This window comes from Lytechinus variegatus, chromosome 7 (assembly GCF_018143015.1).
Source record: "Lytechinus variegatus isolate NC3 chromosome 7, Lvar_3.0, whole genome shotgun sequence".
Lineage (NCBI taxonomy): Eukaryota > Metazoa > Echinodermata > Echinoidea > Temnopleuroida > Toxopneustidae > Lytechinus > Lytechinus variegatus.
Window position 1 is genome coordinate 37,624,296 of NC_054746.1, and position 69,391 is coordinate 37,693,686.

Here is a 69,391-nt window from a genome sequence, read left to right on the forward strand (position 1 = left end):
ACTTTGTTTCATAGGACAATAAGGAAAAAAAATGAGAATATTTCATATTTCATATCAGATAAAAAATGTTTTCCACTCAGAAATACTGAGTGGATAACATCATCAGTCATCACTCTCTTCATTTGCATACCAACCAGTATTTGCATATAACTGTTTTGTGAAATTAAGCGAAACTTTAAAATGTCATTCTTATTTTACATCAGATTTTGATAAAATTTCTATGTTATATGCTTGTTGGATTTTACTATTTTATTCAAATCAATTTTATGTTGGGGTACGTGGACTTGTTCGAAAGGGAGGGGAAGAATTATTGACATATAATTTTTCTTCTTCTTTTCATTTGTATTTTTCATATTTTTGTTTCATTCATTGTCATTATTTTTCTGTTCTGCCCCCTTCATTGTTATTGCCTTGTCAAGAAGAAAATCTCTAAATTTTTTCTTCCTTTTTTTTTCGTTTTCATTTTGTCTGTTTCTGTGCATGTCGTACCGAAATAGCAACGATGATCGGATGACGATAATATATTTTATATAAAAAAAGACTGATTTTAACGACATCAATCATGGAGATGGGGAAAGCAATCAGTCAGAAGATCAGGGTAAGTTGGCGATTGGGAGACTTTTTGTATTTATGAATGTGGTTCATCTAATTACAATCGGATTTTTTACTGTTATTTTGATGCAAAATGCTGGAAAACCCTCTGCCGCGGCTTCGCCTTGGTCCTACATATTCATGTTTGTGTGTGCGTTTGTACATGTGTGCGTTTGTACATGTGTGCTACAAATATGATAACTTAATATCAAATATGGTAGGCCTTAGTCTTAGACAGGAATAACCGTCGTTTCTGGGGATTTATTCAACAATTTCTGACATTTTACTGTAATCCCCATTCACCGACGGTAAAGTGTCCGTGTGGGCTCCCATTTGTTATAACCCCAGCACCTTTGTCCGACCAGAGTCCAAAGTTTGAGGTTCTTTTTACTTTTACACATCGAGGTTACAATCTAAGGATATTTAAACTAAACATTCTTAATATTTAAATATTCAATTTTACAAAAATTTAAACGATATAGATGAAAATGCATGAAAATTATACTTTACCGATGTTTAGTTGGGTACGACACAGGAAAACAGGTCAAAATGGCAGCCAAACTATGAAAACGAACGCGGAGAGGGCGTCAACAATGTACGAATGTGATATCGATATTGGAGAAAATGGCTTAGATGACAGATTTCTCAATCATCCAGTGGATTTTTTTATCAATAAATCCGGTCCAAGGTATGCAATTACTTAAATTATTTGTATTTCCCTGAATTTCATAATTAAATTTCGCTCAAAAAACAGTTTTAAATCGCGATCTATAAAACGCTAGTTCACTATACGTTGTCTGTAGCCACGGACCCCCAACCACTTCAGTCTATGTATGGTGAGTGGAGCCAACGCAGTTCAGCGGAACAACCAAAATACAGAGACTGAAGCTTTTGGTCTAGGTAGGCCTAGGCCTAGTGCCATTGCAGCATTGCCACTGCTAGACAGCTGGCAGCCGCCTGTTTCGAGGAGTTTTTAACATTTAAAAAAAATTCTCCTTGTACACAGACAGCTCGTTATCATGCAGCTACCATTAGGGGACTTGCAATGCAAAATCCCCCCGTCGGGGCTCTTCAATTTTTGTCTTATTTTTAATTTAATGAATAAAAATTTTGAGAATTAACGCAACCAAAATGCAAATTAATATTCCCTCTTGGCATTAATTGCCAAAAAACAGAGAAAAATCAAGTTAAAAGGAACAAAAACAGTGACTTACCTTGGCTGTCGCGCAAATTCACTTCCCCGTTTTATCTGATCCTACATAAACATATGGCCATCGAGTCCCCTGTACAGATCGCGCTATAACCAGATAACTGTAGCTGTATTTGGTGAGTGAAGCCAACGGAGTTCAGCTGAACAACCAACATAACAGAGACAGAAGCTTTTGGTCTATGCCACTGCCAGTGGCAGTGGATCGAAGACCCTAAATTCGTATGATTTGCCAAATTGATATTACCGAACACAATCATAGCAAATACTAGACAGGAATAACTGTCGTTTCTGGGGATTTATTCAACATTTTCTGACATTTTACTGTAATCCCCATTCACCGACGGTAAAGTGTCCGTGTGGGCTCCCATTTGTTATAACACCAGCACTTTTGTCCGACCAGAGTCCAAAGTTTGGGGTTATATAACACATCGAGGTTACAATCTAAGGATATGTAAACTACAAATTCAAAATATTTAATTATTCAATTTTAAAATACTTTAAACGATATAGATGAAAATGCATAAAAATTATACTTTACCAATGTTTAGTTGGGAAAAGCACAGCTAATCGATCCAAATTAAGGCAGCCAAACTATGAAATATTTACAAACGAACGGAGAGGGCGTCAACAATATACGAATGTGATATCGATATTGCATTCTACCAGCACACCTACAAGGCAATAATACGATACGATACACTCACGAAGACAAACGATAATAGTTATAATCGTGATATATCGAGACATTAACGATAATGACGTCATTCAAGATGGCAACTTGCATGAAAAACCGTCAGGTCAGGAGAAAATGTCTTAGATGACAGATTTCTCAATCATCCAGTGGATTTTTTTTCAATAACTCTGGTCCAAGGTATGCAATTACTTAAGTTATTTATATTTCCCTGATAATTAAACTGTAAATTTCGCTCAAAAAACAGTTTTAAATCGCGATCTATAAAACGCTAGTTCACTATACGTTGTCTGTAGCCACGGACCCCCAACCTCTTCAGTCTATGTATGGTGAGTAGAGCCAACGTAGTTCAGCGGAACAACCAAAATACAGAGACTGAAGCTTTTGGTCTAAGCAAACACATAATATTCTCATGAAAGTCACCAAACTTTCACTGTAAATACCTACAAATGCCAACGAAATAGACTAGATCAGTGTTTGTTGAAATTGGTTTCTTTTTTTACGATCAGCTTCCGATCGATCGGACACCTCTCGCTTGTGAAATGTTTTGGTCACATCACTTGATTTGAAAAGGTATTGTATATTACCGAAGATGGGAAAAGTTGTGAAAACAGCAAAATCATGGGCATGACCGGTGATCTATTTTAATCATATTTTATTGTATTGAGAATATAACATTGTATAAAGACTAAAGAAAATGTCTTTTTGAAAATTTTTCATCTTACAATTCAAGTTCCCTGGCTTTGGAAGGATTAGATTCTAGAATATAATCTATGCTAAGTTTTAAGTGTATGAAATTATTTATGACGCATATAATGCATTCTTTTATGATGCGTATAATGCATTCTTTCGTTCTGTAATAAAAGGATGGTCGGTATACTAATTACAGTGAAAGTTCCAATTTTGCCCGTCCTCTATGCACATTGATATAGGCAGAATCCCTGGCTTCGTGGAGAGTAAGCTAACGTTAGTGAATGATTTTTAGTGTCTAGGAGCCTCCTGGCTATCTTTCGTGTTACTGATTTCTTATGATGCTCCGTATGTGATGCTTTTAAAAGTAATTAATAGCAAACATAATTTATCCATTGAAGTGAATGAAAGCTATTGCTCACATATGATGTAGTATTCATGTATAAAGTGTACAAAAATCAGTTTAAAAAATTAGCTAAATAATGTTATAGTTATATAAATTGTCAAAAGTTGCCTCATAATAAATGGACCAAACAAAAGACAGTCCTTGCAAAGTTTCTTTTTGGGTTTCCGTTGGTGGTGCTACGCTAATTTAATTATAAACCAGAATTCAAACCATCGTTGAGTTTTATAAATTTGCCCATATTCATCATATGCGCCATTCTCTTGATTATTTGATGAAATACTGTAAAATCCATAATTACCATTGTACTAAATTGATGCCTGTTTTTGTGTTGCCATGATTGAGCTTGCAATTTTCATAAGTGCAATGTTTTTAACAGTGGACATGACTTTAGAGATACCAGTAATATTTTATTCATATATTATTAAGCTTTACCTGTCTTTATTTTTTTTTCAGTCAGAAAGCAGATTGTTGTTTGGAACTTTTTTCTTTCTTTTAATACAGGAAGCCATAAGAGCTAAACTGATTGACCTGGGAAATTATGTTGGTAAGTAATATATTAGTATTCATCATCAGTGGATTTACTGCAAAATATTTGCAAGAATGTTATAATGTAATCATGCACAATGTTATTCAACAATTCATTGTTCAATAGCTACATATATACAAAGTATTGAAATTGTAAATTAGCTGGAATGCTTTTGTACCTTTGCCTGTTATACATTGGATGTCCATCTGTATGTTTCAATTGCAATTAATAAGGAACTACTTGATGGATCAAGTTCAAACTTGAGTCATGTATGCAATTTGGTCTGATTGGTTTTAGGGATTAACAGGTCAAAGGTCTCGTAACTCACAAAATACTAGAATGCCATTTTAGACACTATCTTTTGGTTTGGCCAATGTACGCATAAAGGAATTTATGTACATGTAGGAGATCTGGATAGAGTTTGCAGTCATAAAGTCAAGTTAATACAGGTGTTACATGTATGTACATGAAATTTTTCTCATTGATGCATTTTCATTCAAGACTATTCAATGGATAAACTTCAAACTTGGCAGTTATTGGAGTGTGGTGGAGCTGATTAGTTTTGAGGATTGCTAGGCCAAAGGTCAAGGTCGTAGAAGTCATTATGTGCTTGAATAAGGGCTTGTTGTAAGATGGATCATATTAAGCATTATAAAGAAAAGTGATCGAATCTGATTCAAGAGTCACTAGGTCAAAGGCAAAATAGATCATGGATCATTGTTTGAATAAGTGTATCCAAGACAAAAAATCAGAAGTAAACTCTGACACTGTTCTCATATTTTCTGAAACTAGTTTACTGGAAATAAATTCAGGAAACCAATTTGGAAGATCGCTTTGCTAGCGTTACCATTTGATCAGCTGAAAGTGGTTTTCAAAACCCTTCACGTAAAATGGCCTCATTGCTAGGGAATGCTCTCAGTGGGGGTCACATGTTTCGCACAAAATTCGAAACTGCAGTCTGCAGCATAGACATTCTACACACAATGTGTGGAGTAGCGCACTCAAAATGTGCGAAGATCGCTTCCTGAAGAACGGAAGTGTCCTCACACTAAAACCAGTTTAACGAGACAAAGCAACCTTGAAAACTACATCGCTAGGTGTCTTTCCGAACCGTTTTGGAAGATCACTTCCAAGACCGCTTCGACCGTTCTCAAACTAGTTTCCAGTAAACTAGTTTTAAGTTGGTAATGAGAACAGGGTCTCTGTTCATGAATGCTTGTTAAACAGACAATCTGATTAGATAACGATATATGTATAAATTCGTTAATTGTATATTGTGCAGTGTATTTCAGATATGGCAAAAGCAGAGTCATACATTTTGACTGCATGCAGTTTAGAATTTGTGCAATACATTTTGATAATATTTCAGCCAAATATTTAATCATATACTGATAGTGATAATCTATATGGAGAAAACAAATATAGTTCATGATTAAAAGAGATGAGGCACCTTGATATGTTTCTAATTGCAGATGAAGAGTTACCAGACTACATCATGGTGATGATTGCTAACAAGAAAACAGAAGCACAGATGAAAGATGATCTTACTCTCTTTTTGGGTACTAACACAGATAAATTTTGTGGATGGTAAGATTAGCTTCAGATTATTTGCAAAACTTCTCTAAGTAATATGAAACTAAGTAAAAATCAAATTCAAGTAGTCAAAATGCAGTATTTTCAAAATTGGTTTTTGTGTTATTGTCATAGAAAAAAAACTAAAAAAGTATTACAATAACTTTTTTATTAGTAAAGAAGTATTCCAATGACATTGCAGACATAAAAACAATAAATACAAGAAGTTTATCAATAAATTAAAGGGAGTCTGTGAAATCATAAATCCAAATCCTAAATTCCTTGTTCCTATGCTAATTTACATGATCCCCCATCCAAAATTACTGAAAGACATGTACACTGAAATTTGCCTACAAAGTCAATCATACATTTTCTTAGAATATGTTAGTCTCAATGGTTATTCATTTGGTGTATGTCAAAATTATGTTTAATCTTATCTATCAATTTCTGCAGATTGAGATAACAAGAATTTGACTACTTTATTTTGTCATTTATATTGAAGAATAAATGATCAAGGTATGATTTTAAAAAGACCTCTTATTATTGTACACTTGCATTAAATTGACTAGAAACTGAAAATAATAGATGAATGCGTGACATTCATTTGATTATATTCCATGTTAACAAGGAGGAGGATAAGGTGGATTATTGATTTTCACTAATTTGTTCTTTTGCAGTCTTAACATGTTGTTACAGCACTGTGAATATCCTACTCTTATAAATTATTCAAGGATTCAAATTATTGCTCAAGATTATAATGTAATTATAGTATATTTGTAAAAAGGTAAAGAAAAATTAATTTAGCACTGTTGAATAGTCAGACTTGTTGATTTGTAGAATGAATGGGAGCCAGATTGAGGTCTGCATGTATGCCAATGTGTAAAGTTTCTTGTGCCTCTATCATTGTTACTATTAAGGCTTCAAGGTGTCCTCAATAAGCTACAAGCAGCAAGAGATGAACAGAAGGAGAAGAAAGAAAAATCTAAAGACAAGAAGAAAAAAAGTAAGAAAAAAGATGAAAAAAAAGAGAAAAAACACCGGTCTACAAGTGAGAGCAAAGCAGATGACAATGGAGAAGGGAGCAAATCATCAGCTGAGAAAGATATTGTACAACAACCAAAAGAAATGACCCCATCAACTGAAGTCACGAAGATCAGTGAACCTGTTGATGAAGCAAGTCAGAAACCTGCACAGGCTGCTCCCGAAACCATCACAGAAACTGCTACTTCTTCAGAGTCTGCACCAGCACCTTCCTCAACTCAACCTGTAATATCCCTCATCCCAGACACTAATGATTTCTTGGATGAAGAGATTAAGATGAATGAAGCAGCAAAGAAACCAGCTGCTACCGACTCTGTAAAGCCTACACAAGTGAAAGGCAAGGTCAAAGTCCAGACTATTGCATTGCAACCACAGACATCACCCAAAGAGAAAGCCAAAGAAGTCAAGGTGGTGCCTAAAGCAACAAGGGAGCATTCTCTTCCCATCACTGTTACTATGGGTGGAGGGAGCTCTAGGATGCAAGCTAAAGTTAGTCCAGAGTCTGCCCCTGCTAGAGGCTCAGTCAAGTCACGCCTTGGTGTTCCTGCCATCAAGAGAAAAACAGAAATGGAGGGGAAAAGGACCTTCACTACAATGTCAACAGTAGTCAAAGTACCAGTAAGTCTTGATTTTGAAACCGGAAATTATTAAAATCACATGGTTTTGATTTTTAGGGGGGAAAAATCTCCCTTTTATAAGCTACATGTAACCTGATGTAAAACTAAAAATACAATTTTTAGGGTTCCATGACTTACGCTCTGGCGACATTTGCATTGCTATAAATTCCAAACACTAATCGAATGACTCACTTTAATCTTGGCTTGAAAACTACATGTATATCCTCCCTAAATCTAACCCTAAACCTAACATGAAACCCTATTTCAACCTTAAACCTTACCCTACATCTTAGAAGGAGTAAAGCCTAGAGCAATTGTCGCAGGAACGATTGTTGTGTTACCTGTGTTAGACACCCAAACTTTCAGAACCAGGGTATTGTCTATGTTGAGGAGGGGTTATTGATTCTCCTTATCCCTTTTTATTAACTTCCTGTGTATCATTTTTACCTCACAAGGGTGTATTGATTTTTTTCTTAGAAAATACACGTATGTACATTAATTTTTCCCCTTAGAGTTTATGAAAGTGAATGTATCCTTAATAGGACTGCCTCTTTAGGTCATAAAAGAGATCAATTTACACCAAATGTAAAATGGACCACTAAACTATGATCTCATGTTTTACTTGAAAGGTTTGAAATAGAGACCGAATGCATAGTTGCACAATCAATCATACATGCCATGTATACAGAAGTATAAATACCTAGAAATATTGGAAAATAGAAAATCAAGTACAGAAAGTCTGTGGTTGTTCCAGGGCAAATAGGCTTTGTATGGTAAATATTTTGTTATGCAATTACAATTGAAAAAAAAAGTCCTCTGGTGTAAAATGGTGCAAATGAAGCACTCAAAGACTTAACTGATTGTAATTGTGTGTCTTATTTTTGTAGATTGTTTCCATGAAAAGGCCAGGTCCAGGGTCTGTCATTGGTCAAGTTATTGAAGGCAAAGATGAGGATTCGGATGATGAACCAGTGGTCAAAAGAGTAGCCAGCACTGTCAAGCCACGAAGAAGGTACAGGCTTGCTAAATCAATACCTTAATTTAGTTTATTGTTTCTAGTATTCTTCATAAATAATTACTTTTGTAAATTATTTTTCCATGAACATGGGGGCTACATGAAATAATTGTAACAAACAATTATTTCATTAAAATGTCTTTAAATTCAAGGTTAGCTGTTACCATATTGTATCATGAAATCAAAGCTGAAAAAGTGATCACTCTGAAGATCACCAACACAGATAAGTACATGTGGGACAGAGTGTTATTTGCTTTTATAAAAAACCTTACACCTGAATGGATTGCTCTTTACTTACATTTTCTCACATTTTCTGCCAAAATTATTTGGCACATATTTTTCAAACATAGAAACATGAGGTGGTCATTTATTGAATTTGTTCAAACACATTTTTATATAATTGCTACAATAACTGGCATTTGTATGTAATTAACTTATCATAATAACATTGTTTTGATTTCGTCTGTATTGCTCTACTTTTGTCCAATTCTGCTTTCTGCATGTATGTTTAATTGATATTGTATCTAAAAGAAATAAAATTTTCTTTTTTTAATAATTGCTTTTTTGTTTCCACAGACAACCCTTACCAAAGACTAAACAGAACAGCATGGCATTGTTAAAGAAAGCTATGACACAAGCGCAGGAGTCAACAAGTGTGTTTCCAGCTGCCGGTCAATTTGCGGAACCAAGGAGAATGATTGTTAGATCTGCTAGCCAGTCGGGAACTATGAAGATAGTTGCTAGGTATGAATTAGTTTCAACATGGTTACAGTCCTTGAGAAAAATTCACTTTGCAAAGTGATTGCTTCTATTTTTCTTGTAGAAGTAAGGTTAAAGTTTGCTCTTTTAGTTCAATATAGAATACACATCAGATATTAGAGGCCAAGTCTGCACATACAGAGAACAATTTGAATGATAAGAAAAATAAAACAAAATCAAACAAAATTTATATTAAAGTCGTGTGTTGTTTTTTTTTGCTCAATTTCATGAAACAATTCACAACATGGCCTTCTGCAGGTACAACCAAAAATTTCATACATCCATTATAACTTCATTTACATTGAGGCAAAGTATATTACTTTCCCTGAAAATGTAAAACTAAATTTAATATATTTCAAAATCAGCTAATGCAAATAAGATATGTGTTTGTCTTGCCATAGTCTTTCTTAAGAATTTGCTTTCTTTAACAGCTTCATTAACGTCCACACTCCCTTCATTCAAACATATAACACTATTCTCATTTAAATGTATCCTATTAAGAAATACAGTAAAAGTAGCATGACAGTATCTGTATTGATATCTTGAGCTCTTCTATCGCTTGTAGGTCTATCCCAGCTGACAAAGAGCCTTCCAGCCAGACACAAGCAGCACCTAAGAAAATGTTTGCAGTAGCTGTGAGGGAGGCAAGCAAGTCTGAAGTCACTCCCAAACCATCAACAAAAGCCTCTGTGACTGTCAGACCTCTTGGCCTCATGTCAAGATCCCGTTTTAAGGAAGCCAATGAGAGAGACTTTGATGCACATACCTACCAAAGAGTTGAGAAGAAGGCTGAAGCGGAAGAGGAGGAAGGGCAGGAGGAGGAGCAGCAAGAGAGTGTAGAAGAGAATGTGGAAGTGAAGGAAGATGATGACGTTGAAACGGAAGTTGAATTAGAAGGATCGGCAGCAGCGGACAGCACAGAGGAAAGTGAGGAAGATGATGATGGTGGGTTACATTACTCATATCTCAAAAAGGAAAATGACATAACACAGTATCTAATGGGATAGTCTCCCCATTGGTATATCTTAGTGTCTTAGGGCTTAAATCACTCAAAGGCCATGTATTCCCTATTGATTGGACTTGGTGCCCCTGTAATTGACCTTTCATATGTTTGTGCATAATAGGAAGGAATAGCTTTGCCCTAAAAGTATTGCAATTTAAGGCCTGGTGTCTTTGTCTTCATCTTTATTTTTTTGTAAAGAGAGCTGGAAGTTGACACACAATGTCACTAGATGGATTGTTATGTCATTAAAAAAGAGTGAATTTCCCCAAAATATGGAACACAAGGTTTTATCACTCCAATCACATTACTTGTGTTTTTATATCATTAGTTGAATAATATAGTGGTTTCTTTGTCAAAAATAATCCCAACCTCTCAGCCGGATATTTCGTTTTATTCATGATTGATGACATGGTTCTCAGAAATTTTTCAGCTGAAATCATGAATCATATCTAAGATAATAGAATCTCTCAATCTTAATCATATTCATTTTTGTTAACAATCAATTTCTTGATGAATGTATTCATAAATGCAGATCAACGTCAGATAATCAATACGATGGAAACAGATAAAGGAGAAGCGGTAGTTGTTGTGGAATGTGATGAGGAAGATATGAAGGTTGTAGAACTAATTGAAGAGGATGAAAGAGTGATGGAGATACAGGAACCAGTATATGACACCAGGAATACCACCATAGTTAGACCTCTTCAGTTTGATAGACTCACATCTCTTCAGAAAAGGTAAACAGAAGTTTTACTTTGTTTGGAGAATGATGTAGCATTCTTGAACAATGTAATTATGCCTCTGTCCACCATAGATGGTTGCTGGAAGCATTATATTATTGGATCCTCTGTCTGTCCATCCTTTATTTAGATTTTGTATTTGGCAAGAGTAAAAAATCATTATTGCATGCTATCTAGAATACACTCTGCATATTAAATTTGATTTGTTTACATTTACCAGACACGTAACCCCAAACATGAGTTCCCTCATAACAGTAACAATTAATGATAATTTGTTTTCATTAATTTACTTTTGTTGATTAATTTAACAGTATCAAGTATTCATGATTATTTTATTTCAATACCAACACTGAGAAAGACACCTTCACAGCCCTTCATCCTCAAACCCTCTTCCAAATGGGATAGCATTAAAGGGCATGTTTGTATTAATTTGATTTCATCAGAGAGCCACCTCAGCCTCAAGTCTATGAAACCCCATCTCCTGCACCAGAGGACTCCAGCCCCCGATTTATCGTCACCATGGAGGGTAAAAAACAGAGGTCTAATATTCGTCCCAATGTCAGAGGTACAGCCAAACAAGCACCTGCCATGTCTACTCAATACCGCCCTACACCCATCTCCCAGCTGGACCCAAATCAACGATTCCTTCTCTCTCAGTATGAGCCAAGTGAAGAGATGGAGATGGATTCTTTGGAAGAAAAAGGATTTAATTACGAACCAGTTCAACCAATGCAATATCAGCAGGTACTTCTATTAGATTAGGGGCTTGTCTCATAAAAAGTTGTGATGGATTCATACCGTACTCAAAGTGAAATTGATCTTACATTCAAACTGAATTTGATATGAAGTTCTGATTGAGAATGATCTTTAATTCAAATTGAGATTGTTTTCAAATTCTAACTTAGAGTGATCTCAATTTAAACTGAGAATGATCTCAAATTCAAACTGAGTTGATCTCAAATTCTAACTGAAAAATGATCTCAAATTTTAACTGAGATTGATCTCAAAATGAGTTATAAAGAGATATAAATTGAGATCAATCTCATTTTTATTTTTTTCATTCAATCTATCACAATTCATTTGTAAGATGGTCTATGATATTTAGTAGTAGAAGCAAAATTAATTTGTCCACATATAATATTGAGTATGAAAATTGAAGTATAACGGAAAAGAAAAACTGATAATGACCATGAACATATCTTGATTACAGAAAGCAGTTATCGCATGTGTTGTAATATCATCCAGAAATAATCACACACTCGTTCAGATTTGTCTGAAAATGCTTCAGAACATTTTAATTCAGTGTAATATTGGTCATTGATTTTTTTTTTATAAAATGAATAGTATCACAGTTAAGTTCTTGTTTAATATCATTCAACTTTCTTTTCCAATTTAACTGCTTGCTTTTTCTAAATTCATCTTGTTGATTTATTAATGTTTGAGATGGCACCTTCATCAAAATTGAAACTCTTTTTTTTTAGAATAAATCTTTTCATCTGTTCTTTGAAGAACAAATCAGACTGTGTGTTTTTACAGTAATTTATTAATACATACCTGCATTTATATTCCTTTGATTTTGCTGACCTGGTTGTATTTTGGTTATTTTTTTCCTTTTCATTATAGGTGATTATAAAAAAGAGCTCATCACTGATAGGGAAGGAGGTTCCAGTAAAGCAAGTTGGTCCTAGTGAACATCAGCCAGTGAAAGATTCTCTATATTCACCTCCTCAACCCCAGATTGCACCTGTAACATTCTCACTACAGGAGTCTGATGAAGGTACTTTATCTCAGTCTACATTAAAGATCTTTGTTTTCTTTTTATTTTAAATAGCAAATTCTGTGTTTTTCTTTGTTCTGAAAAAGTCTAGATTTTCTGGTCACAAAACATAACATAGAGCATTAGTAAAAAAAGGTAGAATCTTTGTAAAACGTAAGTTTTCCAGTATATAAAGCTTGGCAAACACGTTGACAATAGTCTGATACAAAAGACAATCCCCAGTGGCAGTTTTTGTTACAACATATCCACACCAAATCCTGTTACATACAAGGAAAACAACAAGTAATGCACACACACAAAAAAAACAGTTTAGATTATGCAAAGTATTTAGAAATTTTGTTTTAGATTTTTGTTAGTATTAGTACATTGTCCATTACTGTATCAACATTGTATTAATTACAGATCCCCTAAGCCAAATGACCTATAGATTTTAAGGGCAAAATAACTAGAAATCCCAACTGAATCCAGATAAATGCTGTTTCTATTTCCAAATGAACCTTTTACTTTTATCTTTTTTAGAAGACTAGGATAGATGAATAGTGGACAAAATATTCAGAATCTTAATTTATTCTCTCTTTCTTGACAGGTTATTTGTGGTGTCAAATTAGAATAACTGAGTGAAGAGTATAATCTTATATGGTATATGGTCAAATAAAATTAGAATAGCTCAGCGAAGTATATAATCTTATGTGGTATATATGATCAAATATAATTTTCCTTTCATTAGATTATTTTCCTCATTCAGACATTCCTACCTTGAATTCATCTGTTACTTCAACTAAAGATGGTATTGTAGTTGCTTAGAAAAAATCACTAAAACTTGAATTATTTGTCATACTTTTATTCTATTTGTTTCCTTTTTGAGATATTCCCCAAACTCATGAATGTTGTGTTTTCCTTTCTTATGCCTTGTTTTAGAACATATTGAAATGGAAGAGAAAGTAAATGAGAGATGTAAGTTTTGGCCAGCCTGTAAGAATGGCAATGATTGTCCCTTCTTTCATCCAAGTACACCTTGCAGGTAAGATTCATGCAAATATTTTAAAGACAAATGACACTTGACTGAAGGGTGTTTGTCATTCAAAGGGGAAGCTTAACCTTAAAGGGGTGCTCCAGGCTGAAGATATGTATATCTCAATAAATAGAGTAAAATTCACAGAGCAAAATGCTGAACATTTGATCAAAATCGGATAACAGATAATGAAGTTAATTAATTTTCAAAGATTTGCATTATTCCAGTGAAACAGTTCTGGGCATGTCTTCATGAATATTCATTAGATGGGCTGATGATGTCATTTCCCCACTTGTTCGTCTGTATTTTGTTATATGGAATTAGGTTTATTAAAACATTTTGTACCAAGAACTTAAACAATTGAACTGACAAATGATAAAGTGCATTTTTTTTTTGCTGCTGCAACATATTTCACCATAGTGCAGACACATCACTTAAATATTTATGAAAAAATGAAACAATTATGATTTCATGTAATAACATAACAAAAAGGAAAGTTGGGATGTGACATCATCAGCCCTCCTAATGGATATTCATGAAGATATGCCTAGGATTGTTTTACTGGAATAATGCCAATCTATGAAAAATTATGAAATTTGTAGCATTTTGCTCTATGAATTAAAATACTGTATAAGCCGTTATTTACACGAATTGCCGATCAGCCTCAAATTTAAGAACAGGCGAAAATATTGACACATTTAATAGCCAGTATTCCCAACAGCAAAGCTTTGTTACTGAGAACATCCTGTGTAGTGAAAAAATGAGACATGCACTTCTACATGTTCAAAAAATAAGGTTTAGAAAGTACAGTTAGTGATTCAAAAAGTTAGCTAAAATTTCACTTTTTTTATATCTCAAACAAAATCAGAGCCTTAACTATTTTCTAACATAATTCCATCGATATTTATTCACCCACTCTAATATTTCAATGTATTTTCCATGAAATAAATTGATTTTATTGTCGTCTGATTGACTATATACACACGTTTTGGCAGCTATATGCATACTCATTAAAATTCATAAGTCACATGACAAAAACTTTTAGAAATGTGTAAGATTCTGTTCACAAAATTTAACATTTTTGCAATGAACCAACTTTTTAAAAAGTGAATCTAACAAAACACAACTTAAAAAGGTAACTCTTACAGATCAAACTGTGACATGAATTTTCAGATCTAAAGGTACAAAGAAGTGAAATTTAAGCCACTTTTTTCCACACTTTGTAACTGTTTTTACCAGGACAAATTTATGTACAAAAGACACATCAGCATGGGTACTGGGCGTTGTGGCGTGCGCCAGTAATCCAAGCTGTGGGGAAGTTACAAATTGATGCAGAGGTTCGAGCCCTGGTCACATCTTTCAGATGGTGACGTTAAAGGTCGGTCCCAGACGTAAATAATCTTATCTGATTGATACACGTCTGACAAAACTCAAATACACACACACATACTTTGTGGAGCATAGTGTTGCACATGATTTGCACTAGTTAGGCTTCTTTGAAACGCTGTGGAATTGTTTTGTATATCTTCCGATTGCAAATTTAATAACCCGTGAAAATGTTGGGACCCCCACAATTTGCAAAAAATTATGTACGTGTTAATAATAGCTTGTACAGTACTCTATTTATTGAGATATAAATATCTTCAGCCTGGATCATCCCTTTAAATTCATGATGATTTTGAAAAAAAAGGGCTAGGTGAAGTGAAAATCCACTAACCCTTGAATGAGAGGAGTGTAATCCTTTCCCAGTCAAAATTGTATGACTGCACTACATCAATGTCGCACTAAATGTAAAGTTTTTTTTCATGACATTTTTGTATATCAAGTCTTGCGCATCTTTGGTACAAAGTTTAAGAACATCAGAACTTACCCATCAGAGACTTGGTCTGAAAAAAGTTGAAATAGGGATGAGAATGACTATTACATGTGAGCGGCTCCCCCATGTATCATTTAATGGTAATTCAATTAGGTACCATTTGTCTCGCCCACCAGAGGTGAAAGCGAGACTTAGGGATTCAAATGTCGTCTGTCCGTCACAAACATGTAATGACACATAACTCCACAACCGTATGTCGCTTTTCAACCAAACTTGGATGGTAGATGGACTTGGGGGACCTGCATGTTAGGCTGCTGCAGTCTGAGGTCACATGGTAAGGTCAAAGGTCATTTTCAGGTCAATGTTAAAGTTTACATGCAAGACTCTCTTATGACACCTAACTCCCCAACCGTTAGTCACTTTTCAACCAAACTTGGATGTTAGATAGACTTGGGGGACGTGCATGTTATGCTGCAGTCAGAGATCACATGGTAAGGTCAAATTTCATTTCAGGTCAACATTAAAGTTTACGTGCAAGGCTCTTATGACAAGTGTTATTGCATCCCAGTCATTTCACAATGAAGTTTTGATATAATTTTCTTGCGTGCCCTCGCAAGTCATGATATTTCTGGTTATTTTCATAAGTGGGCGAGACACAAAATTGCTTTTGCCTTGTTGAAAATTTATGAATGATTTTACCTGTGTATTCCATATAATCAATTACTATACACTCTCCTATGAAAATGAAAAAAAATCTAGCATCGTGTGCCACTAAAATACAGATTAAATTTATAGAATTTATGCTACACCAATTATCTATAGAGTATTGCTCACATGATTGATGTCACAAAAATGATTTGTAATATATTTCAATACATTTTCTTTAAATCATTTTTTTTAATAATATATTTGTCTAATTTTCTGCTTTGAATACAACTAACTTGATATTATCATAGAATTTTTCTTTGGTATAATTACACAATGGTTTGATTTTTTTAATTTTAATCAGAACTTTTTAAAAATAAAAAAAGAACATTTAAAAGCCAATGCATTTCAACAAAATTTTGGCTTGGCAATGGTCGGCGTAGTGTAGGTTTGAAGTATGTTGTTAATCGATGCACAATTTACAATGAACCATACAAGACATGTTATTTTGTGGATATTTTTAAGATAAAATTTGCATGACAAGGTTACCACTCGTAGGGTCAAAAGCAGTTGAACAGTTTTTGAATTAATATAAAATGATACACATCTAGAATCTTGCATTTTTTGGAAAAAAAATGCAGGTTTTATAAATGTGAAAAACATTTAGATTGGCAGATCTGGGATTTTTAAATAGATGGGGCACTGATGACAATTTATTTAGATTTTTCTATATTGCACCTCTGCCTGGACCCAACCACAGGGGTAGAAACGCAAGTAAATTAAAGATATTCATTGTATATAAGCTTATGATAATGCAGGTGAACATTTCTGATTCTAAGGGATGAACAGTGGTCAAATTTTGTGCAAACTTTGTGATTGGAAAAGACAAATTGTACGTATATGTCTTGCCTTATTTCAATTAAATTGATTAACATTTTGGATCTTGCCTGAATTCCATAATTCGTGATATAAATGTCATCCTCAGTCTATATATTAAATTGTTCTTTCTGCAAGATAGGTCAAGGTCAAGTCTTGTTGTATAATACTTCTATACTGTATTGTGTAGGCCCATGATGCTGAAACTTCATTTTTCCCCTCTTACATGTATATCAAAAGCCATTGCTTATTTTATCTATTTCACCCTTTTATACTTGAATGTAATATAGTGTGAATTTAAAGAAAACATGTATTTTATTCTATTAAAATTACTCATTTATTAATTTTTTATATCAGTGTTCTTAAATCTTATTCATTTACATGTATTTGTTTATTTATTCATTTATTTTTTTATTATCTAAATTTATTCTTTTAATATTGTAATATTCATTGATGAATTATTATTATTTTTTTTTTTTTGGGGGGGGGATTTCAGAAATCATGTTGAATTGTTGAATTACACTGTATGCCATTTTCTTGCATTCCTATATTCCATGCTGTTTTGTTAGAAATGTTCTACACTTTCGTGTTGGTGAGTTTGTTGTAGATCATTAAACTGCCTGGGGCTTGGGCATTTATTGTCATTTCAACTGCTATACTATCACTTGTCATGAGAATAGAGTAGTATAACCCTTTTAAAGGGGGGAGGGGAGGGGGGATGTAGTCACCTTTTTACTAATGTGGACTGACAGTAATATTTGCACAAATTAAACGGGGGGGGGGGGGGGTCAAATCTGCATGACTTAAAAAAAATCAGATGTAGATAAAGGTCAGATGCGCCATGTGTAAATCACATGAACTAAACTCTTGAATTTGATTCATTTTCAGTAGACATGTTTCTCATTGTCTTCCAATGGTGATTGATTTTGAAGGAAATATTGCACGACATTGAAAAGGCAATGTTTGTGAACTTTGTGTCATTATGCCCATTAACTTATTAAGATGTATTGGTATCTGTCTTAAAGTAGCCAACATTCATCCATCTTAGTACTGCAGCCTTGAAGATCTCTCATAACAGATATTTTTAGTAAGGAATACATTTATGTTCTTGTTATTTTGAAAAGGGAAGAGTGATGCAGAGCTGCCAAGTAGTACGGATTTTCCGTATAATTTAGTACTGAAAAATGAGAAGAATACTGATGGTTTGATGCAAAATACTGATTTCTCAAGTTTCAGTTTTATGTGTTGTCCTATGGTATTTCTTCGAAAATACTGATTTCCTCACAAAAATACTGATTTTCAGCTTTAAAAATACTGAAAAGTTCTTGTTCAGGTTGGCAGCTCTGGTGATGTGTTGTGTTATTTTATGGTAGGATATTATGTAAACACAAACCAAATAATTGAATATTGTGTTTAAGTAGCATATTCCATAAAGGACATGATTTTTTTTAGAGAGATTCATAATCATTTGTTATTCTAGAGAAAAAAAGTAAGAAAGTTTTACATGAATATCACTTAAAGGCCTGGATCCATAGTAGAATATTTACCAAATTATGAATTACAGTCAAACCTGCCTATAGATAGTGACCACCAAAACTGATTTCCATAAAGGAAGATTGTGTGTATAAGTAACTGTCTAGACTGCAGTCATCTGTCTATAAAGGCCTCATTTTATGTTTCCCTTGGGTGGTCACAATAGACAGGTTTCACTGTACTTGTTACTTGCCCATTTTATGATGTAAGATAAGATTTATTGACTCTATCGACCCCCTCTCGGGGTATGAGAGTACAAACATAAAAACATTTACAAAAGATATACAAGCATAATAAATGTGAACATACATGTAATAGTATATAAAAATATTCAGCTTATATAGAATACAGAGTAAATACAACATGTAATGTACATGAATGATATAAAACAGAACATAAGAGTTTAATATGGATTGTATAGATTAAATAAACAAAAACTAGTATCATACTTGAGCTATTTTTTGGTATATTTTTATTTCATTTTTTTTTTCTTTGATTTTGTTTTTGTTTGTATTTTAAAACGTTTTACAAGACTAGCCTGTCTGGTCGTTTGATTATCCTACCGCTACGGGTATGTACAATTATGTTGGTATTACTTTTGTTATTAGGCACATTGTCCTCAATATTTGACCTTGGAGACTGGTTGAATTTCAACATGATAGTTCTGGCAAATTTTGCTATTTTTTTAAGCTGGCAAGTATCAGCAGAATTAAATAACTTAGATATTTTTTTTATGATATAATATTAATAGTAATAATTATACTTGCTTATATAGCACTTAATACTTACTTTGTCAGAAGTCTCTAAGCACTCTACAGTATATGCAGCATAATATTGATATTGATGAAGAAGTGAAATCCTATAGTATTTTCCATTGAATCTGTATTATCAACATAATTAGATTACATGTACATGTAGCTATTTTCCAATTTGAAAATGTTTAAGGATTAAGGGGAGAGTGGTGTATAAGGCCCCCCTTTTTCATAATTCCAATCACATCTTTGTAATGCATAGCTCTTGATTAGATGTCTAACACTAAGTCTACATTAAGACCTATATTTTTCAATAGAAATATGAGAACTTATCATTCTCATTTGCATATTAGTGAGCATTAAAGATTGTTGTCAAGGGGCCTTATTTCCCCCATAGAAATTGGGCAAAATGAGGACCCTTGATTAAAAACTATTCTGTGCTATATTCAAAGTAAAGAATGATAGTTCAGTTGATTTGATACAATCACTGAACATTTACATGGAACAATCACAGGATTAAATTTTAATAATTTTCTCAAAGGCCCCCATTTAAGGATTTATTAATCCTATCAAAAGTTATGAAAAAATACGATTGTTTTATTGTGTTTTCAAACTGTCACAGACTTTGTATAATTAATTAACTGTGTTACTACATGTTTTTATTCAAAATGGACACTTTCAATGTAAGCCTACATAAGCAAGTATGGAGATGTCTACATCAAATTTTACTGTTTACCAGATGTATCCATACAGTGTTAACTATGTTTTAAAAACTTTTAATCCAGGGGCCACATTTGCCCCAACGGGTATGTTAAATTCATAGGCTTTCAATCAGAACAAAAGAGGGAAAGTGGTAATTTTTACTACAGTACTGGCATGTACACTTTTGAATGCCTTACAAAAGTATTAAAACTAACATAAAATTTAATACACATTACTGGGTTGGTATAGTACTTGCCACTCTTAAGTGGCGATGCTTCTTTCAAAATTTTGATTTTAAGGTGCTGCTGCATTTATTTGTATGGGCTAAGGAACTGTCTCAAATACCACACAAATAGCAATCCTTCGACACTGGTACTTTATTCATGTACTTGAGCAGTGAGCTAACAATTAACTGGGGGCCTTTTTTACCCAGGGCTTCGATTAACCTACTCCCCACCAAGCTTCTTAATCTTTCTCTTTCAGTATGTTTTGTCTTTACTTATTTATTGTGTAAGTACTGTGGGATATCTAATGTTTGGTATGGAAAATGGACAAGATTATCAAGAGATTCCCCCCCCCCATTGGAGAGGGCATGTATTTTGTAGAAGAATAATTATTTTGGAGCAGCCTCCCCACCCCCTTCCCCCTCATTCTATTGGTTCATAATTTGTGTACCTTCCTGAATACTGATATACCTGCAAAACTGAGATAAAATCTGCCTGTTGACTAGAATAAGATGGTCCCAGTACAAAACTGGTGATTTGTAGAAAAACAAGGAAGCTTTTAAGAGATTCAGGAAATTCTGTAAAATGGGGCCTAGCCTTTAAACAAGGCCCAGTGTCTGTATTGATATTTATATCATATACCTACTGACTGGAAAAAAGACTATTCACAAAAGCCGAGTGAGTGCGAGGATTTCGAGCTCGGTTACAGGGCCGTTAGGAGCCTGATTTTGATTTCTTTCTTAAGTTAACCATTGTTTCAGAATCGAAATCGCTACCTGAAAGGTAGCGGCCAATCAGCAAGCGTTTTGCTTGCATCAATGAACCCCGTATGTATTATGGCTAGTCTTAGATTATACCTTTTGAGATAATTACTAGTTATTCATAGGAAAAATAAGCGTAACATATTTTTGTGAATAAACTGATGTGATTTTTAAGAGTAAGTGAACTTGTTTTGCTTCTTGGTAATATAGTTCTTGTGATATGACTGTATGGAGTAGTAAATTTGTGTGTTATCATTCATGTGGGTCTATAGTACAAGTCTACAGTGCCTAGACTGTTGCTTTATGTGGAATGAACCTGGCCAGATATGATTAATTGAGTAATTGAGGTGGGGTTATTAAGACTGCTGGTTCATATGCCCTTTAACACTCATTCAAAAGAATGATCATTAACCAATCAGAATGATTCTTTAGTCCCCTAAATCAGCACTTGATCACAAAAAACTTGTTAAGGCCTATTTACATCTTACAGCTGATTTGAACATTCATTTTCTAGAAACCACAGAAAGACGGAGTTTGCTTTTTTTTGGGAAACAGTTCTGTTTTGTAAATTTGATTGTAAACAATAATTTGACTTAAAAAAAAATAACAAATTTGCCCTCATACCAGCCCTGTCTGCATCGCCAACAGATCGATTTGATATCTTTGTATATCAGTGTATCATAATAAAAAAGTCCTGAAATTAACTTTTCTATTCACCTTAACATAGGGTACTTCTGAAAATGTGTGTATAAATTCTCTCGGTGTGACAGATTTATTTTCATCCTTCATTGTTTGTTGTAATGTACAGCATTACATTCAACAAACTGGACATAAAGGGTTGATATGTTGTACTGTGTCTCAGATATAGAAGTGTAATACTTGTTACCGTAAACTTCAGCTTTTACACACTAATTTTTTTAGTTGCTATATGAGGGGATTCATGCCTAAACTACATGTACAGATCTTTTAACCAACTAACATATTCCACAGGTGGTTTAAAGGTCAATTAAAGAAAGAATGTTGTTGAGGTCCCATGGTAAGATGTGTCCGCTTTGTTCTGAATAAATTTGAAGATTGATCTGTGGCAATTAATTTCTTATTTTTCTTAATGATAGGTGTCTACATAATGAAAACACACGCATGACAATGAAATACCTTTGCCTTGTTTATTCACAGGAGTGTTTGCAACTCCAGGGAAATCTCTTAATAGTACTCTATTTTCTTGAATGCTAATTTCTGCTTCACCTGTCTTGCAGATGAGGATTTCAGTTTCTTTGTAAAGACCTCAGGGCAGATTTCTCGTCAAGTATTGTGCTTTGGCTAAGTTATATTGTCTCCATGGCTTTTTTTTTGTTCCTCTTTCGATAGTCTGAATTTATTGTTTGATGAAGTACTGAGGAAAGCCCCCCCATCAGAAAAGGGAAGATTAATAACAGAAAAATAAAGTTGAATAAAAAACGTATGTTACAAAGTAAAAAAATGCTAACAGGTTTCTTTGCTTGTGCTAATATTTGTTAGAATTTTTGTAAATATTCATATTAAACATACACAGCAACTAGAGAGATGCCAAACTCAACAATCATTGATACTTCTGTAGTTAGAAGATATGATACAATTATTTAATAAGATAAGTGTAGGCCTTATCTATCGTAGTATGTATAACAGAGTCTTTAGCCAGATAGCAGCTTGGCCTGTCAATTTATGTCGGAGCAAATGCATGTACAATAATCTACTGTGAGGTTTCTATAATTGTACCAGTACAGAGAGGATCCTTAGATTATTAATATGGACATTTGTAATGCACCGGTATCCATCATAAAAATGTGCTTGTTGCACAGTAAAGAAAAGAAAAAAATGGAAACCTCAAAAGGGGGAAGAAAGTTGTGTGAATAACCTTTTTTCAGTGAATTTTTGGTCAGACAAGAAATAGATGTCTTTTGGAAGTTTATTCCATAGGAATGGCCAGCATATTGACATGATCGACCCCCCCATGAATTATGATATCGTGGTATGTCCAGCAAGTAAGGATGAACTAGCAGACCTTATAGTTGCGAGAGGAATTGTAAGGAATTACCATGCAACAATTGTATTGTGGTGCAGTTCCACATACTGAATGAAAAACAATAAAAAACAATTCTATTTAGTTTTTATTGAAATGACAAGATATTTGATGTATGATGACAAGAGGAAAGTGTGATACTTCAGTTGGTAGTGTTTAACACCAAGTTGGTGCTCTAATGTCCCTTAGTTAAAGGCTTTTTTTTAGTTCCTGGTTCATCAGAGAGAATTGAGCCATTTTTGCTTAATAATTAAGCATTTCTACTTTCCCAACAGTCACATATTATACAGATATTGCCTACCTAGAGTTTGAATATAACGTTTCCTCTCCCTGATGGAGTTATATTTTTCCCAAGGGATTATATTTTGCCCGAAGCGCGCAGCGCTGAGAAAAAATATCTCCCGAGGGAAAAATATAGCTTCGGAGGGGAGTTGAAATGTTAAAACAATAGACCAGGCAATATCTGTTATATTACATAGTCTATGTGGATTCGCCATCTAGAGATTGCATTCATCATCTGGCTTCAACCCGAAATTCTTGCTACAGCTCTGATCCATCTACGTTATGATTTAAAATATTTTGAAAATACATCAAGCGCGTTCTTCATGCAATCGACGCGTTAACACTAGCGCTCACACCAAACTACCTGATTACGCAACTTGTAAGCACTAAGCAGCGAGTGACGTCACCTTAGTGAATATAATGCTGCAATTGACAATACAACGCAGTTTATATATTCATTGATGTCAAAACCTAGAATATAACAAATGCGATCCTCGCAACTATGGTCACATGATGCCGTATTGACCTATCACTGATTTGAATCTTCATAACCTATGTAATATAAATAAATAACCACCAAGAATCACCACTAATATCTAAAGTAGATGTCAATGTAGTGCATGGTTTAGTGCACATTTGTGTGAGCTCACTCAGTACACATATTATGTAATTCAAGATTAAAATTTGGTTGTTATATAGACTATCCTTTGTGGGACTAGGGATAGGTGTGCGCTGGTTATATATTTTGACTATCTTGGTAACTAATAGGTGTACATACTGCATTGAAGTCATATCTGATTAAATATTGGATAGGAAACATGTGGAGATCCAGAGCTACCAAGTCTCACGCATTCAGGGTCCCTCTCACGATCTCACACACTGCACCCTTTTCTCTCACTCATCGGGACCCGACAGAGAAAAAATAGCATTATTCGCTAGATTATACGCACTGGCCGACCGCCTTCACATGCCGTCGCGTCTACCTTGGCAGGCGAGACGAATCGAGTGCAGTCAGCGCACAGCTAGTACATGATACAATGAATCGCGTGCGTGCATCGCATGGTTTTGTAGTATGGATCGATATCATGATGAAGCCCATATCCTTTTCAAAACGTACAAGTGTAAGTACTGGCTACGCGCACGCACATAGACGCCGAGTCATGAAAATCTCACCCGTAACATTTTTTTGAACTTGGCATCTCTGGAGATCTCCTTTTTTTTAGGCACTATGGCAATACTGCACCTTAATGCTCTTTATTGGGCAACTGCTGTTGGAAATGTACTTAACATATTTGTTTTGCTATTAAGACAGATAAGTTATGAAAAGAAAATCATGATATGTTGTCTGTATTTAATTTGCTCATTTTAAAGTAACAAAATATGTTTAGAAGGGGAATGAATAGGAAAGGGGGTAATAAGAGGGAGCATGAAAATTATATTGGGAGCGAGTAGGGATGTAGTCTTTGTCATGGCAAGCAATTATTCTTGCTGTGTTTGTGATTCATTTATGAAAACTGTTGATGAGTTGAGCCTGTGAGCATGAGATAGACCGCAATCACGTGTCTGATGATTGAGGACCCCCCCCCCATTAAAAAAGGAAAAGGAAAACAAGAATAGAAAGTATTGCATTGAGAATTGTAGGGTTGACATTATTTAGTATTCGGTTGACTGAATTACAGTTTTATTTTTTAGAAATGGTCACTCTGCGTCAGTTATCAACCAAGCAGTTTACTCTATCTAATCCTCTTTTGATTGAATGGATAAACTGAAATGCATTACAGCCAGGGGCATATAAAACAGCTTCTCTTATTTCATCTTGAAAGACCAAGAAAACTTAATAAGAGTCGGGTATTATATTCCATTTTCATCTTTCCACAAAAGACATTAGACAAAATAGAGGCTATTTTCTTCCAAAGATTAACCATGAATAACCAAATTCTCATCTATTTTCTTAAGCTAGTTTAGTAAACCAGTATTAAATTAAGTAGGGACACTCAGAGCGGCCTTGAAGCAATCTTAAGTGGTCTTCCAAACCAGTTTAGAAAACCACCTCATGTGGGTTTCAAGACCGCTTTGCCTTCTTAAACTGGTTTAAGTGTAGTAGGTATGGACACAACCGTTCTTCAGGAAGCGGTCTTTTTCATGGAAGTACAAGAGTGTGTACATGTTGAGCATGCTGCTCAGTACACACTGTTTGTAGAATGCCTATGCTGCAGTTTCAGATTTCGCGCAAAACGTAACTCGACCAAGAGCGTTCCCATAGCAACAAGACTACTTTATGCGAAGAGGTTCTGGAAACCAGTTAAGGAAAATGGTGTTGAGGATGCTAGAAAAATGATCATCCATATTGGTTTCTGGTTTTAGGAAAACAAGCTCCAGAGATGAAATGAGAACAGGGTCTTTGTTGTCTGAAAGTCGAAATAAATACCATCATTTAATTCTCTTCTCTTTGTGCCGTGCCATACAATAATCTCATAATTCATGATGGATAGATCATTATATTCCAGACCTTGAACAAACTCCACAAGACAAATACATGTATCATATCTTCTCTCTTGGCTCCTTCATAAAAGATATCACAGATATCACATAAAACATGGGGCAAGCTAAAAAAAAAAAAAAATAGACATGACCAGATAACTATTCAAACAAGATTGCTTGTTTCCTTGACTCTCATCCCTGTTTTACTATTATTCGTGTTGTGTTTTATACATCAGTTGGGCTATGTTAGCATCTATAATCTATATACTTATTATTGTCGCTATTATTTTCATTGTGATTTTTATCATTACAAAAAAATATTTTCTTTTTATCCACAGAACATTTCCAAACTGCAAATTTGGTGACAAGTGCCTGTTTATACATCCCAATTGTAAATTTGATGCGACCTGTATGAATCCCACCTGCCCATACACCCATGCTACAAGGACTAAACCAGCCCCTGTTATTATTCAAGCTCCTCCAGTTAGAGCCTTTACTTCATTCAAACAAGGTAAGAGTTCTGTGTTTGCAGACTACTATAATCCAGCACTACACTTTTCATGCCCTTCTGCGGTGTAATATCGCGGTGCCTAGTGTCAATGCTAAGCCATTAATTCATGTCAGTCTTAACCCTATCTAGGTTGGGGGCCTCGGAGGCCCCCCCTCAACGATTCGCGCAATATTTTCGCAGTGCGAAATTTTTTTACTGCGCCATTCTACTTTTTGTTGAACTTTTTAGAACAATTTTGCGTCACCTGGGTACGTGGTTCCGAAATTACGCAACATTATGCAAGTGCATGTCAGACCAAAAATTGCTAAAAACATGATTTTGTGTACAAAGTCAATGCAAATTGTATTTTCAACCAAAAATCATAAATGTATGATTATTTTTAGTTTTGCTTGTCTAAATGTACTTATTTTATGCTTTTTATGATCTCTGATGAGTCCCCAACAAATTTCATTGAAAAAACAATGAAAAACACAAGGTCAAAAAACACAGAAATACATAAGAAATTGAAAAAAAACAATATATTACATAAGAAAATGATTTGATATCGCAATTTCGTTAATGTCCACTTGCTAAAAACACCACAAAGTGTTTCTATACCAAAATTAGAACATTTGGAGCTTTATTTAGAGAGTTAGAGGAAAAAGTATAATTACGCATAAATTAGCATAATCACTTAATAGTAATTCGCATGAAATAAATTACTGTACAATTTTGTAGATTATGTCCCAGACAACCCGTGTGCCAATTTCCGGCGCGATCACGCAGTCGACGGCCGAGATCTCAAAGGAGAGAGAGCCTGGGAGGCCCCCCCCTCCCCCAGGCCATATGAACTCCCAAAATACCGCGGCCTAGATAGGGTTAAAGTGGCCAAGTGTTCCCCGATATTTTCAGTTTATATGGGAAATGCCAAATTTCACTTAGAATCAGTGTGAATAGATTCTTTCAAGTTGATTCTTTTCCCAAACTTGGATTAGAATGAATGAAATGTAATTCTTATCTAAATTCACCTTCAAATATACCTTTGGGCATTTTCAAGGTAACCGACGTTACACGGCACAATTTTACACACTTTTCGTTGTGTGTTTGATTATCTCTAAAACAAAAAATGATGGGAGTTTAAATTTTACACACTTTTCATTTTGTTGTTTTATAGATAATCATACACACAATGAAAAGTGTGTAAAATTGTGCCGTGTAACGTCAGTTACCATGAAAATGCACCTTTCAGGATTTAATTACTCATGGAGGACATTTTTTTCTTGATTTCTGTCTTGCCACCACATCTCAAGCAATCTCATACATTTCACTTTTTTTTTACTTTGGGAAAGTAAAATTTTGGCTGGCCAGTATAAAAGAAATTTTCAATATACTTTTGACTCGCTTGTGAATAACAGGAGAGAGAAGAAAGTGTTTAAAAACTTTGTCAGAATCAACTAATGATCAGATATTTTGTAAAACCTGTTTAATCCCAGTAAGTGTAATATGTTAATGTTTGAATTTTCTAATGGCAATGTAAAGTATATATGTTTTTTTGGAATTTGCAGGGACTTTTTATTGGGGGCAAATCTCCCTTTTTTTTAATTTCTATGAATTTTATTTTTATCTTATATTTGAATTTTATTGAAATAGGTAGCAGGCACAATGTATTTCTGGTAAGGCCAAAAGCAAGTAATGTTATTTCTATACAAAATTGCCCTCAAGTCTGTATACATGTATTTGTATACTGTACTCAAATATAGTGCTTGGTAAATACTATTATAAGGGGTATTCTTCAGGTACTTTCCACTTGATAAGAGGGGCATTCTTATTTGAATGAACAAATTTAGTTTTTGTGATCGCCTCTATCTTTGTACATTTTCAGATTCAAACTTCAGAAAATAGTTTATATGTATATTTTTTGTAAAGAGGTTTGTGATAAAGTGATAATATTTCATTAATGATCATGTAAAAGTTGACCCAAATTTTTTTCACCCTTCAACTGAATTATAAAAAAAACATTTTGAAAGCAAATCTCCCTGTTTTATTTGTTCCAATATATTTTGTGAGACAGTAACAACAATCAAATACTAGATATTGAATGATACTTCCATAATTTTCTTTAATTAGAAATTTTGAGAACCACGCTTGTGAACTGTATAACGTGTGAACCCAATTTATTTCTTGGGTCACATGATTAATGATTGAATCCCTTAAGTAGAACTTATTCCTTTTTATGTTTTATCCAGTACAACTCATTAATTTTTTGAGGCACTATGGCAAGTAATCTTTTTTTGAGGATTACATTTGCATTAGATTTGATGGAAAGTGATTTTGGATGTCACTTTTATAAAAAGGAGCTTTTCAGAAAGAAATTAACGATTACCTACTTAAATTCCCCTTTTTTTTGCCCTTTGCAGTCAATTTAGACAAACAACTTGTTTTCACGTACTGTATTTAATTCATATTTCAAAAGATGAAAATAAAACAGTTTGTTGGACATTGCTAAGAGAATGAGTCATGCAGTATCAGAGGCATTTTTCATGCATTGACCAGTTTGGCTTGTGAAGGAAGTGGTCTTCATTGCACGTACTATCTCAGTTCCCCCCCCCCCCCTGTGTAGTTAGGCTGCCCCCACACTTATCAAATTGTAGAATGTCAAAGTGAATAATAATCGAATTTTTTGCTTATAGGGTAAGGGCATCATCGCAATTATTTTTTTCTTCCAAACTCGTGGTTTGAAGATTTAGAGTAAGGACTTTTATTTTAATCTGCATAATTTCTCTATTTTCACAGCAACTGCAAGCAAGACGATATGCAAGTTTTATCCCAATTGCAGTAACTCTAAGTGCCCATTCATCCACCCTGTTCAAAAGGTAAGAAAATTCTCTGTACATCAGATGTAGAGTGTCAACATTACACAGAGAGGTAAGCACCATATGGGCACCAATCCTATAGCATGCTCATGAATATTCATAAGATCTGTTGATGAATGCCCCTCTTGCGCTATTGACTTTCATACTCAGGGGAGAATTTCATCAAAATTTTTGACAAATTGGCTGAGAAGCACTGTGGTACAGTAACTGTCGGATAAAACAGATCTTGTCAGAAAACATCCGACAAGCACCAAGCCTGTGCCTACCAATATCGCCGACAGAGCCTTGCATGCGCACGCAGGCACGTATGTACGGAGATATGAATATTCATGAGCTCCAGCTGCTGGATTGATGCACATATAGTGCTTACCCATGCATCAGGAGTTTATGAAAGCTGAAAAAAAATCATCTTTTTTCATCTTGGTATCATAAATTCATTTAACAAAGCTTTATTTTTTCTAGAGAAGTTGAAAACTCCCTTGAGGAATCATATTTGGGTTTATATTTGTTTGTATTTTTTGTATTATAATTTTTGTGCTGACTGCAGTGTGAACAGCATACTAAGTCATCATGTGGTAAGCACTATATGGGCATCAATCCAGCAGCTGGATTAAATAAAGCTTTGTAAAATGAATTTATGATACCAAGATGAAAAAAAGATGATTTTTTTCAGCTTTCATAAACTCCTGATGCATGTACTTGTAGATCTTGTATAAAAGGGACAATAATATTTGCCTGTTTGTATAGCAACTAAAGAACATCATATCCAGGCACCTGTTACTGCATTGGAAGAGGTAGCATGGAAACCCCTCCCCATATGATACAAATTAAAAGAGAAGGTAGAAAGAAAGGGAATGAGTAGAAAGAGGAGTACAGAATATGATGTCATATATAACACTATACTACCCCTATAATTCAATTGAAGGGGAAACAATTTTATTAGTATTATTCGTTATTTATTGTAAAGTGCTTTGATAAATTTTGACTGATTGTGAAAATTACAGGGAATTAGGATGAGGAAGGGGAAGAGAAAGAAGAGGAAGGGGAAGAGAAAGAGGAGGAAGAATAGGGATGAAGGAAGTTCTTTTTTTTCAATCCTGAGAGTCCAAAGTTTTCACTTCAGACTCTACACCCATTGTTGTATTTGAAAGGCTAACCATTTTGTTTAAACTGGTAATGCTGTTTAATTCCAGGTAATTTTCCATTCTATATTTTCAGAATAATTTTACATTTGTTTGCAGTGATTAAAATGCAATGGACCTGTGACAATGACTGAACTTACATGATTATTCCTTCCAAAAGCAAAATTATTTAATGTATGGCATATTATGTACACTACAAATTATGCAAAACGTTGTATGAATGTTGTTGCCATATTCACAGTTATTTTCCCATAATTTCACTTTATGTTGAATTTGGTTGAAAGCTGATAAGGAGCTTTAATCATATCAATCATTTATAAGATGAAATGATTTTTTTTCTTTCACTTAACCTCTTGTGTATAATTCTGTTCCAACAATTCACAGATACTATGGAAAATTGTCTCCTGTGGATAATTGACCTTACTCAAATAATGCATATATTATTTTCAATCCCAAGTTTCTCTGACATTATTTTTGTTTTTCTGGAATTATTCACTGTATATTCAATTTTCAATTATTGATTTGATTTATGCCAAGAGAATCTATCATATTTTTGTTTTTATATTTATGAGCGATTCCAAGCAAAAGTGGATATTTTCCGAAGTCTTTGGCTTTATTTCAAATATAAATCCCTCAAAAAAAGTTTGGAAATCTGAGTTTGGCCATTAATTTATCCCAACTCCCAATTTTACATTCAAAAGATCATTTATTTTCTCTTTAAAGTAATACCATGCTTTTTAAGATCATGCCATCAAGAAAAGAGCAGGATTTAAAAGTGTTGGATGAGGTCTGAATTGAAAAGCTGCAAAACGAGCCAAAAAAGTTTGGAAATCTGACTTTGGCCATCAATTTCTCCCAACTCCCAATTTTACACAATGGATATTTTATATCATTCTAAAGATCGTTTAATTCTCTTTAAAATGATACCGTGCTTGTTAAGATCATGCCATCACGGAAAGAGTAGGATTCAAAAGTGTTGGATGAGTTCTGAACAGAAAAGTTGCAAAACAGCAGGCAGAAATAGTCATGAAGGGTCAATACAGAACATGATTCTTTTGTCTGTGTCAATACAGATGAAAATCCATTCAAATCAAGCCCCTGCTTCTGTAGTGATGGTTCTGTGAGATTACATGAGTCGTGGTTTGAAATACGATGCATGTTTGTTTGTTTGTTTGTTATGTGTTTGCTTGTGCAGAAGTGTGTTTGATTCCATGTAAATGTTGATGTTAAGGTGCATGAGAATAATTAAAAGAAACCGCTGAGAAACTCACTCATCACCACTGAAAAAAAACGAATAGTGGCATTCAATATTGTGTAATTTTGCAACTTTTGAATTTTTACCTTGCCCCACATTTCAAGGCACTGCACCTCCATGTGATAATCACATCATGTAGGGTATCATCTTAAAGAAAATTAAATGATCTGTTCATTGATATTAATTACACATTGATATTTACTAAAAAATGATGTGGAATTATCGATCAAATTCAAAAGAAACCGCCGAGAAACTCACTCATCACCACAGAAAAAAGAATAGTGCATTCAATATTGTGTCATTTTGCAACTTTTGAATTTTGATCTTGCCCCACATTTCAAGGCACTGCACCTCCCTGTGAATGATAATCACATCATGTAGGGTATCATCTTAAAGAAAATTAAATGACCTGTTCATTGATACTAATAACACATTGATATTTACTAAAACCAAGGAGGGATAATCGATCAAAGTCAGATTTCCAAAGGTTTTTTGAGGAGTATAGATGAAAATTTGAAATTGAAACTCATATGGAAGTTCATAAAAGCAACTCTAGGGAGATCATAATTAGCCTTTAAAAAAATCTGTCTTATACACCTCCTTATAGGAGAATCAGAACCAGACAAAAATGGGACTTCTCATACTTTTCTTTACTTCTTTTCAATTTAACAGAAAACTATTGTTTGTGTTGTCAAATTTTAAGTTGCATAAGACAACACCTTTACTATTGATTTAGAATGAGACCCAGGGGAAAGACGTAAGTTTTCATGCCCTAGGGGAGAAAAGAGAGACTTACAAAAACTTTGAAGATAGATTACATCACATAAAGGGGGGGGGGGGGTCTCCCCTGATCTTATACCCCTTTCATAAACCCAATTACTATGAATTAGGCGGCTAATAGCAGCATAATTTGGTCATAAAATTGGAGGAGGACAAGAGTTATCCGCATTACTCTGATGCTGCTATTATCCGCATAATAGCGGCATCTGGATAAGATTTTGAGTTTATGAACGCATTTCCAAATAATGCGGATAATTGCCATGGTGCGGTCACTAGGTCACCCTTTTCCAACACAACCGCATCGGAGGGGGCGTGTCCAGTTGTCATGGCGATTATCCGCCTTTTTCAGGACGGGCGCTCGTAAAAATAATGCGGCTTATTTTCGGAGTTTATGAACGCAATTTTTATTGAATTATCCGCATTACTCTTAGGCGGCTAATTGGAGGATAGGTTTATGAAAAGGTATTATATTACTCCCAAGGGAGAGGTAATGAGAACAATAGGAAGGATGGATAAAGAGAAGATAGGATTACTAAAGAACAAGGAGGAGGGGAAAATGGCTACAGAGAATGGGAGTAACAGTAGGGCCATCTGCACCAGCCCGAGTTTTCAAATAAGCATGCTAAGCAATAAGCAATCTTGAGATTATTTGTAATGGAGACGCAATCATCAGGATAGTTTGCTGGATTAATCTTGGGATTGCGATCCCAAAGTCAACTTAGGATTATTTGCAAAATAGCACGCTATTTTATGAATTATCCACTAATTCGCAGGTGCAGACGCACTCTGGATTATTTATTCATGGCGTCACACCATAATGCATCAAGTCTTGAACATTCCAAGATGTAATTAAAGTCTAAAAATCAATTAGCAAATTATCCATTGAAAAGTTAATATCAGACATCACTTGGATGTCTTTGACAGCATTTTATTTTGATTAATTACATTTATTAAAGGCCTAGTCAACTCCATTATTTTAGGAGTTCACTGATGTCATGGCATATGCATGTATATATTGCACTTGCGCACATGGAAAAAAATATATTTGAAAGAAAGCCATAGGGAGCTTTGCTGCGTTATTATATTCCACAGCCATAGTCAAGGTCGCCTTACCATCTGGAGCTGGTGGATTATGATATTCTACTGTGAATTCATTATTAGGTTAAATACAAACTCTGTCCCTTCCCCCCATCTATGAAATTCAGATATCACTTTTATTTTCATTTCCTATCAGTATTGAATTATCAAAAGAATTGCACTAATTCTGATATTCCTGACCTATATCTCCCCTCGAATAAGACACCTGCATTTTTTCTTCAGTTTACCATGTACAGGTGGGGAATGTAATATTGTTCCTTCTTGATATTTTTTGTGCATATGTTTCCTTTGGATTTATTTATTTTTCTTGAATTGTAAGTGGTTGAACTGACAATTATGATTAAAACCAACTTTGTCTCCCATTACTGATCTTGATTGTATTAAACAAGAACCTCTCAAATTGTCTTTAGATTCATGATAACCACAATATGTAATACATGAGCATGAATGTCAGACTCATGAAAATGTGTCTAGTAAATTGTATTTTTTTATTATCTCAGCAAAAGCTATGGTCACATTATTATTCATATCATTTTTTTTCATACTGGCCAGGCTGCAAGTTTCTGGCCATTGTTGACTGTTGAAATTATTGAACTTTTAGTGCAGTTTTCATTTTCACCAGTACCTTGTCACTTTTTCTCTCTGTTCTAAAGACTTTCAATGCCTTTGCCGTCTCCACCTGATCAGCCACTGGCATAATTGAGTGGGTACTGTTAAGTAATTTTGTTCTACAAATCAAAGTAAGAGAAATTCCTAATTGGTCTAAAATCTTTTGAATTGAACAGATATCCATGAAGATAACATATTTTTCTGACATATTATTACTGACTTTAAAGAATTTCATTCTAAGGTCTGAAGAAAATTGATATTTTATTATATTGGATGGCTCTGAATGGAATACCAGAAATATTCCAAGAGTTTGGGCAAATATTCTACGAATCGCAGATGAGTGGAATATTTCTGGTATTCCATGAAATAAAGCCATCCAATATAATTATCATCTATCCCACTTATAGCAATCAAAAAGAGAGAGAAATTTTATTTAACAAGTCATATCCACTTATCACATAATGGCATCATCACTTCATAAGATCAAATTTGGTCGTTGACATGCGACTTGCATGTAGTTCACTATGACGTAATTGAGTGTCGTTGTGTTCTTATGCTGCGCATCGCATTGCTGCCCGGATGGCTGCCCGGATGGCAACCATCTTAACAGGGTGTAGTCAAGAGTAAAGAGAACTAAACTTTAGCAAATTATTACTTTCGTGACCAGAATACCTTGCTGAGCAAAGTGTTTATAATTATTCATATTTTTCGGGGGTAATTCTTTATGATGTTTTCACCGAATTAATCTATGTGTGCACCTTTATTGTCACTTTCACTTTATCACATGGCCCTTAAATGTCAGTATTTACTCTACTATAAATGTTTTCGCTTTAAAAAAAAAATAATAATGTTGATATGGTTCCGATCGATTTGACATAAATTTGCACCTGCGGAATTTAAATCAAGTTCTACGAGGTATTGGATAGAGCGCCCCCTGCTTACGTTTGAGAGACATAGGGAATACAATTTTTTTGTACTCCTGAGACGCCCTCGAAATGCACCTCGAGCGGGCTTGTCAGGATAACGTACTAGTACAGGGCTGGAGAGGTGGTCTTGCACAATTTCCTGGGAACTTTTCTTTCCTTTCTTTCTTTTACTTTTCAAACTGACATAATTTGAACAAAGAAATTATCATATTTTGAAAAAAAGAAAAGCATATTTATAAGGCAACAATAGTCAAAACTGACTAGTTTGCCTTTTCAAAATAACAACAACAACAGCTTTCATTGTACGCCTGGTATATTTCACGCATTCGTGCATGCGCACTATACTGTTGAATATGCTCTCATATCCAATAGCAAATTTTGTACAGGAGTCTACTGGATAATCTTCAGATTTCGGTTATTCTAGGGATACACTCTGATACTGCACGGGCAATTGATGCAGACCAACATATGCGTTTTTAATGTATGGCTAAAACGCTCTATAAAGATGATTATGAATATAAGTCTGAATAATCAAACTATATGAGCCATTTAAAACAGTCTACATAATGTGCATCACAAATCAAATCAGGCTTGAAGAGTACCTTGGTATTTATTTACTCAGAAATGGTCATATCCTGATTATAAGACCAGTGTCTTTATGAATCAGCATTACAGCTTTACTTTTTAAGTTCTTGTAAATAGGGCCTCCAATTTAAATATCCTTATTCCAATGCATTATTATATTATTTGTGTGTGTATAGTATACCCCAAAACATTTATGATGGGGTGGTTATTAAATTAAAAAACGTTTGTTTTTTTTGTTTTGAAAGAGTTTGCAATTTTAAATGAAAGTTTATTTTGATGCACCCTTTTAGAATAATATACCTGCTTGTTTTGTGTGTTTTTTTAATCTAAAGCAAGTTCTCAAATATAGCTGATATTTTAGTATATTATTCTTGTAGCTTTTTGATATATTCACTGAATAAAGTTTTAAGATATGTGTTTAAATGACCCTTTTTATAAGGATTTTAAAAATCTGGTTATAATTTTCACTGAATCAATGGATGAAAAATGTCAAAAGGGTACTACACCTTTGTGAGATCGGCATAAAGGTACAATTTACATTATTAACCCTATACCAAAGCTTTGCATTGGGATTTCTCATTTTAATAAGCTAAGAGATTCTTGGCTGTTATGAAATAATAAATAACTTGACATTTACTGAAAGATTGTTTTACATCATTTTTGTAAATGTTTTACATCATTTTTTTAAAATAAATTTCAGCATCCATGATACCCACCATCTTACCCCCCCCACCTAAAAAATTGAAAAGGAAGAAAGTGAAAGGAGAAGGTATGATAGAGAAACAGTTCTAAATGTAAAGACGTTTTGTAAATGCTTTCTAAAATTTGATTGAACTGTAATAAAGTATGTATACATATATTCACAGAAGTCAGTCAAAACTGTAACTTAAATTTGTTTCAAATCCTGTTTGATTGACAGATTTAAGTTACTAAACTACTAAATCCAGGTATGAATATATTAATAAATCAAGGAATCCAGATATGAGTCAATGATTGATTTGACCCATTATGAGAAATTATAACAGAAGCTTGATTTTTTTTCATTCCAAAGGTCAAAAAGATGTTATGAAACTAACTTGGAAAAATTTTTCCCAGATTTGTTAATTGTGAAAACCAAAAGATAATTTTAAGAATTTGGTAACTCCCAGTTTGGAAGAGTTCTGTATCCCCTCAAATGGATGGATAAAATTGCCAGAAGTAAATAGTCCATTTCATGGAAATTGGAAATCAATATCATATTTTGATAGATGCCATTGAACTTTTATTCTTTACAGTTATGTTAAATGCTACACTGCCTGTTAGATGTTCAAATATCTATGTATTCTTCTTGTATATATTTGGAAAATAGTAATCTCCGAATGGAGGGACCATTTAGCAAAATGCCTCAAATTTTGCTAATGCTTTTAGTTATGTTCAGGAGAAGGAGTTGATTTGTTCATGGGTAGATGTATGTGATGAGTAGATCCACCCTTGAGAGTTGTTGAAACTGTTAGAGAGGGATATATTTAGTTTAGTGTATTAGTCAAGAGAATGGTATACTCTTGACAACTTTCTTGAAATTTTGCCATAATTATACTCTGGAGGGAAACTTGAGATTAAGTTTAAGGAAATTGGCAGGAATATTATAAAGGGCAATTAAGCCTAAATAGGTACAAGTTCTTGCCATGCCTGATATTCCAATTCTATGCACCAGCACACTTGAAGAAAGAAATTGCAGAGATAGATAGAGGGAAAGAGAAGGGGAGGAGTTTTGAAGAGAGTCAAGGAGATGGAAACTGGAGAAGGAAAGAAAAAGAGGAAGGGTGCAGAAAATTGGAGAGAGAAGGGGTGGAAAATGCTGAAGGAGTTTCATGGGCTGATAAATTAAGTGCCATTTACATCAGCCTATATTTTCTTATTATCTTGCCTTCTCTGGAGCAGCATACTATCCCAGTCAGAGCAATCTCAAATTATTAACAATTAAGATTAAGACACACAATCAGACATTTTTTTTTACCTAGTTTCATGATTACAATCTTGAGTCAAGCAGATTAGCATGTGATTTTCTGAATTATCAAGCAATTGTAAGGCAATATGCACTTTGGATTTGTCTTGGGATTATTTGATACCATATCATTGTTTGCCATGCAAATGTGAAGCCGATCATGCTTGTGCTTTTATGATATAGCCCAGATTATTCTCCTGGTTATCCAGATGGAAATTAGCTTTTTTCATTAAGCTATACTGTAGAGTCAGGAGTCAAGCTAGAAACTCAAGACAAGCGGATTGAGCACACTTACTTTTTTTCATATATCCCTTTCATGCTTAACAGCAATTATTACACTAATTAAAAGTTTGTACTGTAAAAGACCAAATAGAATGTTAAAGGTTACATAGTCTCACAATGGCACATAGGTATGCAAGAAAATTGATAAATCGAAAAGTGGTATTGACTATCCTGTGTAAGAAAACAAATTTTACTGCTTTGTTACAGAAGTTCACTTTTTATTAAAAAATCAGATAACTTGCAGAAATGAGGATCAATAGTAGATTGTCTGTTCTGGTTGCAAAGGGATAGGACTGTGATTTTGATTTGTGACATCATGCATGTGTAGCTATGCCATAATGTTATATAAAATGCATTAATTTCTTTTTTTTAATAGTTCATGCTGATTATATTTCTTTTATTTTCCAGAGCAGATGTTAAATAATTTGTCTGTTCATATATTGAATGTACAATAAAACATATTTTCAATTATTTGAGAAAATGACATCGTATTGGTTTAATTACTACACTATGCATGGGGAAGCTGCTCACATATGACGTCATAAATCAAAAAATCAAAATTCCAATAACTTTTTTTTCATTTTTGATGAATTTTCCTCAAACCTTGATCAATGTTTTTTCTTCTACTTTTACAATAAACTTTTTGTCAGGATGAACATCCCCTTTCAGTTCTGTAGACCCTGCAGCATTGAATTTTTAAAGATTTTTTGTTGAATTTACTTCACCTTTAAAGTAATCCTAATTTGTTGGAACAGCCCCCTTGGTTTTAAAAATAATGAGGATTAACTTTAATACTAATAAAACCAAAACTTGTAGCAGCATGACAATTTTTAGTTGTCGACCTCATGATACATTACTATAACAATATTTATATTATGAGAAAAAGATTATTCTTGTATGAAGACTTGGAAAAAAAATAGAAATTAGACATAGTAATATGTGTGTATTGTGGAATAAGAAAGAAAAGATATAAGAGAAAAGAGTTTGCACTCTTTATTATTCACAGTTGTGTTCATATTCTGTTATTTCAGATGTGTAGATACAATAGATCCTGTACCCGTCCTGATTGCAAGTTCCAACACTCCCATGTAACATCTAGGTCAGCAATGAAATGGACTAAAGATCAACATATCAGGTGAGTTAATCACTTATTTCCTTTACTAACTGATCATTAAAGGTATTGTTTAACTTTGTGAGCAGCCGATTTAAAATATTATTAAACCAAGATGAAACATGTGTACAAATGCATGTATTAGAATAAACCCTGAAAACAACCATTATTGAGAATAAAAAGCTAAAACTACAAGGCAAACCCCAATTTTGTAAATAGGCGTCTTTTAGACACCTAAATAGTACACATAAGTGTATGGGATGAAATTAAGATGGTGTTTCCGGTCACTTTACATTTCAATTTTTGAAGCACTAAATAATTATTTTCGAACGCATTTTTTTCTGGGCTTCATTTTTGTAACATATCACAGACACAGGTGACAAGTGTGACCTTCTAGCTCATATTTTTTAAAAGTCAAACCAATGCTAACCAATCACTTTAAGCTGATTTTTGTCTCACCTGCATAGCAGAGTGGGACTATAGGCGCCGCTTCTCCGACAACGGCGTCAACATCAAATCTTAACCAATGCTTAAGTTTTTGAAATGACAGCAAAACTTTGAAAGTATATAGACCTTGTTCATGAAACTTGGACATAAGTTTAATCAAGTATTATTGAACATCCTGCCTGGGTTTCAGGTCACATGACCGAAGGTCAAAGGTAATTTAGGGTCAATTAACTTAGACCATGTTGGAGGAATCAACATCAAAATCTTAATCTTAGGTTAAGTTTTTGAAATGTCATCACAACTTGGACCTTTACTGAACATCCAGCCTGAGTTTTAAGTCACATGACCAAGGTCAAAGGTCACTTAGGGCCAATGAACTTTGACCATGTTGGGGGTATCTGTTGAATTACCATCTTAACTTTGAAAATTTATGGATCTGATTCATGAAACTTAGACATAAGAGTAATCAAGTATCACTGAACATCTGAGTTTCAGGTCAAAGGACATTGAGGTCAATGAACTTTGGCCATTTTGGGGATATTTGTTGAATTACCATCATAACTCTGTAAGTGTATTGGTCTAGTTCATAAAACTTGGACATACAAGCAATCAAGTATCACTGAACATCCTGTGCTAGTTTCAGGTCACATGACCAAGGTCAAAGGTCAGTGAACTTTGGCCATATTGGGGGGATTGTTGAATAACCATCATAACTAAAAAAGTGTATGGATCTAGTTTATCAAATCTGGACTTAAGAGTAATCAAGTATCACTGAACATCTCATGCGAGTTTCAGGTCATATTACCAAAGTTAGAGGTCAATTAGGTCAATGAGCTTTTGCCATTTTGGAGGAAATTATTAGATTGCTGTCATAACTTTCCAAGTTTATAGATATAGCTAATGAAATGTGGATATAGGGGTAATCAAGTATCATTGACAAGTCTTAGGTCACATGATCAAGTTCAAATGCCATTTATTGTCAATGAACATAGTATTGTATCGTTATATGAATTGTGTTTTTTTGTGAATAAATAGAGTAGTTTTCAAAGTCAGCTTTGATGCTATATTGTACTGCGTCATGCAGGTGAGACTGCCGGAGGCACTCTAATGTTTTCCTGATTCCCTGAAGTGGGATTGTCTTCCAAGGCGGTCAATTTCATGGTAGTTTCATCTAATGTAGACTCGTGCACTATAGTCTTCATATATTGTATAAAACAATGGAAACAATATTGTGAAGTGTTCAGAAGAAGGAGTTGATTTGTTCTTGGGTAGATGTATGTGATGAGTAGATACACCCTTGAGAGTTGTTGAAACTCTGAGAGAGGGATTTATTTAGTTAAGTATGAGTCAAGAGAATAGTATACTCTTGGCCACTTTCTTGAAGTGTGGCCATAATTATACTCTGGAGGGGAACTTTTGAGATTAAGTTTAAGGAAATTGGCAGGAATATTATAAAGGGCAATTAGGCCTAAATGGGTACAAGTTTTTTGCCATGCTTGATATTCCAATCCTATGCACCAGCACACTTGAAGAAAGAAATAAATTGCAGAGATAGATAGAGGGAAAGAGAATGGGAGGAGTTTTGAAGAGAGTCAAGGAGACGGAAACTGGAGAAGGAAAGAAAAAGAGGAAGGGTGCTTAAGATTGGAGAGAGAAGGGGTGGAAAAATGCTGAAGGAGTTTAATGGGCAGATGAATTTAGTGCCAATTACATCATTTTCATATTATACTGCCCTCTCTGAATCAGCATACTATCCCAGTAAGAACAATATCATATTGATAACAAGATTAAGACACAATAATCAGACAATTTTTTTCTTACTTCAATTCATGATTACAATATGGGGAGCGTTTCATGAAAGGACTTGTAAGACGTTTTATCTGACAAGTACTATAGTATATTACTAAATATGGTAACAGTGCCTCTCAGCCAGTCATAATCTAGGATAGTTGCCAGACCTGACAACTTGTCGGACGAAAATGTTGATGAAACGCTCCCCCGGAGTCAAGCAGATTAGCATGTGATTTAATGAATTATCCAGCAATTGTAAGGCAATTTGATACCCTACCATTGTTTACTTCTAGTATGCAAATGTAAAGCCCAAAGTGCTTGAGAAGTTGAGCTTTAATAATATAAGCCCAGATCATTCCCCCAGTTATCCAGATGGAAATGAGCTTCTTTTAATTAAGCTTTAGAGTCAAGATTCAGATTAAAATCTCAAGAGAAGCCAATAGAGCACACTTACTTTATATCAAAATCCCTTTCATGCTTTATACAGCAATTATTACACACAATGTAAATTTGTACTGCAAAAAGGCTGGCATAGGCCCCATAATTGCAGATACATGTAGGTATACAAGAAAATTTATAAATCGAAAAGTGGGGTAATTGACTATACCTTGTAAAAAACAATTTTATTGATTTGTAGTGATATCATAGCAATTTGTGGATTAATCAGTAGAGCTATATGTGAGATCCCAATAAAACATTTCATTTTTTTGTCAGTAATCAATGCCTCCACACCCCCTATTAGAAAGGCCTAGTGACACCCGTGGCAATTAGCACGCATAAATCATGAAAAAAAAAATATTTGATCTGAAGTAGATTTGGCCTTTTCTCCCATCCTATGGCTTGCAAGAAACCAGAATTTTATTTGGTGAAACTAGAATGAAATAAATGATATTTGATGTCATTTTAAAACATAGAAATGAAAAAATGTAAAAGTGCATTTTTCCCCATGATGCAAAGAAGTCAGTTTCAAGGTGTTTTCATCTACATGTAATGTAGACTCATAAGACTCTGGAGTTTGGTATGAATTATAAAGCCATTCCATTTGAGCTATATCAACATACTGAAATGTTTGGAATGATATTTTTGCCTTATTAACATATTTGTGATATGAATGTTTCACAAATAAATCTGTTATCTTTCTATTGAGTATTATAAGACTGCATTCTGAAACCTATGATGTGATATACTGTTTAGTAAAGGACATTGAATGCTGACCCACCTTCCCCCCAAAAAAAAAATATATATATATAGTTATAGCATTGATTGAATAACCTTGCAACAGTGCAAATTTACCGTGAGGCAGGTGTTAAGGAAGGAAGAACATTAAAACTCTTGTTCAAGTTCATTTATATTCATGAGTCAATACAAAGAAGATAGATACCTCTCATTAATGATATGTAGAAGGCTTACCTTGAAATGATGATAAGATGCGGAAATGACATCATTAATCATCACCATTGTGGATTGTTATTTCCCTGATATCCATGAGTGCATCAGAATACCTGATTAATTTGAACTAGCTTCTTTTGAAGATTTTTTTTGTCTCTATATTTTTTTGTACACATTGGAGAGTGCTGTTCATTTTGAGCAGTCATCTGCATTGCTTTGTTACAAAGGTGTGAAGCCTGCATCATGACTAATTTTTAAAAAGTGTGATGAAATATTTTTAATTTGCCATCAAACCCTCAGAAAATATCAATTTTAAGGGAAAAGATGATGTAGAAGAGGAAATTAAAGTTCTATTAAAATATGTTATGAAATGAGAGAATTAGGAAAGATTGAAAAGTCTCTATGTACTTTCTTTGGCAATCTTCATATTGATGATGGTGATTTACAAATTTTTGTAAATCAGCAAAATTTCTTCCATTATCCCTATAAATGCTGTTTGTCTTCTTGTGAACTTTTCTCATTCTAATTTTCACACTCAAATTACTCTGTCAAAATAATGTTCCCATAAGTAATACCCATGAATAAATACATGTAATATACTGCACAATAGAAATTCTTTGAAAAAAATGAAAAAGTAATAAGCCCATCATTGTGTTTTTATTGAGTAACTGTGTAAATTTATGAAATCCTTAGTATAAAACCAATGTTTGGGATATTCATTTGCAAAAATCATGTCACACACCATTTTCTGAAATTGGAGGAAAAATATCCTTTATGTTTAAAAGATCAAATGTTTGTAGGCCTGCAAATACCTGCACAAAAAATATATTTGTGGGGGTGTCATGGTCTAGTGGTTATGTCTTGTCTTTCAATCTTAGGGACATTGGTTTGATTCCCAGGCATAGCGTATTTCCTTCAGCAAGAAATTTACCCTCATTGTGCTGCACTCAACCCAAGAAAGGTGAATGGGTACCTGGTAAGGTGAAATTTCTTGAATATGTCAGTGCCTATATAGACAGTGCAGCTAAAGCCGGAGTACTTTAATAATAATAAAAGCACTTTGTATCCTCAGGCAAAAAGGGCTTTAAATCTAGCTACATGTATTATTATTATCATTATTATATTTCATGGTGCAGGTGTGTGACCTATTTGATGATTAGGGAATGTGGCTAATGTATCATGAAGAAAAAAAAGTTGATGTATTATCCCTGTCTATAGGTGGTTTCAAACCGCCTCGATCACAAGAATCCCCGTTAAATTACGAGAACTTTTGAAGGCTAAAAAAATACCCGTTAATTATTCCTGCATTCACACCGCCCCGAAACACATCCTTTGGGATAAGTTCCCGAAGTTACTAGCATGTGCAGTGTGGTCTGATAAGCAGGCAAGGCGGGAGATTCAAAATCACTAGCCCAGCAGCCACCCACGCCGCCGCGCCCAACGACACGCTGGGATAAAAAGTTCCCGTAATTTGCTTTCACATTGCCAAAATACCTGCGACCTTGGAAAAATCCCCTAGAAAGTTCTCGTAATTTCGCCAAGTACCTACTATTTAGCGGGTATTTTCTTTCGGGGAAATTACGCGTAGTTTGCTTTCACATTACCAAAATACCTGGTATTTTCTGATCGGGGTAAATTTCCCGATCAGAGAATACCTGGAACTGGCAAACTTCGAGGCGGTCTGAAACCACCTTATGTTTTTTATTTGAGAATTTGTTTCTCTTTTTTTAATCTGCAGTATGAGCATCGGATCTCACCTTTCCTTAAAAAAACACATTAAAAGCTAACACATGCTCAGTTAAAAAAAAAAATAATTTTTTTCTCCACATCATTGAATGATCTTTGGTAGATCTCAACTGGATTGATCACATGTGTTTCCTTAAAGCCTCTATCATGTCTTGGTTAATCTGAATTTTATTCTTTTCAAACATGGAATGGGATAAAATTTACAATTTTATACAGCTTTTTAAAATATTCTACCTAAATTTCAAAAAAAAGAAATATTCAAAAAGCCTTTATTTAGACAAAAATGTAAACATTTCTGAGAGAGGCCACTAAATCTGAATACTGTAAAATTCAGATTTTAAAGAGCTGGATGTGCCCTACTTGTAGTACTTACATTTTGAGGTAACAACCTCAGAAGATTGCTTTGACAGCCTCAAATCCCCTATGAATATTTAACTGTATTTATCAAGGGTCTTCTATTAACAGTGAAAGGCTGATGAGATTGTGCAATGTTGAGCAAGGAATGATTTAGGGTTGCATCCAATCAGGGACCCTAGTAGAATCCATGATCCAATCCTTTTCAAAGTGTAGGTCTCAAATGACATACCCTGTTCACATTTGATTTTCTGAACTGCTTCCTACTGAATTGATTCAGCGAACAATTAAAGATGAGGCTTTTTTTTAGCATCCTCAGTCACTCCATCAGCATGCTCAATGAACACCTTCGTACCAGGCCATGGGTTCAGACATTTGTTCATGATTAGAAAGCATATAGATCTCTCTTCAGTATATGGAGATTTCCTACAAAAGAATACTTCAAGGTGAAGCTATTCACAGTCACTTGCGCACCAGTTTATGATGCAATGCGATCTTGAAACTACACGGCAAAGTAGTTTGGTAACTAGTTACTAAGGTTGTCCCTTGCTTGAAAACTTTGAGCAGTCACAATCGAGCTGAACTGTTTCTCAAAGCTGGTTCACAAGAGTGAACAGGGTCCTAGTTGTCATTGAGAGGCCACTTTCAAACTAAAATGCTTAAAAGGGTAAGAGGACTGTTAAATGTAAGCACTTTGTTAAAAATAGAGAGTTCATGGAAATTTATCTTCTGTTATTTACATAGGTTAAGTAATGAATAATTGATACCTGCTCACATTCACTGTTATATTATGAATGCAGAACTCTGTGGATTTCTTGAACATGAACATTGAATGAGGCTGTATATCATCGCCTTCCCGTAGAAAGGCCGTTAACATATTTTGGCGCAAAAAAAAAAATCGAATTTTGTTTTATTACTGAAATGGAAAAAGCATATATCATGAACTTTCTTCTGGTACCATTCTCGAACCTAAATGTGATGTCATAATGACATAATAAGCAAAAACATTACCACATACTTTAGCACATAGATGAGTCCTTAGTCAGTGAGCAAGACGATTTTCATTTTAATAACGTGCGTGCGCACATAGACCGATTTGCGCTAGCGGCCTTTCTGTGGTCATTGGATCATCGGATTGCGTATTTTTTCTTCCCGGAAAAAGGGCGTAGGTATTCCTTCTTAAGATTAGAAAACATTTAGAGTATTTATATAATGAAGAAAATGTCTTGCTTTGTCGGAAAGTATGAGAATACGGACAGAAAATAATATACCAGCTGCTAAAAGCACAAAAATAAGGTCAAAACATCATTTGTGTTTTCTCGAAAATGTGTGTTTCGCGTATGTGCACGTTAACGGCCTTTCTGAAAGCATGTCATGAACTTTCTTCTGGTACCATTCTCAAACCTAAATGTGATGTCATGTCAGGCAAAAACATTCCCACGTTCTTTAGTACATAGATGCATCCGTAGTCTGGGGTATTTCTCCTTAAGATTAGAAAGCATTTAGAGTGTTTTGAATAAGGCAAACAAAATATAAATGAAGAAAACATCTTGCTTTCTCAGAAAGTATGAGAATTAGGACAGAAAGTAATACACTAGCTGTTAAAAGCACAAATATAAAGTCAAAAGATAATCTGCATTTTCTCGAAAATGTACTATTCGCGTACGTGCACGTTAACAGCCTTTCTGCGGGAAGGCGACAATATTATGTAGCTTTTTTTACTGTTGCAAGTTTTACTTGCTCGACTTGCCCCATCATTTTTTAAATTAAATTGTAATCCATACTTCAAATTACTGTATAGTATAGGCCTTATCCTAAACCTTTAAGATTAATTGATTTTTATGTTTTTTATGGTTCTGTTCACTGTCAAAGTTTGCTTGAGGCATTATGATTTGGGTCATCCCAGATTTGTTTGTTCTTATAAGAACTTAAAAACTATGAAGTAATTCAACTTCAAACTTGGTTCAAGTATAGGAGTCATGATCCTTAATGAGAAACTCATTAATATCACTTGTAAGTACTGAGTATAACCTAATTATGTGATATTTTGAAAATCTGGATAGCAGTTAGGATAACAACTTTGAAGTCTTTGACCTTGACAGCTTGGGTGATGTTTTGTACATCACTACATTGACCAGAACGAGATGAGCTCTATTTACTACTCTACCAATTGAGGGTTTGGAATACAATATTTGAATTTGCAATTCATGCACTCTTTTGTGTTAATCCTGAGAGATTGGTCTAATACATTGTACTCAACACTAAACATTCATCTCAATGTTTCACTTCCAAAGTGATTACAAACCACTTTCCTGGGATCTCACAAGTAGTACTACAGATTAATCCGTCTTCCTTGCACTTCAAATTCATCATTCAGTTAAACGTTTCTTATATTTTAGTCTCATCATGCTTGCTTTAGAATGTATTATGAAATGCACTTATTGCAAAGCGTTTGTAAAATGACTCTCTATACAAGACCTTGTCAAAATTATGATAGCAAGGCCTGAAATACAAAGTGTTTTTTTAATTTAATCACGAATTACATACAAAAAAGTTCCATGTGAGTTTTTGGTATAATTGCTTGATGTTGATAAAGACTGTAAATTATGTTTGATTTTTTTTTCTAACAGTGAAAGAAAGTTTGCCAGCAAGTTACCAGCCTCATGAAGCCTACCTACATGATTCAGTGATCAATGTCATCATAATCAATCTTATCTCAAGGGCACAGTTCTCAAATACTGATTGCTGTAATAGGGTAATGTTCTGAAGCAGTACATGACATATATTGCAAACCCAACTGTGAAATTGCCAATCTCTAGCCAATGTCTAAAAGATTTCTGTTTTCGTACATGAGTCAAGATGTGATGGAAGCCATGGCTTAGGCAAGTACAAAGCCAACAGTATTGACTTATCCCTTGGCATTGGATATGTGCAACATCCCTTTGCATGCAATAGATTTAATAGAGGATGGGGGCTTAAGTGGCGGGATAAATTTATAAAATGGAAAGATGTTGTGAAGATGAGATGTATGTCTGCTCTCCAAACCTTAGATCGCTATTCATAGAAGAGCACATGAGCTGTAAAAGATTCATGTCATTTTTTTCCTCTTAAAATTTATGTCTTCTCTGTCGACCTGACCTAGAATTTGTATATGAAACTTCAACATTGTGTCCCCTTTCTTAAGCAACGACACCATGATCAGGTAACAACCTGCACAAATGAAATCAGGCAATTGATCTCCACATCAAATGGGAATGTAATGTTCTGATAGAATTTGAACAGAAGAAATCCAACAACCTTCAGCCTTGAGGGAATATACATACCAATGATTTCTAAATGAAATGAAATTATCCTACCCTCCCACTAACTCATTTCTTAAGTGCACAAATCAACAGCTTTCTTCTCACCATTATTTATGGATGTACATTTTCATCTTTGATTTCATTTTGGAACATCTTGGGAAGAGATGATTATTATATGAAGGAAAATTCTCATATCAATGATATTTGGATACCTGGAATACTAATGTATTTGAAGAGATAAATCTTAATGCGATGTTGTTTTAAGTGGTTGAAGAATAACAAGAATTACATTTGGTTATCAGAGATGTGAAACAATGCCAGGGTCCTTATGATTTCCATGCTCACTAAAATGTGCACATTCAAAGTTAGATTTCCATACTGATTGAGAATTGTTCTTTCCAGTTTTGATAACAATAATTGGTTTCTTGAATAGAAAAAAAGATAATTCTAATGTATGCAGAATTTTAAAGTACCATAATCTTTCTTAAATTTTCAAATCCAATTTTTGTTGAAAGTAAACTGTTTGACTCACTGTGATACATCATTTAAATGAATAATAAATAATTATTGGGTTAATACCTACTGTTTTAACCTGTTTGGACTATTCTTCAATTCCCTGTCCTTGTGTCATATATTTTCATGAATTTGTCTGAGGGTTTTAAAGGTAAATGCATTAGAAGTTTTGATTAGCAGATGAATGTTATCATAGATGCTACCCTGAAGTTTGCAGAGAGCACTTTTGCTGCGACTTATTGAATGTAATGTTTCAATAGAAATTTAACATGTTAATGCCTGTTCGAAAGGATTTTGGCTTGATTTTGACTTGCTGAGATGGAATGAAGGCGAAGTATGGACTTGATAAATTAAATTCTCTGCCAAGCAAAACACATTAATAAATTCTGACCATTGCATTCAACATTTAAATTCATTGATTGTGCCAAAGTTAGAAAATTCAGCACCTTTTTTGTGCTAAGTCCTTTAACAATTTTCCCAGCTTAAATTTTTGTTTGATATTCAGCAGCTCAAGCAGAGTTAGGATGAAGGTGAATTTATATTCCAGACATGAGATGTGATGAGGAATAAATTTAGAAAGTTGTAAATTCTGTCTGACTTAATTATTTATTAAATAAATGCTTGTGGAGTTGAATAAATGCTTGTGGAGTTACCATGCCATCAGAGTGTTGGCTCTGACTGGTGTTTAATTTCTATTCTGGTTCTACCAAACCTATTTTTCCTGCTTAAGGAGCTTCTGTGAGATTTCAAAGGTTATAATATTACCTCGAATACATCTGACTCATCTTCTCAGAAAAAATGTACCTCTAATTTTCTCAATAATGTATTTTGAGGCCTATGAGATGTTTCATTTCACTTTCAAAATAACCATAATGGGTCTTTTCTGTTAAATGTGTTTGAGTGACAGTTGAACCTTTTTCTACACCAAAATGAGTGAAAAAATAAAGTTACTGAGGTCAATCATATTGTGTTTATATTCTTATTCAAATGTATATAGACATGTGTCTAGCAGAAAATTGAACTCTCAATTTTATAAAGTAAAAATTAATTTGTGTTTAATGGGTCAAACTAATAGGTACAAGATGCACAGCATGAAAAACAAGATAATCGTCTTTGTGAATTTTCCAGACTGTGCTTTAGGATTTTATAATTTCATGAAGAATAAAAGGAAGTGACCCCTCAATCTCATCAAGAAAATGCAATCCTTAGTCTGGTAGTCTTGGATGATTTACTATACTGTCTTCAATCAAGTGCTTTGAGACTCCACTCCCATACAAAATATTCTATATCCCCCTCCCCTTAAGAGAGTCAAGTACAACTTGATATAATTCATCCCTATAACATCAAATACTTTGTCTCTCAATGTTTTATTATTGTATTAGAGAAAGGCCCATTAAAAATCAATCACTAAAATATATTTTGATTAAAACCCAATTTTAAAATTCTTTACCAAACTAAAGTATAGGGGTTTGTCTGGTTGTAATTGCAGTTTTTTCTTTATGTGAAACAATATATATGCCTTGAAAATCTTGAGATTAAGATGTTGAGTTTGTTTGTCAGTAATTACATGTGAAGGAAAAACAGGAATTACAAAATGTTTTTTTTTGTAGCAAGAAGCTGCATAAAAGAAAAAAAATGTAATGGTTCATCCTATAATCAAGGCTTGTTTTATTAAATCAGCAAATCCTTTCATACATCGAGAATGAAAGCAAAATAAAATACACCCTTTTTTCATAAGTCTTAAGAGATTAGCCTCATTCAGACGTAGGCCATTTTGGTCGGTGGAAAGTTCGGGGTAGTGCCCGTGTTGGAAAGAGTTGCTCTTGACCTTCCTACCTCCGACAAACCTGTTCAGACTTGGGTTCGTAGTCGGAGTAAAATTCTATTGAGCATGGATTGGAATTCCAATGATATTTATCTTATCACGACCCAAGCAATCACAAGACAAACTTCCACATGGAAAAAAATAATGATAATGTATCTGAAATAAAATTTTACTCTGACCAAGAACCCATGTCTGAACGAGACTGTTGTCTTAATCATTGGATTTGCTATCATTTCTTTTAAAGGAAAATGAATATTGAGGTCATTAGATTAAAATCCTAGTATTATAATTTTGAATTTTTAAATGTCTATATTTTAATTGTCAGAATATCACATAAAAGTTATGTCAAATTGTGTGTATTCTGAAGTTTTTCTCATGCACATTTAAAGACAGCTGTGGCTTAATATTTGTATATATTAAATGTTAATACAAAACTTATACAGTTGACTTATTATTGGTTCTTTTTAGTTTATTTTGGGTTGAATAATGTGTGTATATATTATTATCGCATGTCTTATGAAAACTGCAAATAATCCAGTGTTGATTTACCAGCCCGGAATCTTATGTCCACACCAGAGAATTATTGAAACAACACCAGGTTGGAATCAAATCGATGATATTTTAATACTAATTGGTGTTGTATAAATACCTATCTGGTGTTAGACCAAACCAAACTGGTGTTGTTTAATACTTCTCTGGTGTGGACGTATTATGGTGGTAAACCAACACCCGAGTTTTTGCAGTGAAGGGGGGGGGGGATCTTGCAGTGTTTTTAATTTTGCAAATTTAAGAATAATTATTTGCTGATACGTGAGGAAAGCAACCAAAAAATGTTTTAATGGTCATGCTGTAGCTTTTCTTCCGTTCACTCAGTGGTCTTTGTTTATAAATTTTCATGTCAGAAATACAGCTCTCATCGATCTAAATCCCTGGCTGCTTCCATGACAATTTTACCTCATTAGGTCAATAAAAGAGGACAAAAATATGGTAAAATAGAAAGGGAAAGTTTGGCTACGACAGGCAAACTGCAAGTAATTAAAGAGAATGATTAGGAACAATCTGGGGGCTTTCGGGCCGTCTTGGAAAAAAAGGTTTGAATACACCACCCATCACTATTTTAACACACGTTTATAAAATGTGAGTTCCGAAACATAAACTATCTTCCTGATCTCCTTTGTCCCTTCAACAGAAACTCTTCGATAAATTGATTTTTGCCCAAGTTTTACCATTTCCATAAATAATCACCATAAGGAATTTAGTAAACAACGCGCTGTAATCATAAACGAGCTCGCTAGTGACAATGGCGCAATGAGATGGCGCTTATTTGTAAACTGAGTTTTGACCTTTCATGCAGTATGGTGAAAAGCATCCTAATCATGATTATAAAAAGCGCTTGAAATATCTCGTTTGTAGGTCTGAATTCCAAAATTTTCAATTTTTATATAGGCTCATTTCATTAAAGATATAATCTTCATGATTTCCTACAAACCGTTCTTAAAATGTCCCTTTTCAGGTCATATTGAAATTTTCGACTTGCGTTTGCATTCATTGTGAAATGGCGAAACCACCCCAACGGAAATTTGATTTGAATTTTAAAAAAGGAGAAAAATCCAATAAACATAACACTGAAAATGTTATTAAAATCGGATGTAAAATGAGACAGTTATGACATTTTAAAGTTGACTTAATTTCACAAAACAGTTATATGCACACCCTGGTCGGTATACAAACGAGGAGACTAATGACGTCATCCACATACTATTTCTTTTGTATTTTATTATATGAAATTGGAAACATTCTCATTTTCTCCTAATTTTCAAGTGAAACAATTAATTCCACCCTGAACATGTAGAATTAGCATAGTTTATATTGTTCACTAAACTTGGTCCGTATTGGAAAAATCATTTAAAAAATGAAATATTGTATAATATTGTATAAAAAAAACAAAAGAAATGGTGAGTGAGGGACATCATCGTCTGTCTCATTTGCTTGTTTCTGAGTTGTGCATATCACTGTTTTGTGAAAAATAAGCGGAATTTTAAAATGTCACAACTTTCTTATTTTACATCCGATTTAGATGATTTTCAGCACTATGCTAGTTCGATTTTCTCTATTTTATTAAACTCAACATTGTGGTCGACTTTACCTTTAAGTTAGATGGGAGAAAAGAGATCTTGCCGTTGAAGGACATTTGGCCACCTGCATTACCACCAAAGTCCTTCGTTGATTAAAATAAAGAAACATCAACTGCTAAGCAATATTACAAGAAAACTTTTAAGAGCAAAGTAATCTTGAGAGTCATTGAGATCGTGTTTAAACTACCAATGTCTCCAAGATGATGTAAAGATATCAATAATAAAGATTTCTAAGTTGTCAATCGGATAAAACCTTCCATTTACCATAAGCACGAATACACCCTTTCACAAACAAACAGACTAAATCCGTGGCTATAAATGTGCTTCAAATCTGATGCTGCATGCATTGACATTAGTTTGAAGCATTTTTTAATTATATAAATAGCAACCCCCGTCATCAAATCTGTTATTTCCTTATATTATTTTCTTATAAATCCGATTTCCTCTATCGGTAATCCATTTTTGGTGATCCCGGCATAATGAAAAGAAGTTTATCGTCGTCATTATCACTCCACGTTAGATATTGGAATCCTTCAACACGAGAGTAAATGCCTCTTGGTGGCAAAGTTTGGCCGCGAATGGGTACACACAGTCACGCGACACAGACATACACCACTGGCAACGGGCATATCAATCATGCATTATTCATCATGAATGCTTGAAAGATAGATAAATGATAATGATACACGTACGGGGCGTCCTGCAACTGGAAATCGTTTATGATGCTGAATCTGTCATATAAATAGTGCTTTAGAACATATTGAATATTTTAATAAATGTGTGAAGTAAAATGAATTTTTGGGGCGGAGGTTAATGGAGGATAAAATTATAATAAACATAGTTTCTTATAACAAAATGGAGAAGAATAAGTGGGAATATGACATCATTAATTGCTGACTGAATATCCATGGACACATGCATACAGCTTTTTCACCGAAATGACAAAATTACTTCTTTATCCATTGTACGATTTTGATCAATTTTTCTTTAGAATTGTTTGATTTTTCTCAAATCCTATAATTTTCAGCCCGGATTTCTCCTTTAACCTGTCTTTAATTTTGGTAAAGGATGGATAATGTAAATTATAATCGATTATCTAAAATTTCAATCTGAAAAACTGTTAGTTACCTTTTTATCCTTTTCTTTTCAACCACCGATTCTTTAAAAAAAAATATTCGAATCAAACATATTTAGTGCCCTCTCGGGGATTTTTATATTACCGTTTGAAAATGGCTCTTATCCCCTTGAACATTTATCTTGCAATTTAAGGGATTGGATATCACGAAGCTACAAACAAATATTATATCGTTAAATTTTCGGATCCCTTTATGGTATCTTTCAAGAGATGAAAAAGAAGACAAACAGATGAGAGAGAGAGTTCAAAAAGGAAAAACAGGGAGTATAAAAAGAGGGTGCATCATGTAACTAAAGAGTACGCCATTTCGTTTTTCGTCTTTTTAAAATCTAACTTGCTTAATTCATGTCATCTCACCGGACAGGAGCAGTGATATAAACAGCAGCATAGGAGTAGTAGCAGCAGCCGCATTACTAGTAGAAGTAGAAGTAGTAGTAGTAGTAGTAGTAGTAGTAGTAGTAGTAGTAGTAGTAGTAGAAGTAGTTACTGTAGTAGAAGTAGTAGTAGTTACTGTAGTAGTAGAAGTAGTATAGTAGTAATATAAGTAGTATAGCAGCAGTAGTAGTAGCCACTTTAAGTTTTCGTCGTAGATGTAGAAGTAGTAGTGGTAGTGGTACATGGTTTAGAAGTAGTAGTAGTGGTGGCGGTGGTAGTAGTAGTAGTATAGTAGGTCTAGTCTTTAATTATAGTAGTACGTGTACTTGTAGTAGCAGTCGTAGTAATCATTGTAATGGAGTGGTAGGAAAAAGAAAGGGGTGCTCAGGACATACGCATGTGGAAAGTGTATAGGGTAGGACGATAAAGGTGAATTAATAATAAGTTTATAATTCTTGACTTCAATTACGAATCGACACAAATAGACAGACATTGAGCGGTAAGTTAGAACACCCTCATACGACAAGGCATCACCCACTTAAAAACGGTAATTCACGCAGATATGACACGTGGATCTTGTTCTCATTTCACAAACGTAGCTTTTGAAGGGATTACGATTTCACAAAATAATATGGTCTGTTTATATTCATAGCGATTATGAGATACACTCCTACACAATAACAGTTTTTCGATGCAGGATTTCGCTTCACCGTACATGGGTTCAAAGAATCCTTGGACAACAAATAAATATCCCTGAGACGACAATTGCCAAGAAGACGTCATTAAAGCGTAATCTGGTAGTTGAAAGGGATAGGAAGGAGTTGTAAGGACGTAGTTCAAATTTTGATCAGCTATTGTAAGATTATGCTATTACTTTTAACACAAAGATTCCTGGGTTTTTTTTGGAGCAAGTTTTAAACGATAAAGAAACAAAAGTAATAATTAGAGAACAAGAAACTTCGATAATGGCTCATCCATAAACACGCATGTACACACATCCTCATCCTTACAGCTATACTTTTCCTTCACTCCTCAATTCTCTCTCTCCCATTCTCTCTCTCTCTCTTTCTGCCTCCCCTATATACCATTTTTTTTTTCTTTTGCTTCCTTTATTTAAGTATTACATTGATGCTTAATGTCTTCTTGTGTTTTCTTGTGATGATTCTTCTAATAAGATGTTTTTGTTTTCTTCATGATATAAATCATATATTATTGTGTATGAAAATAATAATGCAGAGCCCTATGGAAGACCAATGATTTTTAATGAATATTTTGATTGTACATATTTACGCAATTTATCTATTTTTGTATCGAACTGAATACTCTGGATATAGATTTGCAATTAATGAATGAATTAATAAATAAATAAATAGATAAATAAATAAAGCTATCTTACCCCTCTCTCCTTCAAACGCGCACAGGCACCCCACACGCGTGCATTGATTTGTTTGAAACTTCATTTTTACTCTAATGGCGATGATAGAAGGACAGAGTAGAATTTCATCAACATTTTGTCTGACAACTTTTCTTCGTTTCGATTGGCTGAGAAGCGCTGTTACTATGGTAACTGTCGGGTAAAGTAATTTCATGAAACACTCCCCAGAGGATCATCACCCACACCTCTCATCCTGTGAAGTCCACTCCCTTATAATATCTATGAGGACCCATCTATGCCAAGGACAGTGTAATCCATATAATGATAATAGATGCTTATTATAGGGCATAATATTCGCCAGAATTTCTATGCGCTATACTAGAGATTTAATGTTTAATCTTTCGTAGATGTGAACTTTTACCAATACTCACCGTTACGATAAACAAGCGTCAATCCACTTTTTTCCCTCTGATGATAAGTTATTGGAAATCTACGTAGTCTTAAATTCTAATGACACTCTTTACATTAATATTTACACCACAAATATTACTCATTTGGCGGTATAGGCCTGGTTAGAAATTTTAATTGATTGTGTGTTCTTCACGTTTTTTTGATAAACAATTAGAAATTAAGAATTCTCCGAGTTGCTGCATATTTATATTTCTTTAAGTATACAACAATAAAAGATCTAATTTATTTTTAAGTAAAATTAAATGACTTTAGATTATCCAAATACGGGTAGGGCTATGTGGGACGAGGGTGTGAAACATGTAAATACTGAGGAGGGGGCGGAAAGAAATCATATAATTGCATTCAAAAGTTACATTTCTAGGAATTTTTCTAAACGAGAAAAATGCCTTGACCTATTAGTCATCTTGCCTCCCTATTTTTAAATATCTTGACGCTGCCCCTGTACACAAAGTAATTGTGTGTCGTTACTCTGTGATTCCAAGAAATCACAAGAGAAAGTCGTGAAAAAGGTTGCCTGAAATCCTTTGAATTTTAAGCTTTTTTTAAAGCGATCATCATTCTGTCACATCATTGAGTGAATGTTAATTCTATAGATTTCTAAGATTCTAAATTATTCATTGCATGTTACAAGTTTATCTCTTTGGTTTAGTTGCCATCAATGTGTTTTTTTCTTTCCCAAATATGGTTCCAAATAACTGAGCATGCACAATGACAAAACTATAATCATATCAAGATGATTTCTATCAATACTCAAAGCATTATTCCCCTTTTCACTATCTAGCTTTCACTCCCATCATTTAGCTTGTAAAAATCTCATTTCGCATGTTTTAATGCTACGTCTATAGCCCTCCTAAGAGAATTCTAATTTGAAGTATTCTTAATTAAGCATGATTATAGGGCAGTCGGTTAGAGAAGCAAACAGCCAATCACCGATGCTCACTTACCAACAATACCTGCAAAGAGGAGTGAGAAACGTGGGAAAGAGGGAGGGGTCGTATTATGGTTCCAATATCAAACCAAGGGTATGGAAAACGGGAAAGAATGGCGAACACAGAGCAAGATAGATAGAGAAAAGAAAGGGGAGAGAAAGAACAAAAAATGTGATATTTACTGTCTTGGATATAAAAAATCAATCACAAAACAGCAGCCAGATAACAAGATCAGTCCCATGTGGATTTAGTTCAATTGAAGTGAAATGGGTGCAAAGTGATGTGATTGTCGATGCTTTGCCCCTAAGCGACAACACAGTCATTATAGCAACAGATCGTCGCATCTCGTTTATCACGGCTTAGCTCTCTCACTCCGCACTCACTCTGTGCTTCGAGGGCAGTCATAATGCACATGGTTTGCTGATCGATCAGAATGCTTTGACCCAATACGTTGTTTTCTTCAAAGTAATATAAAATCCCTGAATTCTTCTTCGGAGATCATCATGATGTATTTTGGCTCTCCATTAGCCTTCGTGATTATATCTTACCGTGGTTTAACACAGGTGTACTCTTTTACCATGAACTTGCATAGCACAAACATCTGCCCGATATAAAGTGAAACTGCATCCAACTTGAAAGCTTTATCTACCGGTACTTTTCAACAAAAACAGTCGTCACTGGCCCACTTTCTTGTTATCACAATCTTCGTTAGAATTCTTCTCTTACTCTGGAATCAACGCTGTCCTGTTTTGGTAAGTACCTTGCTAAAAGCAAGTCAAAAGTTGTATTTTCACTTCGATATCCGGGAGTATTGTTGCTTGTGTCAAATAAACAAATTAAACTCAATATCGGTTGTCTATACAAAGAATCCAAATTCGAATTAAGTTGATTCCAGAAGAGCACGAATTCGAGAGTGTGATAGTACCTCTTGAAGAGTTTGAATCAACCTTTGTTTCAATGTTTGCTGCATGGTGGCATTGTTTGGTTTTGTGCTAGCTTTTTAAGATGAAGTTTGTACATGACATCGTTTGGATAAAATTAATCTAAACCCTTTTTCCATTTATACTCAATACATAACGGAACATATATTTATTTTGTCCGACTCCCCACTTTAATTGATGGTCTGATCGGGTCATTGATTGATTGATTTATCGATTGATTGATAATTTCTTCGATATTAAGGTTATCTTTATCGAAATGTTTACAGATGATGGCTCATTCAAATGGAAATGGTACTAAAATACTAAAAGGTTTATTCTGAAAAGGCGATATGATTTGCACCGCAGGCCATTACGCTAAGCACTGGAGTATGTTTGCCCCCCCCCCCTCCCTTCTCCCGGGAGGTACGCAGTTCATGCCATGATCCAAAGTTTAAACATTGTATAACCAATGCCTACTATTTTTATAATAATAAATCCGTTCTCCAAAATATATGGCAAAATATACAGTATTTTACAATGTTTAAAGAAATAAAATAGCAACTTACATCAAGATTTGTTTCAATGTACTCCCTCCAATGTAGTTTTGATTTGACTGACTGGTACTTCCCATTCTAAAAAGAGTAACAAATTATAACCTGCAAAAGTAAAATCGCCCTGGAATTGGTCCCTATAATAAAGGATAAGTCAAGTTGGTCTCGTCTCCCATAATTTTTCTTGGATGGGGGAGGGGGTATGTTGTTCCTGAAGAAATGATGATACCACTACTTCATGTGAAAGTATTTTATTACTTAGAGAATCTATATAATCATCTATGAAAATGTATAATAAAAAAATAATCTCTGTTACACTATTGATATGCAAATGTAATAAACTATATCAAAACATAAATAATTGACATTTCATTTTATGCATTACACGAGCCTGTATTATTTTTTTCTGATAAAACTGTAAAAAAAACTAAAAAACTTAGAAAAATATGTTGTGTTTGTAGGAATTCAATATTTCTATATCGATATAGCAACCTAATCACATACAGATAAATATGTGATATTTCAGAAACGAAAACAGAAATAAGGAAATAGATGATACAAAAAGTGCTCGATTAAAATACCTACAAATCACTTCAATTAATTCTACATATTGTTAAAAAATATAAATCAAGCCCAAACATCTAAAGTTACATTTCATCAATTTTCCAATAAAATTGCATTTTGATGGAAATATGAATCTTTGCGTATTAAAACACAACTTACGTAGATGTATCTTATTGTATAGATTTCGCTTTCCCAAATCGTTATGCATAAAATTTTATCAACATCAACATGAAATTATAATACAGTACATCATGATTTCGAAGGACTCTGAAATGTTATCATATCCAAGGTGATTACTTGACATGCTTGACAAAAAGCAGGACGTGCACATAGGTTCGCAAACTATTAGTTTCCATATACTCCATCATAAATAAATGTCGGGTGTACATAACATTATTGTTCTTTGTCATATTGTTCTTTGTCATTAATCCCCTGACCTCTGCACACTCACGACTACTCATCATGCTCATTATGAATGTGTATATTTGGCTTTATTTGTAAATACCAAGGAGTTTGAAGCTCCTTGTAAATACTAATTAAACAGGTATTAGAAGAAAATGATTGGACCTTATCCAAATAATAAGGCTGATTCGTAAACAATACATTGAAGTATCATTGATTGTTATAAGCTATATAGCAGCAGGCTCATCTATGCAAGGCTTAATCATATTGTCTCCATCATGTTTATTGTATTTTTGTGTGATTTAACCATAATTTCGTAAGTTATATACCTAAAATGAAACATTATCTATTATCTACAAACACTTTGCTTCTAAGGGTTTCTTCCACTTTTTCCATTTTATGCACTTCATGAGCTATATCATTTTTTTATGCTTGTTACTCTTATTTCGTATTTATCATGTTTGTAAATGCTGTTCAAAATTGATATTATGATGTTTTCAACGTTACAGAATTTGGGAAATGAAAAATAAAATAGATGTTTATTGTGCCATATTAGACCTTTCCCATAATTTCGGGGAGGAGATAATTTACAAAATTACCTTAATTTTTCCTATTGTTGGATCGTTCGTTCCTTCATTAATGACAGAAGTACCAATACACATTGTTATCTTACACCTTGTGCAAGGGCTAATTCTCACCTCAGATTGTGTCTTCTTACTTTTCAATGTTCTCTACTTTTCTTTAATGTTCTTGCAGGTTCTTAGTTTTCTACTAAATTAAAATACTTTTCATTTCGTAAAAGTTTCAAACGAGATAAAAGACAAATAACTATGATGATAAGCAACGACGGAGATCATTATTTACGATTCTAATTAATCATCAATAATTTGGGGAAAACAAAACCTAAACAAACATAGAAACTCCCTTTAAGGTTTATGGGAAAATAAATGTAGGGGCTTTTTGAAAAAAAAAACAATCAAAGATTTTGTGCGAGGCATGCAAGTCCACAAAAAGCTAGGAGGAGTAAAGATAAATTGAATTTTCGCAGAATTAATAATAAACATTTATGTAGAATCCGTGGTCCGGATGAGATTGCTATATAAAATTTCAAGATTTATTATTATTTCAAGATATTTTCATGATGTATTTCAAGATTCTTCTCTTTATTTCATTAAAAAAAATATTGATCTATTTTCTCATTATTTATCACTTTATCCATGTATTTATTATTTGTTTATATATTCGAAATAAAATATTATTTCGAAAATTGAATTTATGAAAAAGTTTAAAAACAAATTATCTTCCAATAAAAATTCCAGAAGTCAGTGTTCACAGCGAAGTTTTTTTTTATGATCTCATTGCAATTTCCTTTTGGGGTAGAAATAAATGCAACCTGTAACGTACAAGGAATCGGTGGGGATAGATTTCATGGGATGTAAGTGATTACTTTAAGCAGCTTTATAGAGGAGTATCAACATGATATTGTTGCTGCCTTGGTAAGATGAACCCATGTGATTTATAGTCGGTATCTCTATAGCTACCGGTTATGTTTTCTCAGCCCCTTTTCTGGTGTTTACATTTTGATACAGCAGCAACAACAACAACCAGACTAAGTTCAAGAATTCACATCAAGGGTAGATGTGCGATTGTCAGAAATTAAATCTATACCTCAGTTTGCATTAATAATAGGTGGCTAATGCAAGCACATCTTATACTGTGATTTAATCAAAAACAATTTACCCGAGTTACATAAGCTGTATTTCAGATATTCCAAAGTAGATATCATTGTTAACATTGTTGTTTGTGTTATGCGCCTTTCCCTCAGTCACTCAGAAACTGCTGGCGAACTGAAGGGTCGGACTTGATCCCCAATATAAACTCCTCAAAAAAGATCATTTAATTCCCTTTAAAATGATACCCTACATCATTGGAAGCGCAGTGCCATGAAATGTGGGGCAAGGTCAAAATTCAAATGTTGCAAAATGACACAATATTGAAAGTCACTGTTCTTTTTTCCGTGGTGATGAGTGACTTTCTCAGTGGTTTCTTTTGACTTTGATCGATAATCCCTCCTCGTTTTTAGTAAATGGGTAATCAATATCAATTAGTAGATCATTTAATTTTCTTTGAAATGATACCCCACATGATACGATTATGGTTCACATGGAGGTGCAGTGCCTTGAAATGTGGGGCAAAGTCAAAATTCAAAAGTTGCAAAATGGCACAATATTGAAAAGTCACTGTTCTTTTTCCGTGCTGGTGATGAGTGAGTTTCTCAGCGGTTTCTTTTAATTGTTTTAATGCACCTTTACATCGACAAACCACGACTCAAACCATGTTATCCCACAGAACCATCACTACCTAAACCACAACAATTGACACAGACAAAATAATCATTTTCTATATTGAGACCCTTCATGACTCTTTCTGCTCGTTTTGCATCTTTCCAGTTCAGACCTTACACTTTTGAATCCTGCTCTTTTTGTGATGGCATGATCATAACAAACATGGTATCATTCAAAGAAATTAAATGATCTTTTAAATGATATCAATCATGCATTGTGTAAAATTGGGAGTTGGGAAAAATTAATGGCCAAACTAAGATTTTCGAACTATTTTTGCTCGTTTTGCAGCTTTTCAATTCTCACCTCATCCAACACTTTTGAATTCTGCTCTTTTGTGATGGCATGATCATAACAAGCATAATATCACGTTAGAGAGAATTAAATTATCTTTTGAATGAAGTCAGATATGCATTGTGTAAAATTGGGAGTTTGGAAAATAATTGCCAAATTCTGATTTCCAAACTTTTTTAGGTTTTTTTTATACACTCGGCAATAAAAGTTCTTGGACACTTATAAAAGTTAAAATATTCCATATAGATATTTGATTAAAGGCAATTATTGTACGTCAACATGACCAGACAATATTCCTCTTCCAGTATGACATGACATTTTCATGTGAACGGTAATGCATGGGTGGTTAAATGCTTTAAACAAAAGCAATGTCAGTAAAAGAAAATTGCCTGAAATGGCTAATGACCATGGCCATCCTGTTAGGCATACATTCAACAATTTCAACAGGTGGTTATCATTTGAATTGAATGCTTAGGGATGCCTCATGAAATGCACAATGATAATAATAGCTGGATTTATAAAGCGCTTTTTGCCAGAGGATATAAAGCGCTGCTATTATTACCCCGGCTTTAGCTCGAGCTACCATCACCGGGGCTCAGTGCATGCAAGGAATTACTCCTGCCAGGTACCCATTCACCTCACCTGGGTCGAGTGCAGCACAGTGTGGAACTGTGGATAAATTCCTTGCTGAAGGAAAATACGCCATGGCTACGAATCGAACACACGACCCTCTGTTTCAAAGGCGAGAGTCATTACCACTAGACCACGACGCACCCACACAATGGATCATTTGGACACTCACTTTTAAGATCAAGCTTTCCAACCAAGAGCGTGCAAGAGCAATAGGAATGTTGCAGTCTGGGCAGTCGTTTAGTCGAGTGGCTCGATATTTTCAAGTTTCACCAACAATTTCAAATTTGAACCAGCTGTATTTGGCTACTGATGAAGTTATAGACCGACATAGGAGTGGTCAACCTACATGTAGGGCCACCACCCCTGCAGAAGATAGGAGGATAAGGATAATTTTCTTTTGCTCATGCCAAGATACTGAAATTAGACATTTTTTTTCATCGACTAACTTTGACTTGAAATTCCAGTGGAATAGTGACGCATCCAACGTGGATAACTTTCTCGTCACTTTTAGAGTGGTATTTGACTTTAAGTTTGCTTTTATCGTTTACTGGATATTTATGCCACACCAACTTTCACAACTGAAAGAATGACTGATCGTTTTCTTGCAATTTTCTTTTACTGGCATTGCTATTATTTAATGCCTGTAACCAGCCATGCACTGACTGATCCATTTCTTGCAATTTTCTTTTACTGACATTGCTATAGTTTAACGCATTTAACCACCCATGCATGACTGTTAACATGAAAATGTCATGTCATACTGGAAGAGGAATATTGTCTTGTCATGTTGACATACAATAATTTGCCTTTAATCAAACATCTATATGGAATATTTCAACTTTTATAAGTGTCCAAGAACTTTTTTTCATTAAGTTTTCAACGATTATGTATGAGATTTCTTTAAATGCCAATACAGTGCGTATAAAAAACAAGTGGAATGCCTCTGGCCGTCTCACCTGCATCACGCGGTTCAATATAGCAGCAGTGCTGACTTTGAATACTACTCTAACTCGCACAAGATGTTCAGTGATACATGTACATGGTTACTGTTATGTCCACTTTTTATGAACTAGACCAATAAACTTACAGAGATATGATGGTTATTCAACAAAAAAACCCAACATGGCCAAAGTTCATTGACCTTACATGACCTTCGACCTTGATCATGTGACCTGAAACTCGAACAGGATATTCAGTGATACTTGATTACTCTTATGTACAAGTTTCATGAATCAGATCCATAAACTTTCAAAGTTATGATGGTAATTCAACAGATACACCCAATTCGGCCAAAGTTCATTGACCTTTGACCTTGGTCATGTGACCTGAAACGCGCACAGGATGTTCAGTGATACTTGATTACTCTAATATCCAAGTTTAATGAACTAGACCAATAAACTTTCAAAGTTATGATGGTAATTCAACAGATACCCCCGATTCGGCAAAAGTTCATTGACCCTAAATGACCTTTGACTTTAATCATGAGACCTGAAACTTGCACAAAATTTTCAGTGATGCTTGATTACTATTGTGTCCAAGTTTCATGAATCAGATCCATAAACTTTCAAAGTTATGATGGGAATTCAACAGATTTCCCCAATTCGGCCAAAGTTCATTGACCCTAAATGACCTTTGACCTTGGTCATGTGACGTGAAACTCATGTAGGATGTTCAGTGATACTTGATTAACCTAATGTTCAAGTTTCATGAACTAGGTCCATATATTTTCTAAGTTATGATGACATTTCAAAAACTTAACCTCAGGTTAAGATTTCGATGTTGATTCCTCCAACATGGTCTAAGTTCATTGACCCTAAATGACCTTTGACCTTGGTCATGTGACATGAAACTCTAATAGGATGTTCAGTAATACTTGATTAACCTTATGGCTAAGTTTTATTAACTAGGTCCATATACTTTCTAAGTTATGACGTCATTTCAAAAACTTAACCTCAGGTTAAGATTTGATGTTGACGCCGCCGCCGTCGCCGGAAAAGCGGCGCCTATAGTCTCACTTTGCTTCGCAGGTGAGACAAAAACGGGACAGATTTGAAAAGTCTATAAAATTTTTGTTTCAAATAATGATGTCTATATTTTGGTGTTAATAGATGCTCTAAGGTCTTATCTTTGAAATGCAATTTAAAAAAATAAATTTTATTCATGCTTGAGCGAACACGGGACATTTTTGTTGGGGGTTCAAAAAGAGGCTTGCGCCAGAATTGCAGAATATGTGTAATACAATGATCAGACTTCTTGCTAATCAGGAGAAATCCTCTTGACCTTTTCATTATCTGTTCCACAATTTTCGAATTATGCTGTCAAATTTCATTTACAAAGTTATTTATTTCATTGAATTATTTCGTTTTTTCATTTAATCTTCTCTTACCTTTTAATTTTCCTTCATAAGTAACTGAGAAAAGAAGATTTTTTGTCAACCCAAGCAAGAAGATTTGAATGATTAATTGGGAAAACTTGTGATTATTAAAATCGTTTTATTATGTGAAACAAACAATGTTATGTACCTTTAAAAGACATGAATCTATTTTTCAATGGGTCTTTAATTCCTTGACCAAGTTTAATTGCTTGACAGGAAACACAGGAAGGGATTCATGTCTTTCTATGACAATGGTGTATTGAGTCAATTTTGAAGGAGCTAGATATGGCAGATCGGGTAAAATGTATTAAAAAGTTTTGAGCGAGCGAAGTGAGCACGCAAATATTCCCACTTTTTTAATTACAATATCAAATTTTGTGATAGATTTTGACATAATATTCAAAAAATAATATCATATTTTACTTTCTATCTGTCCTTTTATTTCCTGTCCACTTTTTTGGTCATGATTTTTTTTAATTGGGGGGGGGGGGGAGCAACCCGAGCGCCCACCCATCTGTGTGGCTTTGTTCAAAAGGCACCATAATCTTTGTAGCACATAATGAAAGGATTTGAATAAAAAAATCCATGCTCTCCCATAATTCAGTTGAAAAAAATAATTTTAGCTTGAAGAAGGAATATTCAAAACTAACAGAAAGCATATTAAAAAGAAATAACAGAATAATTCAAGCAAATAAATAGATCTGAAAATGAATTTTGACCGCATGATTTGAAAATTATGGCAAAGATAATGAAAAGGTTAAGAGGAAGTCTGCTAATAAGCAAGAAGTCCGATCATCATATTACTCATATTCTGCAATTCTGGCGCAAGCCTCTTTTTGAACCCCCAACAAAAACGTCCCGTGTTCGCTCAAGCATGAACAAAACTATTTTTTTTAATAGCATTTGAAAGACCAGACCTTAGAGCACCTATTAACACCAAAATATAGAAATAATAATTTGAAACTAAAATTTTATAGACTTTTCAAATCTGTCCCGTTTTTGTCTCACCTGCGAAGCAAAGTGAGACTATAGGCGCCGCTTTTCCGACGGCGACGGCGGCGGCGGCGGCGTCAACATCAAATCTTAACCTGAGGTTAAGTTTTTGAAATGACATCATAACTTAGAAAGTATATGGACCTAGTTAATAAAACTTGGCCATAAGGTTAATCAAGTATTACTGAACATCCTATTAGAGTTTCATGTCACATGACCAAGGTCAAAGGTCATTTAGGGTCAATGAACTTAGACCATGTTGGAGGAATCAACATCGAAATCTTAACCTGAGGTTAAGTTTTTGGAATGTCATCATAACTTAGAAAATATATGGACCTAGTTCATGAAACTTGGACATAAGGTTAATCAAGTATCAATGAACATCCTGCATGAGTTTCACGTCACATGACCAAGGTCAAAGGTCATTTAGGGTCAATGAACTTTGGACGAATTGGGGATATCTGTTGAATTCCCATCATAACTTTGAAAGTTTATGGATCTGATTCATGAAACTTGGACATAATAGTAATCAAGCATCACTGAACATTTTGTGCAAGTTTCAGGTCACATGATCAAGGTCAAAGGTCATTTAGGGTCAATGAACTTTGGCCGAATTGGGGATATCTGTTGAATTCCCATCATAACTTTGAAAGTTTATGGATCTTATTCATGAAACTTGGACATAATAGTAATCAAGCATCACTGAACATTTTGTGCAAGTTTCAGGTCTCATGATTAAGGTCAAAGGTCATTTAGGGTCAATGAACTTTGGCCGAATCGGGTATCTGTTGAATTACCATCATAACTTTGAAAGTTTATTGGTCTAGTTCGTTAAACTTGGACATTAGAGTAACCAAGTATCACTGAACATCCTGTGCTTGTTTCAGGTCACATGTCCAAGGTCAAAGGTCAATGAACTTTAGCCGAATTGGGTGTATCTGTTGAATTACCATCATAACTTTGAAAGTTTATGGATCTGATTCATGAAACTTGTACATAAGAGTAATCAAGTATCACTGAACATCCTGTTCCAGTTTCAGGTCACATGATCAAGGTCAAAGGTCATGTAAGGTCAATGAACTTTGGCCATGTTGGGTTTTTTTGTTGAATAACCATCATATCTCTGTAAGTTTATTGGTCTAGTTCATAAAAAGAGGACATAAGAGTAACCATGTATCACTGAACATCTTGTGCGAGTTAGAGTAGTATGCAAAGTCAGCACTGCTACTATATTGAACTGCGTGATGCAGGTGAGACGGCCAGAGGCATTCCACTTGTTTTTGATACGCACTGTATATGATACAATCTTAGCCCATTAATCTTTTTTTTTAATCTTTTTTTCTTTAAATGATGATTAGTTTCACCTTGTACTGTTGTACATTTTTTTGCATTCAATACCGTCTCCAAACTCAGTCTGTTCACAAATTTTAACTCATCTCCACGAATTTCAAAGATCCTTCGAGTAAAAAAGGAAAATGCAGATAAAAACTATATTGCGTTGGTTAATGAATACTAAACACAGTCTTCTTTGCATGCATCATTGTACATTGATTTCAATTGAAAAGATGTTTGGCCTTGGCATTAATGTTAAGTAATCTACATGTATAATAGTAACGATTGTGTTCCTATATTTTGATTGGTAACAATTTTTTCCATACACAATACAGCATACTTATAACTTGAGGTATGCATTTTAATTTTCAATGAGAAACTAGTCAATGAACGTAATCGCTCCAAATTAATTCACTCAAACGAATTTCAAAGATCCTTCAAGTAAAAAAAGAAACTGCAAATAAAAACTGTACTACTTTGGTTAATGAATACTAAACACAGTCTTCTTTGCATGCATCATTGTACATTGATTTCAATTGAAAAGATGTTTTTCCATGGTATTAATATTAAGTAATCTACATGTATAATAGTAACGATTCTGTTCCTATATTTTATAGGTAACAACATCCTTGTCGCATTGCCAATGGGAGGATCTTCATAGCATTAGTGATATTCAAATGCTCATAACTTTGTCATTGTTTGTCCGATTTTTCTCAAACTTTCGTTGATCTGTTTCTTTGATTTTTCTGTTTCGACACAAGGATACTTATATCCAAAGGTTTCATTCCCCTTTAAGGTATGCACTTTTCTTTTCAATGAGAAGGTAGTCAATTAATGTAAGAAAAAAAAACTCTCCAAATTAATTCACTCAAACCTTTTTCGCTAAATATTTAGCTATTTAGAAATTAGGATTTTATGTTATTGAGTTTACATAGTATAAGCGTAAAATGCACATAATCTTGATATTTAAAGTTGCTTCGAAATTTGACTGAATTACAAAACGGTATAAAAGAAGCCAAATACATAGTAACTGAATTGATCAATGGTAAACACAATAAAACACATAAAACACCCAAATGGTTACTTTTTGCCATGATCATGCTATTCCCCCTAATTCATCAATATTTCAACTATATACCCACGTTCTCGTTCTGTTATGGTCATATAGAATTTATATTTTGTATAGTTTATAGTTAATTTATAGGTTTTTTTCGTTTTGGGGGGTTTTTGTGTGTTTTTTTCGTGGTTTTTGTGTAGCTTTTTGGTGTGTGTGTGTTTTTGTGTTTTTTGTTTTATCATCCATGAACATGCATTTATCTTCCATATGTTCAGCGATTTTCCTATACTATTTACGTTCCCTTGATTCGAATGATCATTTACCAAGTTCACATTATATTACGTTATTTACATTATTTACGTATTCGAAGGATCAGCGTCCAACAAGCCAAACTTCTCCGCTGGTCTCTCTTTTCATTTCACCCCTTTCTTCTTTAACATACACCCGAATACTCATGCTTTTAAGAATGTTAAGTTTTATAAAAATAAGTATCGTATTTTGTTCATGTAATTACCAAATCTTTGCAAATGTAAAGTCGGTACTTTTGTTCATTTTTGTAATTGTATTTATGTATTTTTGACTTGTATGTGAAAAATGGAGAGAAAAGAAATGAAATGAATAAAAAAATCTAAATATTTAGAAAAAAAATTAATTATTGCTAAAGCGCTATCATTCTAGTGTACTCTACATTCATTCTCTTCTAAAAGTGTCTTTGTCTGACGCAGCATTATAGCCTGAGGCTTCCAACTCCTTATCCAGGGGTCCGTTGCATAAAGATTTGCGATGAAACTTAACCCCACCGAATCATACTTATCTTCATCTTCAAGCCAATCAAAAGCACCCCTTTCATAAATGCAATCCATTATTCCTCCCTATTTACGATATCATCTTAGTGTATTTGCGTCATGCACTTCAGATTATATCTCGCTGCTTTTAATCAAGTAATTTTTATTCAATTTCTTTACTCAAGAGTGATTGTGTTTCAATAATGTCATCTTGTCATTTGAATTCTATTCAAGCTATCACTTTTTCTTAGAATAAAAAATAAAACTTTAATATAGTTTTTATTGTTACTTGTATTTTTTTCGGGATGTACTTCGCATTTTTCTTAATGACGTGGAGGTTGTCAAATGTAATGAAATAAATTGACCCTTTCATATATATTTTTATCAATACCCAATTCTTCTTAAATCAGAAACGCTTAAAACTAGTTCAGATAGGTTATT

At 34.1% G+C, this 69,391-nt stretch overlaps 2 protein-coding genes across 2 annotated transcripts in view; both read left to right on the forward strand.

Moving 5' to 3' along the window:
* Positions 1–497: 497 nt before the first annotated feature.
* Positions 498–50,721, forward strand: LOC121419196 (zinc finger CCCH domain-containing protein 14-like). Its single transcript, XM_041613552.1, has 15 exons — positions 498–598; positions 4,090–4,132; positions 5,587–5,701; positions 6,604–7,345; positions 8,232–8,356; positions 8,936–9,103; positions 9,684–10,063; positions 10,654–10,858; positions 11,305–11,605; positions 12,485–12,638; positions 13,557–13,659; positions 26,120–26,292; positions 29,065–29,144; positions 38,837–38,940; positions 47,274–50,721. The coding sequence occupies exons 1-15, from the start codon at positions 563–565 to the stop codon at positions 47,308–47,310; spliced, it is 2,766 nt and encodes a 921-aa protein (XP_041469486.1). The 5' UTR covers positions 498–562; the 3' UTR covers positions 47,311–50,721.
* A 5,940-nt stretch (positions 50,722–56,661) lies between these two features.
* Positions 56,662–69,391, forward strand: part of LOC121418124 (pinopsin-like) — a 33,902-nt gene continuing 21,172 nt past the window's right edge. The window contains exons 1-2 of the mRNA XM_041611827.1: positions 56,662–56,796; positions 57,375–57,455. Coding sequence (XP_041467761.1) covers positions 56,662–56,796; positions 57,375–57,455 — 216 coding nt within the window. The remainder of the gene's footprint in view (positions 56,797–57,374; positions 57,456–69,391) is intronic.

What these genes read in the sequence shown, in the direction of transcription:
- LOC121419196 (XM_041613552.1), top strand. Translation starts at nt 563, where the DNA reads ATGGAGATGGGGAAAGCAATCAGTCAGAAGATCAGG. An exon ending in CAATCAGTCAGAAGATCAGG is followed by an intron (nt 599 to 4,089) that starts GTAAGTTGGCGA and finishes CTTTTAATACAG; the next exon opens with GAAGCCATAAGAGCTAAACT. An exon ending in ACTGTCAAGCCACGAAGAAG is followed by an intron (nt 8,357 to 8,935) that starts GTACAGGCTTGC and finishes TTGTTTCCACAG; the next exon opens with ACAACCCTTACCAAAGACTA.